At 44.7% G+C, this 71,866-nt stretch overlaps 3 protein-coding genes across 5 annotated transcripts; 2 read left to right on the top strand and 1 right to left on the bottom strand.

Annotated features, from left to right (window-relative positions):
• Positions 1-32,220: 32,220 nt before the first annotated feature.
• LOC127316736 (protein BONZAI 3) lies at positions 32,221-38,600 on the top strand. Of its 2 annotated transcripts, none has more exons than XM_051347214.2 (16): positions 32,221-32,486; positions 33,948-33,995; positions 34,724-34,869; positions 34,954-35,002; positions 35,611-35,667; positions 35,805-35,975; positions 36,053-36,187; positions 36,289-36,350; positions 36,434-36,521; positions 36,605-36,716; positions 36,810-36,886; positions 36,960-37,097; positions 37,363-37,527; positions 37,598-37,711; positions 37,976-38,072; positions 38,174-38,600. In XM_051347214.2, exons 1-16 carry the CDS (start codon positions 32,319-32,321, stop codon positions 38,317-38,319), a joined length of 1,773 nt encoding a protein of 590 aa, XP_051203174.1. In that variant the 5' UTR covers positions 32,221-32,318; the 3' UTR covers positions 38,320-38,600. The 2 variants fall into 2 exon arrangements, with proteins under 2 accessions (XP_051203174.1, XP_051203165.1); XM_051347205.2 differs by having other exon boundaries at positions 38,171-38,600.
• A 4,732-nt stretch (positions 38,601-43,332) lies between these two features.
• On the top strand, positions 43,333-48,756 carry LOC127316730 (RNA-binding protein BRN1). Its single transcript, XM_051347195.2, has 9 exons — positions 43,333-43,588; positions 44,965-45,047; positions 46,236-46,287; positions 46,399-46,524; positions 46,635-46,717; positions 47,168-47,350; positions 47,727-48,057; positions 48,141-48,284; positions 48,369-48,756. Exons 1-9 carry the CDS (start codon positions 43,363-43,365, stop codon positions 48,497-48,499), a joined length of 1,359 nt encoding a protein of 452 aa, XP_051203155.1. The 5' UTR covers positions 43,333-43,362; the 3' UTR covers positions 48,500-48,756.
• A 671-nt stretch (positions 48,757-49,427) lies between these two features.
• On the bottom strand, positions 49,428-55,726 carry LOC127316707 (uncharacterized). 2 transcript variants are annotated; one of them, XM_051347163.2, is made up of 5 exons: positions 55,286-55,726; positions 52,023-52,132; positions 51,551-51,922; positions 50,315-51,053; positions 49,428-49,893 (listed from the first exon to the last, which is right to left on the bottom strand). In XM_051347163.2, exons 1-5 carry the CDS (start codon positions 55,518-55,520, stop codon positions 49,820-49,822), a joined length of 1,530 nt encoding a protein of 509 aa, XP_051203123.1. In that variant the 5' UTR covers positions 55,521-55,726; the 3' UTR covers positions 49,428-49,819. The 2 variants fall into 2 exon arrangements, with proteins under 2 accessions (XP_051203123.1, XP_051203131.2); XM_051347171.2 differs by lacking the exon at positions 55,286-55,726 and adding an exon at positions 53,319-53,760.
• Positions 55,727-71,866: the final 16,140 nt, after the last annotated feature.

The following is a 71,866-nucleotide window of genomic DNA, read 5'->3' as shown; positions in this document are numbered from 1 at the left end:
AAATTGCAAACCCCACCCCCCCCCCCCCCCCCTCCCTTGTTCCCTCGATGTCGGTACACAACAGAGGTCGAGGTCCGCGGTCCGATGTCGGAGCCTCGAATCACCTAGCCCCTCCCTGTTCTTTCTATTCTAAACTGGAGGTCGTACAACTTGAACTAATTGAAAACGATGTTGCAGCTGTACTTCAAGGAGGTGATTTTTGCAAATTGGAAAGGAGGGGGCATTCAAGCACCATCATGTACCTACATTTTCTATCCAATGGAGTGCAGCAGGAATATTCAATCGACTGGAGTACACCATACGTTCACGGGAGAACATATCCCCTGCACCAACCAGGTTTACACCAGCTGCGCCAGCCATTTCTAGACCACTGGATCAAAAACCAACGGGCGACACGCAAACACAAGATGGGGCTGAAACATACTCCCACCGTTCCTTTCTATAATGTCTATAGATTTTTGGTATTTGTTTCAGAATATAAGGTTGTAGCTTAACTCTTTTTCAATTACCCCCTCTACCGGTCAGCTCACGCACGACATGCATGGAAAAATCCATACAAAAAGGAAACAATTAATTGAGATTCCTAATATATGACCCCAACGATTTCTTAGATTTAGGAAGCAATATTTTTATTTCCTAAATATAACCTGGCTGCACATATATGGAGAGTTAACCGGAGAGATTTGTGGGATTTGTTAAGTTAATTTAGGAAGTTACCGATTTCTCTCATTTTACTCTAATCTCAAATCGTTAATCTAGGGGGTCTTCTGTCAAGAACACTCTTGTGCTAATTTCCGTGCTAAAAAACTGTAGGCACTATAGAATGAAACAGAGGGAGTATTTGCAACACAACCTTCTGTTTTATATAAATCAACGCGCGCTCGGGTAGTCGGGTTCGGTGAGCTTTTGTGTGCTTCCACTTTTAAAATCAGCTCTTGTGTACTTTCTCATTATTGATCTGCAGTCCATTTTCTTTGAGTGACGGGTTGTTCTGTAATTTTTGTGTAGTTCTATTGCGTTTTGATTTTGATAAATTTCAGAAAAATCATCTAAGTTTTATCTCGGATGAAACCTGTTTTAAAAGGGAGAAATCATTTATTTTTCCATTGCCCCTTTGCTAAGTTGTATTGGCAATATCTCTATCCCTATTGGAGACCTCCTCATCAGAATGACATTTAGAGTATCATTGCTAGCCTAAAAATGAATTGAAAGTGCCTTTCTTCATGGAACTGATTATGATGACTGCATGGGACGACCAGGAATGATTTTATTTTCAAGAACAGCACCCCCAAACTCAATAGATGCACGAAAAGATTCAAGGAAGAGCTGGTTCTTCTTGTTCGTAAGGCTTCTAGGAAGTTTTATTCAGGGCTCAAGAATTGGATTCGGAGATTTAGATAATCTAGTAGCTCTATTTTCTTTTCTCTCTTTTTTAGGCCTATGGTTTTCTAAATTGTTTCTTGTTGCTTTCCTCTAGCAAGAGCCCTTTGTACCATAAAGGGGATGACTTCTATGTATATAACTCGGTAATTTTTTTGAGGGATAACTCGATGAAACTTAGTTTTGTATGCAAAGTAGTCAAATCCAAGCAAGCTGCAGCGCAACTGATTTTAATTAACAACAAGGTGCTTTTTATATGGAGTATTTGATAGCAGGCCATCCTTCTCTATCCAATGGCCAAAGAGGCAATTGGTGCAGCCCGATGCCGTCAGGGCCGAAAATACGTCAGGGCTCAAGAATTGGTGCATAGTGACCAGACCGTCCGTACCGACGTAAACATAGCCCAAAAATGTGTTAGGTTTGCGTCTCTGCGGACGCTGCGTGGACGCGGCGGTCGTCCACCCGGTTCTCGCACAGGCTCGCCTGGCAGGGGCATAGATGCTTCGTCTTCTGCGGCATTACTTACGGGCGACGCGCTGCAGCTTTCTAGGGCCGCGTTAATGGCGCGTTTCGGCTTCCGCGAGCGTGCGCTACTGGGCGGTGTCGCAGTGGCAGGATATTGAAGGCGAGATGGCGTCCGATCCTCTTAAAGGAACGGTGACGGCGCCCATTTCTCCGACCACACCCATTGCAAGAGTCCACCCTATCCACCCGACCGATGCCATGGGGAAGAAATGTTGGCGGTTCCACAAGACCAAGAACGACCACGAGGCTAGCGGCTCGCGGTCCGGCAAGAAGCCACGGGTCGGGCGGTACGTCCGCATCGAGCTCACACGCCGCCTTTCGGAGGAAAACCGGCCGGTGTCATGGCCGGACGCAAACCTGCCTGGAGGAGGCTGGTACCTCAACTCCAGGCGTGTGCAGGTCCCCCTGTGTAGCGCGAGGGCCGAGAGCATCGGGACGAGGTGCACCGCCGCCGAGTGATCTTGCCGCCGGATCTCCGAGAAGATCCGGCGTACGCGCTTAACTCCTACAACTGTATCTCGTTCGGGGCGTGGGAGTTTGACGCGCGCCGCCGCACTGGCTACCTCGGCGACGTCGAGTACTTCGACTGCGAGATCGCCGCGGAAGAAGAGGAGAACGACCAGGAGGACGAGGACGAGCACGAGCAGGCGGAGCGCGCAGACTACGACCACGACGACGGCGGGATGGCGTGGTTATCCGAAGACCCAACCACCGGACATTACCGAGGACGAGGCCATTGCCATGGCACTGGCCAATAGCAAGCTCGGCGAGCTCAACGAGCTCGATTTGTGGGATGAGCTCGCAATCCAGCACCGCGAGTCGGCGCTCGCGCAGGGGAGGCCGGCGACTCCTCCAGCCACGCCGACGCGTTCCAACGACGGCGCGCCAGCTGCTGCTCCGGCCTGGGATCCGTGGCTACCTTCACCACAGCCTCATGCGCAGGCGATGGTCTGGCCGCAGTTGCCGCAGCCTGCCCTTCCTCCTCCACCGCTGGCGTACCAGTTTCCATGGCCGACGCCGGAGTTCATCGAACACGTCAGCGACGACGACCTGTAGGTAGTACCTAGTTTTACCACGCCTTTATAGCATTTTTAGAGTTTTTATTGATGTAAATTATGACTTTTATGAATGGAAAAAAAGTACGCATCGTGCCGCTGGAGCCACCCCGACACAAACGGACGCGCGGTCGATTTTGACTATTTAAGACGACCCACACCTTCATTTGGGCGTCCGAAATGCGCCCCGCTGAAGATGCCCTTACAACATGTGTTTTTAGGCTGGTCTGGGAAAGGGACGCTTCTCACGGTCATAGGTGGTACAAACCGTTTGATCGCCCTAGTGAAAGAATCCTCTTCGACCGTCACTACGTGGCTGCGTGTGAGATGAACACGCAGAGTGGCACGGTGACAAACTTGTGATTTACTCCACTAGTGTTCCGGGTTCCTACTTCCTACTGCGTGGCTGCACAGCAAGCACACCCTGCTAGATTGAGACCCAGGATTGGGAGATAAATCGCACGGCGCCAGTCCGCTGCCGCCGGTAGTCCGGCTAACCGGGGAGCAAAACGCAGCGCAATTTTGCCTTTGACGGGAATCGTCGGCTTTTTAAACGGCGAGTCAAGTCAAGTCAAGAGTCGAGACCACAACGCGCACAGGGGGACGAAGCGACGAGGGGTCTCTGTCTCAAGGTCTGTCTACGTACGCTTTCTCTCGGCCCGCACCTAGATTGAGATCGACGGTACATGCGTGGCGCGTGGAAAGTGCTTTGCCAGAGTGAGGAATCAACTCAGCAGATAATTTGTCTCTCAGATATAACTAGGCTCTGGCCAAAGCAGCTGCGGGTAGGACATGTCAACTGAGATATCGGACACGGAGCTGAAATCAAAATGCCGCCCTCGGCGCTCATTGTTGTTCAGAAAATAGAGTAGTCATTGTGGAACTCCATGGATATTGCGGTATCAAGTGGAGTCACACGGCAGATTTGGTACAACATGTATTCCCACCCTTTCATCATACTAATAGTTTTAAAATTGCGATGGTGGTACGTCGGATCAAAAACCTACAAAACTCAAAATCTAGCTATCCACATTTTTTAAAAAAAAACAAGAAACCAAAATACATTTTTTTCCGTTTCTTCTTAGAATAAACCTCTAGAGCAGACAATGGTCAAAAATAGTTATCTTCTTATGACATCCAACTCATCATGATACATATTTTCAAATGTAGACGTGCACACACCATTACCACAACCACTCATAAGTCATAAGGCATACTAATGTGTCATGGAGCTTTAAGTTTCACACACCAGTACAAACACCACATTTTTGACAAAAAAACATCATCTCACACTGAAAGAATATGGAGCTAAGTTAGGATTGGCATCCAAGAATATATTCCATCTTAGTGAGCATCAAACTTTGTGGTTCGTCATCCATATCATGGTAGGCTTAGGATACAACCACTTCTCTACCATCCAACTACAATTTGGCTATCGCAAATCTATTTCCTTCTGCTTTCGAGCTAGTGAAAAATCTCACATGATACCGTAATAAGAAGAATCGAATCATTACACATGTATAAAGATACAAACCGGTGTCCTACATTTCTCATCACCTAGTCATCGATAAAGTGTCTCATTTCCTCTAATTGACTAACAAGAAGATTATTCTCTACCAACGACCAAGTTTATTCCATGCTATTTTGTCCGCTTTTTCTTAACTTCATTAAATCAAATTAAAGGTGAAGACTTAATAATGCTAACTAATTATATTCTCCCGATGCCTACAACAATAGTAGGATACGGATTGTAATCTATTATACTCCAAATGCTATTTGTCCTAAAGCAAATTATCACATAAACTAGCTACAATGGCACATTGCACTGCAGGGGCATAATTAACATTTGACGCACTTAACCGAAATGTCATTAGCAAATCATCAAAGTTAGACCGCGTCTGGTTATTAGTACAGTTTTGTGAGTTTAGGTGTGGCTACTCTAGCCATACTGGGATTTGTGAGTTTAGGGGTCTGTTTGTTTGGGCTGCAGCTTTTGAAAAGCAACTGTAGTTGTTGGGCTATGAAAAAGCAGCTGTGAGAAGCAGCTGTTGGAAGTAGAGATTTGATGTTTGGCATGACAACTTTTTGTAGCTGCTGCTGTTGATTTTAGGAGTGAAATGTCGAAAATGTCCCTAAGTGCTTAAAATGTTGTATAAATGTTGAATTATGATGTTTAGCTGAGTTCACATTTTTTTTGGCTAAAACAATTTTGTATCAGCATAATTTTGGTTAAATCTTAGTCCAATATTTTAAACAAAATTATGAAAGTAGGTTATAATCCAAAAATTTGCTATTTATAGCATTTTATTACATAATGACCATGTTTAATAACCAAATTGCTTCAATTTTATTACATAGTGATCAACTTTAGTTTAGGAATTTATCGGTCAATTGTTAATCACCGAGGTTTCTTTAAAATGGCAGGCTCCAAGCTCTAAAATATGCTATACTGAAAAAAGCGCATAAAAGGATTTTTATCAAAAGTATTGCCATAGATTGCTTGAAGTAAACGATGACAGAAGTACTGCCTTGATTCACGGCAGTTCATTACTCCATATCAAATCTTAGTTCCCTCACAACTAAAATAAAATATATACGAATAGGATTGTCAAATCCTATCATCTTCATCGTCATGCATTAGGAAAATTGGCAGCCCAGAACAACATACAGAACTGAAACTGGCAGCAACCATATACAGTACAGGAGAGGAAAATTAAATCGCATGACATCAACTGAAAGATTTGAGCACTAAACATGACATCAACTGAAATATTTGAGCACTAAACATGGCATCAGCTCACAGATTTGCCATAAACATGTACATCTCATGACAATAAAAAAAAGACAGGGGATCGGAGGGTGCTGCAGCAGGTGTCGGAGATCGGAGCAGCATGCGAGGGCGGGCGCCGGCGGCGGGGGCGGGCGCTGGCTGCGGGGGCGGGCGCCGACGGCGAGGGCGGGTGCCGGCGGCGAGGGCGGGCGCTGGCTGCGGGACGGGGACCAGCTTCCGGGACGAGGACGGGCGCGAGCTAGGCGTGGACCTCCTGGGATGGCGGCGATCTTGAGGAGGATGGGGACAGCCCGAGCTGGAGGAGGACAGGGACGGCGGCGCCTCGACGGACGGGGACGGGCTCGAGTTTCCCGGACGGCCGCGAGCTCGCAGAGGAACTCCTGGGACGGGACAGAGGATGGGAATGGAGCGGGGGAGGAGGACAGGGACGACGCCTGCGGATAATGGCGCCGGCTGATACGTCTCTGACGTATCGATAATTTCTTATGTTCCATGCCACATTATTGATGTTATCTACATGTTTTATGCACACTTTATGTCATATTCGTGCATTTTCTGGAACTAACCTATTAACAAGATGCCGAAGTGCCAGTTCCTGTTTTCTGCTGTTTTTGGTTTCAGAAATCCTAGTAACGAAATATTCTCGGAATCGGACGAAATCAATGCCCAAGTTCCTATTTTCACCGGAAGCATCCAGAACACACGAGAACCGCCAGAGAAGGGGGACAGGGCCACCAAACCACACCCCGGCGCGGCCAGGGGGGGCCGCGCCCCCCTATAGTGTGGGCCCCCCAGAAGCCCTCCTGCGCCGCCTCTTTGCCTATATAATGCCCCTGGATCGAAAACCTGATACGTTCGATGAAAACCACAGAAACCTTCCAGAGCCGCCGCCATCGCGAGGCCAAGATCCGGGGACAGAGTCTCGTTCCGCACGCTGCCGAACGGGGAAGTGCCCCCGGAAGGCTTCTCCATCGACACCGCTGCCATCTCCACCGCCATCTTCATCACCGCTGCTGCTCCCATGAGGAGGGAGTAGTTCTCCATCGAGGCTCGGGGCTGTACCGGTAGCTATGTGGTTCATCTCTCTCCTATGTGCTTCAATACAATAATCTCATGAGCTGCCTTACATGATTGAGATTCATATGATGATGCTTGTAATCGAGATGTCATTATGCTAGTCAAGTGAGTTTTACTTATGTGATCTCCGGAGACTCCTTGTCCCACGTGTGTAAAGGTGACAGTGTGTGCACCGTGTGGGTCTCTTAGGCTATATTTCACAGAATACTTATTCACTGATGAATGGCATAGTGAGGTGCTTATTTATATCTCTTTATGATTGCAATATGTTTGTATCACAATTTATCTATGTGCTACTCTAGCAATGTTATTAAAGTAGTTCTATTCCTCCTGCACGATGTAATGGTGACAGTGTGTGCATCCGTGTTAGTACTTGGCATAGGCTATGATTATGATCTCTTGTAGATTATGAAGTTAACTATTGCTATGATAGTATTGATGTGATCTATTCCTCCTACATATGCATGAAGGTGACAGTGTGCATGCTATGTTAGTACTTGGTTTAGTCTTTTGATCTATCTTACACTATAAGGTTACTTAAATATGAACATCGAATTGTGGAGCTTGTTAACTCCGGCATTGAGGGTTCGTGTAATCCTACGCAATGTGTTCATCATCCAACAAAAGTGTAGAGTATGCATTTATCTATTCTGTTATGTGATCAATGTTGAGAGTGTCCACTAGTGAAAGTCTAATCCCTAGGCCTTGTTCCTAAATACTGCTATCGCTACTTGTTTCTTGTTTCTTGCGTTACTGCTGCAATACTACCACCATCAACTACACGCCAGCAAGCTATTTTCTGGCACCGTTGCTACTGCTCATACTTATTCATACCACCTGTATTGCACTATCTCTTCGCCGAACTAGTGCACCTATTTGGTGTGTTGGGGACACAAGAGACTTCTTGCTTTGTGGTTGCAGGGTTGCATGAGAGGGATATCTTTGACCTCTTCCTCCCTGAGTTCGATAAACCTTGGGTGATCCACTTAAGGGAAAACTTGCTGCTGTTCTACAAACCACTGCTCTTGGAGGCCCAACATTGTCTACAGGAAAAGGAGGGGGAAGTAGACATCAAGCTATTTTCTGGCGCCGTTGCCGAGGAGGAAAGGTAAAAGGTACTCACACTCCGGACCTCGGCTACCAAGCTATTTTCCGCCGTTGTAAGTACTCAAAGCTATTTCCTTTAGATCCTGCAATTGCATCTTTTTGTTTCTTGTTTACACTAGTTTGGCATAATGGACAAGAATGATCTTCTTATTCTATTTCCTAATTTAAAACATGGATTGTTTGATGCGAAAATTGAAAAACCTATGGAATCTTATTTGCATGCTGGTAGTAATATTAGTATGAACGCTTTGAACACCATTGTTGATAATAATATAGAAAGTTCTAAGCTTGGGGAAGCTGGTTTTCATGATCTTTTTAGTCCCCCAAGCATTGAGGAGAAAATTTACTTTGATGATACTTTGCCTCCTATTTATGATGATTATAATGATAGTAGTCTTTTGTTGCCACCTACTATGGAGAGTAAATTTGATTATGTTTACAATATGCCTCCTATATATGATGATGAGAATAATAATGATAGCTACTTTATTGAATTTGCTCCCACTATTACTAATAAAATTGATTATGCCTATGTGGAGAGTAATAATTTTATGCATGAGACTCATGATAAGAATGCTTTATGTGATAGTTATATTGTTGAGTTTGCTCATGTTGCTACTGAAAGTTATTATGAGAGAGGAAAATATGGTTGTAGAAATTTTCATGTTACTAAAACACCTCTCTATGTGCTGAAATTTTTGAAGCTACACTTGTTTTATCTTCCTATGCTTGTTACTTTGCTCTTCATGAACTTGTTTATTTACAAGATTCCTTTTCATAGGAAGCATGTTAGACTTAAATGTGTTTTGAATTTGCCTCTTGATGCTCTCTTTTGCTTCAAATATTATCTCTTGCGAGTGCATCATTAAAACTGCTGAGCCCATCTTAATGGCTATAAAGAAAGAACTTCTTGGGAGATAACCCATGTGTTATTTTGCTACAGTACTTTGTTTTTATTTTGTGTCTTGGAAGTTGTTTACTACTGTAGCAACCTCTCCTTATCTTAGTTTTGTGTTTTGTTGTGCCAAGTGAAGCCTCTAATCGAAGGTTGATACTAGATTTGGATTTCTGCGCAGAAATAGATTTCTATCTGTCACGAATCTGGGCTGTTTTCTCTGTAGAAAAATCAGAAAAATATGCCAATTTACGTGCGTGTTCCTCAGATATGTACGCAACTTTCATTAGTTTTGAGTTTTCTGATCTGAGCAACGGAAGTATTTATTCAAAATTCGTCTTTACGGACTGTTCGGTTTTGACAGATTCTGCCTTTTATTTCGCATTGCCTCTTTTGCTATGTGGGATGGATTTCTTTGTTCCATTAAACTCCAGTAGCTTTGAGCAATGTCCAGAAATGTTAAGAATGATTGTGTCACCTCTGAACATGTGAGTTTTTGATTATGTACTAACCCCTCTAATGAAGTTTATGAGAAGTTTGGTGTGAAGGAAGTTTTCAAGGTCAAGAGAGGAGGATGATATACTATGATCAAGAAGAGTGAAAGCTCTAAGCTTGGGGATGCCCCGGTGGTTCACCCCTGCATATTCTAAGAAGACTCAAGCGTCTAAGCTTGGGGATGCCCAAGGCATCCCCTTCTTCATCGACAAATTATCAGGTTCCTTCTCTTGAAACTATATTTTTATTCGGTCACATCTTATGTGCTTTGCTTGGAGCGTCTGTATGTTTCTTATTTTTGTTGTGTTTGAATAAATTGGATTACATCATGCTTGTGTGGGAGAGAGACACGCTCCGCTGGTTCATATGAACACATGTGTTCTTAGCTTTTAATTTTCATGGCGAAGTTTCTTCTTCGTTAAATTGTTATATGGTTGGAATTGGAAAATGATACATGTTGTAATTGCTATAATGTCTTGGGTAATGTGATACTTGGCAATTGTTGTGCTCATGTTTAAGCTCTTGCATCATATGCTTTGCACCCATTAATGAAGAAATACATAGAGCATGCTAAAATTTGGTTTGCATATTTGGTTTCTCTAAGGTCTAGATAATTTCTAGTATTGAGTTTGAACAACAAGGAAGACGGTGTAGAGTCTTATAATGTTTTCAATATATCTTTTATGTGAGTTTTGCTGCACCGGTTCATCCTTGTGTTTGTTTCAAATAAGCCTTGCTAGCCTAAACCTTGTATCGAGAGGGAATACTTCTCATGCATCCAAAATACTTGAGCCAACCACTATGCCATTTGTGTCCACCATACCTACTTACTACATGGTATTTTCCGCCATTCCAAAGTAAATTGCTTGAGTGCTACCTTTAAAATTCCATCATTCACCTTTGCAATATATAGCTCATGGGACAAATAGCTTAAAAACTATTGTGGTATTGAATATGTAATTATGCACTTTATCTCTTATTAAGTTGCTTGTTGTGCGATAACCATGTTCACTGGGGACGCCATCAACTACTCTTTGTTGAATTTCATGTGAGTTGCTATGCATGTTCGTCTTGTCTGAAGTAAGAGAGATCTACCACCTTATGGTTAAGCATGCATCTTGTTAGAGAAGAACATTGGGCCGCTAACTAAAGCCATGATCCATGGTGGAAGTTTCAGTTTTGGACATATATCCTCAATCTCATATGAGAAAATTATTAATTGTTGTTACATGCTTATGCATAAAAGAGGAGTCCATTATCTGTTGTCTATGTTGTCCCGGTATGGATGTCTAAGTTGAGAATAATCAATAGCGAGAAATCCAATGCGAGCTTTCTCCTTAGACCTTTGTACAGGCGGCATAGAAGTACCCCTTTGTGACACTTGGTTAAAACATGTGCATTGTGATGATCCGGTAGTCCAAGCTAATTAGGACAAGGTGCGGGCACTATTAGTATACTATGCATGAGGCTTGCAACTTATAAGATATAATTTACATGATACATATGCTTTATTACTACCGTTGACAAAATTGTTTCATGTTTTCAAAATCAAAGCTCTAGCACAAATATAGCAATCGATGATTTTCCTCTATGGAGGACCATTCTTTTACTTTCAATGTTGAGTCAGTTCACCTATTTCTCTCCACCTCAAGAAGCAAACACTTGTGTGAACTGTGCATTGATTCCTACATATTTGCATATTGCATTTGTTATATTGCTTTACATTGACAATTATCCATGAGATATACATGTTATAAGTTGAAAGCAACCGCTGAAACTTCATCTTCCTTTATGTTGCTTCAATACCTCTACTTTGAATTATTGCTTTATGAGTTAACTCTTATGCAAAACTTATTGATGCTTGTCTTGAAGTGCTATTCATGAAAAGTCTTTGCTTTATGATTCACTTGTTTACTCATGTCATATACATTGTTTTGATCGCTGCATTCACTACATATACTTTACAAATAGTATGATCAAGGTTATGATGGCATGTCACTTCAGAAATTATCTGTGTTATCGTTTTACCTGCTCGGGACGAGCAGAACTAAGCTTGGGGATGCTGATACGTCTCCGACGTATCGATAATTTCTTATGTTCCATGCCACATTATTGATGTTATCTACATGTTTTATGCACACTTTATGTCATATTCGTGCATTTTCTGGAACTAACCTATTAACAAGATGCCGAAGTGCCCGTTCCTGTTTTCTGCTGTTTTTGGTTTCAGAAATCCTAGTAACGAAATATTCTCGGAATCGGACGAAATCAACGCCCAAGTTCCTATTTTCACCGGAAGCATCCAGAACACACGAGAACCGCCAGAGAAGGGGGACAGGGCCACCAAACCACACCCCGGCGCGGCCAGGGGGGGGCCGCGCCCCCCTATAGTGTGGGCCCCCAGAAGCCCTCCTGCGCCGCCTCTTCGCCTATATAATGCCCCTGGATCGAAAACCCTGATACGTTTGACGAAAACCACAGAAACCTTCCAGAGCCGCCGCCATCGCGAGGCCAAGATCTGGGGGACAGGAGTCTCTGTTCCGGCACGCTGCCGGAACGGGGAAGTGCCCCCGGAAGGCTTCTCCATCGACACCGCTGCCATCTCCACCGCCATCTTCATCACCGCTGCTGCTCCCATGAGGAGGGAGTAGTTCTCCATCGAGGCTCGGGGCTGTACCGGTAGCTATGTGATTCATCTCTCTCCTATGTGCTTCAATACAATAATCTCATGAGCTGCCTTACATGATTGAGATTCATATGATGATGCTTGTAATCTAGATGTCATTATGCTAGTCAAGTGAGTTTTACTTATGTGATCTCCGGAGACTCCTTGTCCCACGTGTGTAAAGGTGACAGTGTGTGCACCGTGTGGGTCTCTTAGGCTATATTTCACAGAATACTTATTCACTGATGAATGGCATAGTGAGGTGCTTATTTATATCTCTTTATGATTGCAATGTGTTTGTATCACAATTTATCTATGTGCTACTCTAGCAATGTTATTAAAGTAGTTCTATTCCTCCTGCACGATGTAATGGTGACAGTGTGTGCATCCGTGTTAGTACTTGGCATAGGCTATGATTATGATCTCTTGTAGATTATGAAGTTAACTATTGCTATGATAGTATTGATGTGATCTATTCCTCCTACATATGCATGAAGGTGACAGTGTGCATGCTATGTTAGTACTTGGTTTAGTCTTTTGATCTATCTTACACCATAAGGTTACTTAAATATGAACATCGAATTGTGGAGCTTGTTAACTCCGGCATTGAGGGTTCGTGTAATCCTACGCAATGTGTTCATCATCCAACAAAAGTGTAGAGTATGCATTTATCTATTCTGTTATGTGATCAATGTTGAGAGTGTCCACTAGTGAAAGTCTAATCCCTAGGCCTTGTTCCTAAATACTGCTATCGCTACTTGTTTCTTGTTTTATCATGCGTTACTACCGCTGCAATACTACCACCATCAACTACACGCCAAAGAAGCTATTTTCTGGCACCGTTGCTACTGCTCATACTTATTCATACCACCTGTATTTCACTATCTCTTCGCCGAACTAGTGCACCTATTTGGTGTGTTGGGGACACAAGAGACTTCTTGCTTTGTGGTTGCAGGGTTGCATGAGAGGGATATCTTTGACCTCTTCCTCCCTGAGTTCGATAAACCTTGGGTGATCCACTTAAGGGAAAACTTGCTGCTGTTCTACAAACCTCTGCTCTTGGAGGCCCAACACTGTCTACAGGAAAAGGAGGGGGAAGTAGACATCACCGGCGCTGGCCGGAAACGGCGGCGGCGGGCGGGGCGGGTGATACGTCTCCGACGTACCGATAATTTCTTATGTTCCATGCCACATTATTGATGTTATCTACATGTTTTATGCACACTTTATGTCATATTCGTGCATTTTCTGGAACTAACCTATTAACAAGATGCCGAAGTGCCGCTGTCTTTTTCTGCTGTTTTTGGTTTCAGAAATCCTAGTAACGAAATATTCTCGGAATTGGACGAAATCAACGCCCAGGGTCCTATTTTGCCACGAAGCTTCCAGAAGTCCGAAGGAGAGACGAAGAGGGGCCACGAGGGGGCCACACCCTAGGGCGGCACGGCCCCCCCCCCTTGGCCGCGCGGCCCTGTGGTGTGGGGCCCCCGTGCCGCCTCTTGACCTGCCCTTCCGCCTACAAATAGCCTCCGTCGCGAAACCCCCAGTACCGAGAGCCACGATACGGAAAACCTTCCAGAGACGCCGCCGCCGCCGATCCCATCTCGGGGGATCCAGGAGATCGCCTCCGGCACCTTGCCGGAGAGGGGAATCATCTCTCGGAGGACTCTACGCCGCCATGGTCGCCTCCGGTGTGATGTGTGAGTAGTCTACCCCTGGACTATGGTTCCATAGCAGTAGCTAGATGGTTGTCTTCTCCCCATTGTGCTATCATTGTCGGATCTTGTGAGCTGCCTAACATGATCAAGATCATCTATCTGTAATTCTATATGTTGCGTTTGTTGGGATCCGATGAATAGAGAATACTTGTTATGTTGATTATCAAAGTTATATCTATGTGTTGTTTATGATCTTGCATGCTCTCCGTTACTAGTAGATGCTCTGGCCAAGTAGATGCTTGTAACTCCAAGAGGGAGTATTTATGCTCGATAGTGGGTTCATGCCTGCATTGACACCGGGACAAGTGTGAGAAAGTTCTAAGGTTGTGTTGTGCTGTTGCCACTAGGGATAAAACATTGATGCTATGTCTAAGGATGTAGTTGTTGATTACATTACGCACCATACTTAATGCAATTGTCTGTTGCTTTGCAACTTAATACTGGAGGGGGTTCGGATGATAACCTGAAGGTGGACTTTTTAGGCATAGATGCAGTTGGATGGCGGTCTATGTACTTTGTCGTAATGCCCAATTAAATCTCACTATACTCATCATGATATGTATGTGCATGGTCATGCCCTCTTTATTTGTCAATTGCCCAACTGTAATTTGTTCACCCAACATGCTGTTTATCTTATGGGAGAGACACCTCTAGTGAACTGTGGACCCCGGTCCAATTCTCTTTACTGAAATACAATCTACTGCAATACTTGTTCTACTGTTTTCTGCAAACAATCATCTTCCACACAATACGGTTAATCCTTTGTTACAGCAAGCCGGTGAGATTGACAACCTCACTGTTTCGTTGGGGCAAAGTACTTTGGTTGTGTTGTGCAGGTTCCACGTTGGCGCCGGAATCCCTGGTGTTGCGCCGCACTACATCTCGCCGCCATCAACCTTCAACGTGCTTCTTGGCTCCTACTGGTTCGATAACCTTGGTTTCATACTGAGGGAAACTTGCCGCTGTACGCATCACACCTTCCTCTTGGGGTTCCCAACGGACGCGTGTTGAACGCGTATCAAGCAGCTTTTTCCTCGCGCCGTTGCCGGGGAGATCAAGACACGCTGCAAGGGGAGTCTCCACTTCTCAATCTCTTTACTTTGTTTTTGTCTTGCTTAGTTTTATTTACTACTTTTTTTGCTGCACTAAATCAAAATACAAAAAAATTAGTTGCTAGTTTTACTTTACTTGCTATCTTGTTTGCTATATCAAAAACACAAAAAAATTAGTTACTTGCATTTACTTTATCTAGTTTGCTTTATCTACTATTGCTAAAATGAGTAATCCTGAAGTTGAAGTTCGTTCGTTTAAGCAACAAGGGGGAGAATGTTTAAGAGATGCTTGGTATAGAATTAGTAATGCCCATAATAGGTGCACTAAGAAACACTCCACCACTATTTTACTCAGGAATTTTTATGTTGGTACCTCTAGCTGGAATAGGTATGTTCTTGATTGTCTCGCAGGAGGTAACTTCTTAAATACTCCTGCATTAGAAGCTAGCTGCATTATTGAAAGTCTATTTGGAATACCCCCTGTTGATGAAGTTAAAACTGAAATCTCTCTTGAAGATGTTATAAAAAAATTGGAAACCATAGAGAAATTTTTTCCAAGTGTTGAAACTAAATTGGAAATGTTACTTGATAAAACTGATGAACTTGATAAATACTTAGGAGGAATTGATGAAAGAATTAGTGTCCTAGGAACTTGTGTTGTCCATGATGATCAAATTAATAGGATTGACGAACTTGAAAAAGCTATGGGAACCTTGGGTTCAACATTTTCTTCTCTTAAATATAAGGAGAAAGCTTATGTGGGTAAGGAGTAAAAGTTTATGTATGTCTCTAAAGTGCCTAAACCAAAGAAATATTACTATAGGCCTAAAATTGATAAAGCCCTTAGTACCACCACGGATGGGGGAGCTTGTGATAACGATACACCATCCCCTGATAATACTTGATACACACTTTCTGCGCCTAGCTGAAAGGCGTTAAAGAAAAGCGCTTATGGGAGACAACCCATGTTTTTACCTACAGTACTTTGTTTTTATTTTGTGTCTTGGAAGTTGTTTACTACTGTAGCAATCTCTCCTTATCTTAGTTTAGTGTTTTATTGTGCCAAGTTAAGCCGTTGATAGAAAAGTAAGTACTAGATTTGGATTACTGCACAGTTCCAGATTTCTTTGCTGTCACGAATCTGGGTCTACCTCCCTGTAGGTAGCTCAGAAAATTAAGCCAATTTACGTGCATGATCCTCAGATATGTACGCAACTTTCATTCAATTTGGGCATTTTCATTTGAGCAAGTCTGGTGCCATTTTAAAATTCGTCAATACGAACTGTTCTGTTTTGACAGATTCTGCCTTTTATTTCGCATTGCCTCTTTCGCTATGTTGGATGAATTTCTTTGATCCATTAATGTCCAGTAGCTTTATGCAATGTCCAGAAGTGTTAAGAATGATTGTGTCACCTCTGAATATGTTAATTTTTATTGTGCACTAACCCTCTAATGAGTTGTTTCGAGTTTGGTGTGGAGGAAGTTTTCAAGGATCAAGAGAGGAGTATGATGCAACATGATCAAGGAGAGTGAAAGCTCTAAGCTTGGGGATGCCCCGGTGGTTCACCCCTGCATATTCTAAGAAGACTCAAGCGTCTAAGCTTGGGGATGCCCAAGGCATCCCCTTCTTCATCGACAACATTATCAGGTTCCTCCCCTGAAACTATATTTTTATTCCATCACATCTTATGTGCTTGTCTTGGAGCGTCGGTTTGTTTTTGTTTTTGTTTTGTTTGAATAAAATGGATCCTAGCATTCACTTTATGGGAGAGAGACACGCTCCGCTGTAGCATATGGACAAGTATGTCCTTAGTTTCTACTCATAGTATTCATGGCGAAGTTTCTTCTTCGTTAAATTGTTATATGGTTGGAATTGGAAAATGATACATGTAGTAATTGCTATAAATGTCTTGGGTAATGTGATACTTGGCAATTGTTGTGCTCATGATTAAGCTCTTGCATCATATGCTTTGTGATGGCGTGTAACTCACACGTTCGTTGGAAACCCCAAGAGGAAGGTATGATGCGCACAGCAGCAAGTTTTCCCTCAGAAAGATACCAAGGTTTATCGAACCAGGAGGAGCCAAGAAGCACGTTGAAGGTTGATGGCGGCGGGATGTAGTGCGGCGCAACACCAGGGATTCCGGCGCCAACGTGGAACATGCACAACACAACCAAAGTACTTTGCCCCAATGAAACAGTGAGGTCGTCAATCTCATCGGCTTGCTGTAACAAAGGATTAACCGTATTGTGTGGAAGATGATTGTTTGCAGAAAACAGTAGAACAAGTATTGCAGTAGATTGTATTTCAGTAAAGAGAATTGGACCGGGGTCCACAGTTCACTAGAGGTGTCTCTCCCATAAGATAAACAGCATGTTGGGTGAACAAATTACAGTTGGGCAATTGACAAATAAAGAGGGCATGACCATGCACATACATATCATGATGAGTATAGTGAGATTTAATTGGGCATTACGACAAAGTACATAGACCGCCATCCAACTGCATCTATGCCTAAAAAGTCCACCTTCAGGTTATCATCCGAACCCCCTCCAGTATTAAGTTGCAAAGCAACAGACAATTGCATTAAGTATGGTGCGTAATGTAATCAACAACTACATCCTTAGACATAGCATCAATGTTTTATCCCTAGTGGCAACAGCACAACACAACCTTAGAACTTTCTCGTCACCGTCCTGTGTCAATGCAGGCATGAACCCACTATCGAGCATAAATACTCCCTCTTGGAGTTACAAGCATCTACTTGGCCAGAGCATCTACTAGTAACGGAGAGCATGCAAGATCATAAACAACACATAGATATAACTTTGATAATCAACATAACAAGTATTCTCTATTCATCGGATCCCAACAAACGCAACATATAGAATTACAGATAGATGATCTTGATCATGTTAGGCAGCTCACAAGATCCGACAATGATAGCACAATGGGGAGAAGACAACCATCTAGCTACCGCTATGGACCCATAGTCCAGGGGTAGACTACTCACACATCACTCCAGGCGACCATGGCGGCGTAGAGTCCTCCGGAGATGATTCCCCTCTCCGGCAGGGTGCCGGAGGCGATCTCCGGATCCCCGAGATGGGATCGGCGGCGGCGGCGTCTCCGGGAAGGTTTTCCGTATCGTGGCTCTCAGCATCTGGGTTTCGTCACGGAGGCTTTAAGTAGGCGGAAGGGCAAGTCAGAGGGGGCACGAGGGCCCCGCATGATGTGGCCGCGCGGCCAGGGCAGGGGCCGCGCCGCCCTATGCTCTGGCTGCCTCGTGGCCCCACTTCGTCTCCTCTTCGGACTTCTGGAAGCTTCGTGGCAAAATAGGACCCTGGGCGTTGATTTCGTCCAATTCCGAGAATATTTCGTTACTAGGATTTCTGAAACCAAAAACAGCAGAAAATAGCAACTGGCACTTCGGCATCTTGTTAATAGGTTAGTTCCAGAAAATGCACGAATATGACATAAAGTGTGCATAAAACATGTAGATAACATCAATAATGTGGCATGGAACATAAGAAATTATCGATACGTCGGAGACGTATCAGCATCCCCAAGCTTAGTTCTGCTCGTCCCGAGCAGGTAAAACGATAACACAGATAATTTCTGGAGTGACATGCCATCATAATCTTGATCATACTATTTGTAAAGCATATGTAGTGAATGCAGCGATCAAAACAATGTATATGACATGAGTAAACAAGTGAATCATAAAGCAAAGACTTTTCATGAATAGCACTTCAAGACAAGCATCAATAAGTCTTGCATAAGAGTTAACTCATAAAGCAATAATTCAAAGTAAAAGCATTGAAGCAACACAAAGGAAGATTAAGTTTCAGCGGTTGCTTTCAACTCGTAACATGTATATCTCATGGATAATTGTCAACATAGAGTAATATAATAAGTGCAATAAGCAAGTATGTAGGAATCAATGCACAGTTCACACAAGTGTTTGCTTCTTGAGGTGGAGAGAAATAGGTGAACTGACTTAACATTGAAAGTAAAAGAATGGTCCTCCATAGAGGAAAAGCATCGATTGCTATATTTGTGCTAGAGCTTTGATTTTGAAAACATGAAACAATTTTGTCAACTGTAGTAATAAAGCATATGTATCATGTAAATTATATCTTATAAGTTGCAAGCCTCATGCATAGTATACTAATAGTGCCCGCACCTTGTCCTAATTAGCTTGGACTACCGGATCATCACAATGCACATGTTTTTACCAAGTGTCACAAAGGGGTACCTCTATGCCGCCTGTACAAAGGTCTAAGGAGAAAGCTCGCATTGGATTTCTCGCTATTGATTATTCTTCAACTTAGACATCCATACCTGGACAACATAGACAACAGATAATGGACTCCTCTTTTATGCATAAGCATGTAACAACAATTAATAATTTTCTCATTTGAGATTGAGGATATATGTCCAAAACTGAAACTTCCACCATGGATCATGGCTTTAGTTAGCGGCCCAATGTTCTTCTCTAACAATATGCATGCTTAACCATAAGGTGGTAGATCTCTCTTACTTCAGACAAGACGGACATGCATAGCAACTCACATGAAATTCAACAAAGAGTAGTTGATGGCGTCCCCAGTGAACATGGTTATCGCACAACAAGCAACTTAATAAGAGATAAAGTGCATAATTACATATTCAATAGCACAATAGTTTTTAAGCTATTTGTCCCATGAGCTATATATTGCAAAGGTGAATGATGGAATTTTAAAGGTAGCACTCAAGCAATTTACTTTGGAATGGCGGGAAATACCATGTAGTAGGTAGGTATGGTGGACACAAATGGCATAGTGGTTGGCTCAAGTATTTTGGATGCATGAGAAGTATTCCCTCTCGATACAAGGTTTAGGCTAGCAAGGCTTATTTGAAACAAACACAAGGATGAACCGGTGCAGCAAAACTCACATAAAAGATATATTGAAAACATTATAAGACTCTACACCGTCTTCCTTGTTGTTCAAACTCAATACTAGAAATTATCTAGACCTTAGAGAAACCAAATATGCAAACCAAATTATAGCATGCTCTATGTATTTCTTCATTAATAGGTGCAAAGCATATGATGCAAGAGCTTAATCATGAGCACAACAATTGCCAAGTATCACATTACCCAAGACATTAATAGCAATTACTACATGTATCATTTTCCAATTCCAACCATATAACAATTTAACGAAGGAGAAACTTCGCCATGAATACTATGAGTAGAAACCAAGGACATACTTGTCCATATGCTACAGCGGAGCGTGTCTCTCTCCCATAAAGTGAATGCTAGGATCCATTTTATTCAAACAAAACAAAAAACAAAAACAAACCGACGCTCCAAGCAAAGCACATAAGATGTGATGGAATAAAAATATAGTTTCAGGGGAGGAACCTGATAATGTTGTCGATGAAGAAGGGGATGCCTTGGGCATCCCCAAGCTTAGACGCTTGAGTCTTCTTAGAATATGCAGGGGTGAACCACCGGGGCATCCCCAAGCTTAGATCTTTCACTCTCCTTGATCATGTTGCATCATACTCCTCTCTTGATCCTTGAAAACTTCCTCCACACCAAACTCGAAACAACTCATTAGAGGGTTAGTGCACAATAAAAATTAACATATTCAGAGGTGACACAATCATTCTTAACACTTCTGGACATTGCATAATGCTACTGGACATTAATGGATCAAAGAAATTCATCCAACATAGCAAAAGAGGCAATGCGAAATAAAAGGCAGAATCTATCAAAACAGAACAGTTCGTATTGACGAATTTTAAAATGGCACCAGACTTGCTCAAATGAAAATACCCAAATTGAATGAAAGTTGCGTACATATCTGAGGATCATGCACGTAAATTGGCTTAATTTTCTGAGCTACCTACAGGGAGGTAGACCCAGATTCGTGACAGCAAAGAAATCTAGAACTGTGCAGTAATCCAAATCTAGTACTTACTTTTCTATCAACGGCTTAACTTGGCACAATAAAACACTAAACTAAGATAAGGAGAGGTTGCTACAGTAGTAAACAACTTCCAAGACACAAAATAAAAACAAAGTACTGTAGGTAAAAACATGGGTTGTCTCCCATAAGCGCTTTTCTTTAACGCCTTTCAGCTAGGCGCAGAAAGTGTATATCAAGTATTATCAAAGGGTGGTGCATTCTCAGCGGGGTGCGGAGTTTTCTCAACCAGGCATAATATATTAGATACATAAGTTTTAGCATCTCCTTTTTCATTAGTCTTAGGCGTGCTACCCTCATCAAACAAATTTTCAGGAACAAGCCAATCATAGTTATTTTCTAGTGCATCATTCATAGCTAAGAGTTTACATGGTATTGGTGCTTTGATCTCCCCACCATCATCAATATTATTAGTGTATCTTATTCTATCCATGTCCATCTTTTCAAGGAGACTAACAAAATTAGTATGCGAACCAAGCATATTAAATTTAGCAAAGACCTTTCTAGCTTCTCTTGCTAGACCACCAAATCCTCTAAGAAGGGTTTCTAAAACAAAATCTTTCTTTTCCCCTTCTTCCATATCACCAAGTGTGAGAAACATGTGTTGGATTATAGGATTGAGATTAACAAATTTAGTTTCCAACATGCGAACTAAAGCAGCAGCAGCAATTTCATAGGTGGGGGCAAGGTCTACCAAGTGTCTATCCTCAAAATCACAATCAGCATCGACATGGTTGAAAAATTCCTCTATATTATTTCTCCCAATTATAGACCCACGTCCTACCGGTATATCTTTCGTGGTAAAATTAAAAGGAAATATGATGAATCAAGTAAGGTAAATGCAAGTAACTAATTTTTGTGTGTTTTTGATATAGCAAACAAGATAGCAAATAAAGTAAAACTAGCAACTAATTTTTTTGTATTTTGATTTAGTGCAGCAAACACAGTAGTAAATAAAACTAAGCAAGACAAAAAACAAAGTAAAGAGATTGAGAAGTGGAGACTCCCCTTGCAGCGTGTCTTGATCTCCCCGGCAACGGCGCCAGAAAAAGAGCTTGATGGCGTGTAACTCACACGTTCGTTGGGAACCCCAAGAGGAAGGTATGATGCGCACGGCAGCAAGTTTTCCCTCAGAAAGAAACCAAGGTTTATCGAACCAGAGGAGCCAAGAAGCACGTTGAAGGTTGATGGCGGCGGGATGTAGTGCGGCGCAACACCGGGGATTCGGCGCCAACGTGGAACCTGCACAACACAACCAAAGTACTTTGCCCCAACGAAGCAGTGAGGTTGTCAATCTCACCGGCTTGCTGTAACAAAGGATTAACCGTATTGTGTGGAAGATGATTGTTTGCGTAAAACTTGATAGAACAAGTATTGCAGTAGATTGTATTTCAGTAAAGAGAATTGGACCGGGGTCCACAGTTCACTAGAGGTGTCTCTCCCATAAGATAAACAGCATGTTGGGTGAACAAATTACAGTTGGGCAATTGACAAATAAAGAGGGCATGACCATGCACATACATATCATGATGAGTATAGTGAGATTTAATTGGGCATTACGACAAAGTACATAGACCGCCATCCAACTGCATCTATGCCTAAAAAGTCCACCTTCAGGTTATCATCCGAACCCCCTCCAGTATTAAGTTGCAAAGCAACAGACAATTGCATTAAGTATGGTGCGTAATGTAATCAACAACTACATCCTTAGACATAGCATCAATGTTTTATCCCTAGTGGCAACGACAACACAACCTTAGAACTTTCATCACATCGTCCCTGTGTCAATGCGAGGCATGAACCCACTATCGAGCATAAATACTCCCTCTTGGAGTTACAAGCATCTACTTGGCCATAGCATCTACTAGTAACGGAGAGCATGCAAGATCATAAACAACACATAGATATAACTTTGATAATCAACATAACAAGTATTCTCTATTCATCGGATCCCAACAAACGCAACATATAGAATTACAGATAGATGATCTTGATCATGTTAGGCAGCTCACAAGATCCGACAATGAAGCACAATGGGGAGAAGACAACCATCTAGCTACTGCTATGGACCCATAGTCCAGGGGTAGACTACTCACACATCACTCCGGAGGCGACCATGGCGGCGTAGAGTCCTCCGGGAGATGATTCCCCTCTCCGGCAGGGTGCCGGAGGCGATCTCCTGGATCCCCCGAGATGGGATCGGCGGCGGCGGCGTCTCTGGAAGGTTTTCCGTATCGTGGCTCTCGGTACTGGGGGTTTCGTCACGGAGGCTTTAAGTAGGCGGAAGGGCAAGTCAGGAGGGGGCACGAGGGCCCCAGATGACAGGGCCGCGCGGCCAGGGCAGGGGCCGCGCCGCCCTATGCTCTGGCTGCCTCGTGGCCCCACTTCGTCTCCTCTTCGGACTTCTGGAAGCTTCGTGGCAAAATAGGACCCTGGGCGTTGATTTCGTCCAATTCCGAAAATATTTCGTTACTAGGATTTCTGAAACCAAAAACAGCAGAAAACAAAGAATCGGCACTTCGGCATCTTGTTAATAGGTTAGTTCCAGAAAATGCACGAATATGACATAAAGTGTGCATAAAACATGTAGATAACATCAATAATGTGGCATGGAACATAAGAAATTATCGATACGTCGGAGACGTATCACTTTGCACCCATTAATGAAGAAATACATAGGGCATGCTAAAATTTGGTTTGCATATTTGGTCTCTCTAAGGTCTAGATAATTTCTAGTATTGAGTTTGAACAACAAGGAAGACGGTGTAGAGTCTTATAATGTTTTCAATATGTCTTTTATGTGAGTTTTGCTGCACCGGTTCATCCTTGTGTTTGTTTCAAATAAGCCTTGCTAGCCTAAACCTTGTATCGAGAGGGAATACTTCTCATGCATCCAAAATACTTGAGCCAACCACTATGCCATTTGTGTCCACCATACCTACCTACTACATGGTATTTTCCGCCATTCCAAAGTAAATTGCTTGAGTGCTACCTTTAAAATTCCATCATTCACCTTTGCAATATATAGCTCATGGGACAAATAGCTTAAAAACTATTGTGGTATTGAATATGTAATTATGCACTTTATCTCTTATTAAGTTGCTTGTTGTGCGATAACCATGTTCACTGGGGACGCCATCAACTACTCTTTGTTGAATTTCATGTGAGTTGCTATGCATGTCCGTCTTGTCTGAAGTAAGAGAGATCTACCACCTTATGGTTAAGCATGCATATTGTTAGAGAAGAACATTGGGCCGCTAACTAAAGCCATGATCCATGGTGGAAGTTTCAGTTTTGGACATATATCCTCAATCTCAAATGAGAAAATTATTAATTGTTGTTACATGCTTATGCATAAAAGAGGAGTCCATTATCTGTTGTCTATGTTGTCCCGGTATGGATGTCTAAGTTGAGAATAATCAATAGCGAGAAATCCAATGCGAGCTTTCTCCTTAGACCTTTGTACAGGCGGCATAGAGGTACCCCTTTGTGACACTTGGTAAAAACATGTGCATTGTGATGATCCGGTAGTCCAAGCTAATTAGGACAAGGTGCGGGCACTATTAGTACACTATGCATGAGGCTTGCAACTTATAAGATATAATTTACATGATACATATGATTTATTACTACCGTTGACAAAATTGTTTCATGTTTTCAAAATCAAAGCTCTAGCACAAATATAGCAATCGATGCTTTTCCTCTATGGAGGACCATTCTTTTACTTTCAATGTTGAGTCAGTTCACCTATTTCTCTCCACCTCAAGAAGCAAACACTTGTGTGAACTGTGCATTGATTCCTACATACTTGCTTATTGCACTTATTATATTACTCTATGTTGACAATATTCATGAGATATACATGTTATGAGTTGAAAGCAACCGCTGAAACTTAATCTTCCTTTGTGTTGCTTCAATGCCTTTACTTTGAATTATTGCTTTATGAGTTAACTCTTATGCAAGACTTATTGATGCTTGTCTTGATGTGCTATTCATGAAAAGTCTTTGCTATATGATTCACTTGTTTACTCATGTCATATACATTGTTTTGATCGCTGCATTCACTACATATGCTTTACAAATAGTATGATCAAGATTATGATGGCATGTCACTCCGTAAATTATCTCGTGTTATCGTTTTACCTCGCTCGGACGAGCAGAACTAAGCTTGGGGATGCTGATACGTCTCCGACGTACCGATAATTTCTTATGTTCCATGCCACATTATTGATGTTATCTACATGTTTTATGCACACTTTATGTCATATTCGTGCATTTTCTGGAACTAACCTATTAACAAGATGCCGAAGTGCCGATTCTTTGTTTTCTGTTTTTGGTTTCAGAAATCCTAGTAACGAAATATTCTCGGAATTGGACGAAATCAACGCCCAGGGTCCTATTTTGCCACGAAGCTTCCAGTCCGAAGGAGAGACGAAGAGGGGCCACGAGGGGCCACACCCTAGGCGGCGCGGCCCCCCCCTTGGCCGCGCGGCCCTGTGGTGTGGGGCCCCCGTGCCGCCTCTTGACCTGCCCTTCCGCCTACAAATAGCCTCCGTCGCGAAACCCCCGCACCGAGAGCCACGATACGGAAAACCTTCCAGAGACGCCGCCGCCGATCCCATCTCGGGGGATCCAGAGATCGCCTCCGGCACCCTGCCGGAGAGGGGAATCATCTCCCGGAGGACTCTACGCCGCCATGGTCGCCTCCGGTGTGATGTGTGAGTAGTCTACCCCCTGGACTATGGGTCCATAGCAGTAGCTAGATGGTTGTCTTCTCCCCATTGTGCTATCATTGTCGGATCTTGTGAGCTGCCTAACATGATCAAGATCATCTATCTCGTAATTCTATATGTTGCGTTTGTTGGGATCCGATGAATAGAGAATACTTGTTATGTTGATTATCAAAGTTATATCTATGTGTTGTTTATGATCTTGCATGCTCTCCGTTACTAGTAGATGCTCTGGCCAAGTAGATGCTTGTAACTCCAAGAGGGAGTATTTATGCTCGATAGTGGGTTCATGCCTGCATTGACACCGGGGACAAGTGATGAAAGTTCTAAGGTTGTGTTGTGCTGTTGCCACTAGGGATAAAACATTGATGCTATGTCTAAGGATGTAGTTGTTGATTACATTACGCACCATACTTAATGCAATTGTCTGTTGCTTTGCAACTTAATACCGGAGGGTTCGGATGATAACCCGAAGGTGGACTTTTTAGGCATAGATGCAGTTGGATGGCGGTCTATGTACTTTGTCGTAATGCCCAATTAAATCTCACTATACTCATCATGATATGTATGTGCATGGTCATGCCCTCTTTATTTGTCAATTGCCCAACTGTAATTTGTTCACCCAACATGCTGTTTATCTTATGGGAGAGACACCTCTAGTGAACTGTGGACCCCGGTCCAATTCTCTTTACTGAAATACAATCTACTGCAATACTTGTTCTACTGTTTTCTGCAAACAATCATCTTCCACACAATACGGTTAATCCTTTGTTACAGCAAGCCGGTGAGATTGACAACCTCACTGTTTCGTTGGGGCAAAGTACTTTGGTTGTGTTGTGCAGGTTCCACGTTGGCGCCGGAATCCCTGGTGTTGCGCCGCACTACATCTCGCCGCCATCAACCTTCAACGTGCTTCTTGGCTCCTACTGGTTCGATAACCTTGGTTTCATACTGAGGGAAACTTGCCGCTGTACGCATCACACCTTCCTCTTGGGGTTCCCAACGGACGCGTGTTGAACGCGTATCAGCGGGGAAACCCTAACCCTAGGCGCGAGCTGAGAAGGAGACATGAGAGGGGGAAAATGGGGAGAGGGGTGTTGGGCTGGGTCTGATTTGGGAGGGTATGGAGCACATATATACGGTGGCAGTTTTGGGGTAAATAATATGAAGGGTAGGGGACAACTCGGTCATTTGCCACTCGGGAAGCGGGGCGCAGCTCGGGAAGCAGGTCTCGACCTGCTTCGCGGCTCGCATTGTATTTCTTCGCAGCGCTTCTCACAAGTGCTTTCCAAATTTTTGTTGTTTGTTTGGGCTCCTGCTTTTTGGACCCCAAAAACAGCAAAAGTAGAAGCAGAAGCCCAAACAAACAGGGTCTAGGTGTGGCTACTCTAGCTTGTACGTCGAGTCACAAGGCTGATTCGGTAGAGCTTTACCCATCCAAGCGAGAGGCCCATTCCCACCCTTTTCTTACAATTCTGAAATTGTGATGGCACGTAAGATGATGTAAACTTTAAAAACCGTTTCGACATTTAAAAACCCGAGCAACCAAAATATGGTTGTAACATGTTATCTTAGAATAATACTTAACAACTAAAGCACACCATCGTTCTAATAGTTGTCTTGCGTCCACAGGTCGCATATGCGTACCAAACACTTGTAGCATGGGGTTTTAAGATTAATGGAGTCAGTACATACACCACACCTTGCTATTGACGAACAACATCATCTTCTACTGATAGAATATATTCCGTTCTGGTGGAATACATAGTGTCACACTGCATGTCTGATATCTGATAGACCGAGTGTATAGCCACATCACATAACCATCCAACTACAAGTGGGTTCGAAAGTTTTATTCTTCCAGCTTTTAGCGGTGAGTGTACAACCACCATTATAACCATCCAACTACAAGTTGGTTCCTGAAAGATTCTTTCTTTATACTTTCATGCTGAACAATTTCACATGACACTGCATTAGAGAATTGCCGAGTCATTGCACATGTAGAAAGCTAGGAACAAATAGTCTACATTGTTCCTCACCTATAGCCATCGATAGTCTCCTAGCAAAACGATTATTCTCTATGTACGGTTCAGTATGTTCCGTGCTGGACTTCCTGTTAATAAAGCTTCGTTAAATCAAATAAAAGCCATGTTTTTCTCAAAATGCCCCAAACACTGAGTAAATATATATACACTCCATTTCACGGTACGAAGTGGCACAGTGGGAATAACACATAAGTAGTTAAGTTATGTTGACGGATAGAATTGCATCATGTGCGCACTTCAGAGTTCAGAGGCAGAATTAACTTTTAAGCACTTCCTGAATGACATGATCGCCAAATCGTCAAAGCTAGAAACCGCGTCTCCGATCGTGATCCTCAAGAGGTGGAGCCGCGAGAACATATCTAGTGATACCACACCTTATTTGATATCATGATACCACTCTTTAAAATTTAAATTGTAATTGTCAAAAAATTCGGAACTAAAATTTTGGGTGTTCACAAGATGTGTGTTTACATACCTTGTAACTTTCATAACCAAATTCGAAATATCCTTAGAGAAACAAAAAAGAGAAATCTAGCATGAATAGTGTCACATAAAGACAAAAACTCAGAATGCCACTATTCACATAACATTTGTCTTTTTTGTTTCTCTGTGTGTATTTTAAATTTGGATCTGAAAATTTTAGACAATGTAAACACACATCTTGTGAACAGCCACAAATTTATTGTAAATTTTTTTGTCACTTACAAATTTAAATTTTATGAAGTGGTATCATGGTATCATGTGAGGTGTGGTATCACTAGATATTTTCCCGTGGAGCCGCGTGATAAGAATAATACAGTAAGTAGCTGAAGAATAGGACGTTTTGCTTTTCGTGTATCAGTAAAGTTACACCAGCTCTGTTGCACAGAAATAGAAGACCCAGACGCGTGGAGCACTTCTGACATCGTGGCCTCCGCTCTCTCATCAACTCCACAACTTTGTGGTCCATCAATGTTAGGCTTAGCAAGTCTGGATATAATCACCTTTCTAGCCATCTAATCATAAGTTAGTTATCACAAATCTATTTCTCCCTCCTTTCGTGGTAGTGAACAATCTCATGTGATACGAATATTGGAATCATTTACACATTTATAGTCTACAAAGATACAAACTAGTTGCCTACATTGCCCATCGCCTATTTATCATGGATAAAAGTGCCTGGTTTCCTCTAATTGACTAAGGCTGTGTTTGTTTGGGCTTCTGCTTCTCCTTTTGAGGTCCAAAAACAGAAGCCCAAACAAACAGCTAGAGATTGAAAAGCGCTGGTTAAAAGCGCTGCGGGGAAATGAACTACGAACCGCTGCGAGGCCGGAAGCAGCCTCGGACCTGCTTCCCGAGCTTTTGCTGCTTCCCGAGTCGGCGTGGACTAAGCTGTCCTCAACACTTCAGCATATTTACAAAATTTGTGCCACTCCCTTATAAACCGATTTGCCCAGAGAATTTGGTCGAACCGAGCTATCCTGACCCCATTCCCCCCCGCGCTCCAGCCGTCCCGGGCCATTGGTAGGCTAGGGTTTCTGCCGCCGTCGCCATACCCGCCGCCACCACGTTCTCCGCGGCCAGCGCCCGAGCTCGGACCCCCTCTCCGTTCCCGACCTCATCCGATTCCCGTCGTCGGTGGAGCTCACTGGCGGCGGCTGGTCGCTAGATCTCGTCCCCAAATCGACGGTCTCGTTCACTGCCTGTATCGCGCCGCAGTTGCCGTGAGTGGAGACCCGTCGATCAGCGCATCTCCTCCTCCCCGTGGTGCCGCTCTTCCCCTCCAAAGGAATCGGGTTGGGACGAAGGGAATCACACCATCTTCATCCGCTCAGGCTGACTGTGGGCGTTGACCTTGAGCGCGTCGTCGATGGATCTCGTCCCCGTCGGCCGCCGGACACAGGCGCCGCCGCCTCGCTGTCCCTCGTCCGCCCCTGTTCCCGTGTGCTTCTCCGGCTGGAAGAGGAGCTCGTTCTCATCCTCACCACCGGTAGGTGTAGCTCCCGTCCAGCTGCGTCCGTCGTGCTTATAGATGGATGTATTGTTCTTGGATGTACACATGTATTCAGATTTGATGTTTCGGTGGATCTGTTGGTGCTCTGCTCGCATGTCTGGATGTATGTACTAGTATATTACTAGTGGTAAAAAATCAACAATAGTTGACAATAGAAACAATTCAGATATACTTTGTGGATGGATGTAAAGAAGCGATCTACATCAAATCTAAACATCATGTATATGAAACTTAAATCATTAGTAAACCAAATGGCAAATGACAAACGCTAAAATAAATTCTAACCAAACATTTTAAATAATTCCAATACAAAGCATGTTTAAAATTATTTTAGCAAAAAAGGAAAATGCAGATAAATTGGTTATTAAACGTGCTAATTGTGTAATTAAATAGGTGAAAATAGCTAATTTGTTTCAAATCAGCGTCTATACGACATCTTTTGTATTCAGGGATATTTCAGACATTTCACTCATAAGCCAACAAACAGCAGCTGTAAAAAGCATTCCTACCAAACATCAAATCTCTATTTTTAACAGCTGCTTCTCACAGCTGCTTTTTCACAGCCCACCAGCTACAGCTGCTTCTCAAAAGCTGCAGCCCAAACAAACAGACCCTAAGAAAAAGGACTATTCTCCGCGTACAACCAAGTTTATTCCGTGCTATTTCGTCCCTTTTTTCTTGACTCTGTTAAATCAAATTAAATGTGCCATTTCATGATTAAGTGCCTGGTTTCGTGTAATTAACTAAGAAAAGGACTATTCTCCGCGTACAACCAAGCTTATTCCATGCTATTTCGTCCGCTTTTTCTTGGCTTGGCTAAATCAAATTAAAGGTGACATTTCATAAAAAAAATACTTCAAGAACACTAATTGAACAATATTTTTTCCTAGTGCGTAGAACAATAGTATTTTTCACGAAACCCAGTACAAAAGCAGATGCTCACACATACGTACATACACTCACCCCTATGAACGTACATATACACCCTACCTCTATGAGCACCTCTCAGAAACTGAGTCCAAGAAGCTGATTCGACGGATCTTGAGATCGACGAAGTCAACATAGGCGCATCGCTGTCAACGGGAACATCGTCTCCAACTGAAGGATATTTCGACTTTTAATAAGACACCAAAGTGTCAAATATATCATTTGAACTCTAGTGTGGGGGTGTCACTGCCCTCCTAACCATCCAACCACAGGTTGGTTCTCAGAACAAAGAGGGGCGGCGCGTCCTCCATCCCTACAATCTCCTCCCAGCCTAGGCGTTGATCCCCTCTCCCCACTTGTCGCTCCAGCGGCGGGAGGGAGGGGGATCTCGTTCCTCTGTTCTGTAGGTAGGGTTAGGGCTTGTCTGCTATGGTGCGCCGTTGGGGTGGTGGGAGTGGCGCCCGAGCAAATAAATCTGCATCAACTCTACTCCCGTATCAGTGGCGACCTTCACGGTGACGTCTCAGAGTTGATGGCAATGTGTGCTTGTCGATCCTTCAGATCGGCAGTGTGGTCTTCTCGCCGCTTCTTCAGATCTGGCGAAATCTGTTTCTCAACGTGTCGCTGGCGTTCGTCGTTATCCGCGGCGGCACCGGGGGCGAGATGGATGCTCTGGAGCATGGAAGTTGGTCCGAAGGTGGTGGTTCTATCGTTGTTCCCCGACTTCGTTGTCGGGATGCGGTGGATCTCGGTCCAAGATAGCACGGGGACATTCCCAGTCGACATGCCACATCGACATGTGTCTTGTTGCTTGCAAACAGGCATGTTCATCGACTCACAAAACCTCGTTGGCGATGGTGCTCTTTTGAATCGGGCAATGGTGGAAGCTCCACGTCTCTTCCAGAGCACGTCTAGGTAGCGTTGGAGTTTGGCGGCGGCCGCTGGCTTCAGCGAGTGCAGGAAACTACAAGGATAGTTTTATATTTTTCCGTTCTTTAGTTTTTTTCTGCTAAAGTATTCAGGGCAACTATTTTCTCCTGGCCCGTCTGGTAGTTTTCACGTTTGTTTACTCATGTAACTTGATTTTTCTATTAATAAAATACGTGGTTTATGTATAAAAAAAAATACAATAGTATAATACCAAGTTCTAAATCCATTTTACTGCAAATGCCATGTGGGCTGACGCGAATTATCACATAAGCTATGTAGTCACGATGACACACATTGCACTGCAGGGTCATAATTAAACATTTGACTCGCACTTAACCGAAATTTCATGTCATTAGCAAATCAGCAAAACAAATCCTCGAAACCGCGTCTCCGATGCCGTTTCCTTCCAGGAAACACCGCGGCGATCTCATCGTAAATTCGTAATAATCATCATCCCGTGTACCTCGGAGCCGCGTGAGTAAAAATAGGAATGAGCAGAAGAACAGTAGGAAGGTTTTGCCTTTCCAAAAATCACGAAGCTCACGCCAGCCTTGTCTTCCCAAAAATGGAGCACGAGCAGAGTCGCTGACGCGTGGGGCCCACTTCACAGCCGCGTGGGCCACTTCCGTCATCGTGTTTGGTAGAAATAGCAGGAGCAGAAGAACAGTAGGAAGGTTTCGCCTTTCCAAAAATCACGAAACTCACGCGAGCATTGTCTTCCCAAAAATGGAGCACGAACAGAGTCGCTGACGCGTGGGACCCACTTCAGAGCCGCGTGGGCCACTTCCGTCATCGTGTCTACGCACTTCTCGTCAGCTCCTGTAACGCCTACATATATCCTCTTCGGCCGGAGAAAATCTCAAAGGCACAAACGATTTTTCCGGACGCGCTCTAAACGAAACTTTCGTCTAGTCCAGCAACTACGCTCTCGTAGAATTCAAACTCGAGATCAGGATGGGCGGCTGCTTCTCCGGCGACGTGCGCGGCGGGAAGGAGGCCGTCGGCGGGGGCGGCAGCGGGATGGGCCGCGGGCCGGCGGCGGCGGGCCACGGCGGGGCGAACGAGGCGGTGGACCACTTCTTCCAGGGCCACGGGCTACGCGGCCTCTACACCCCTCTCGAGGTAACCAAGCTCACTCCATTCCACTCCAGTCCAGTCCACGGGGGAAAACCCTAGTCGCTCGCAATTCGTGGTCGCTTTTCGCTCGCGGGTCGCCATTGGAGCGGGTTTTTGGAGGGGGGAACTGCTCGGGGTCGTCGCCGTCGCTTCCGTCGGACGTGGATTTAGGAGGGCTTTCGCTGTCCGCTTAGGTGTATTTTGTCTAGTTTATTTTTGGTACAACTAGTACATGCGCTTTGCTGTCACAGATGCTTCGGGTTTTTTCTGCCACCGCACTTATCGGCATTGCAAATGTCCCGAATGCGAGTTACGGCTTACGCTTAGGTTTAGATCGAATCTCGCCTATTTTTTTCTGCAATTGTGACTCGCATTGCGCTAATTTCCCGGGGTTTTACTCTAGAACTGTGTCTGAAGTAGATTTTGTGAAAAAAAGGGTGTTGCTCGTCTCTGAATTTGGGGTTTTATTTGAAGCCTGAAAACTGCGGTTCAGTCGTCGGGTTGCGGGGACTGAACGAGCGGACGCGCATAATTAATTCCTGCGGTTGAGATCCACCCGCACGACATCTGGTTATACTGTTGACGTAATGTCGTCCTGGAAAAACTGTTGTAATTTCCTTTTTACTTCAAACTGCTACTACTCGGGAACTCAATGCCTCGAATGACAAATTCCCCAATCAATCTGAGGCTTAATGTTTAGTTTGTTTTCGGAATACCAGTACTGTTGCACATTTACTTCGAACTGCTACTATACGTCCATGAAGACTGCTCGGGTTCATGTGACTGTCCTTTACTGAATTTCCATCAAATTACTTGGGAAATGCTTCTTAACTCAGCTGCGTGGCAAGTAGTAGTATTTTGCTGGACAGGCCTCTGGAAAATATAGTTTAATTAGAACTTCGATGCTGGAGCATTAATTGTCTGGAAGCGTATCAGGATTAGTCAAATATGTTTCAGATTAGAGTGGGTGGTGGACATCAACCTTTTGCTTTAAAAATAGAACAACGTTGGCCAGAGGGTGATCAGCACCAATGTGCGTACACTTTAGAGGATATACTTTATGTCCTTTCCTTTACCAAACAGCTAACTAGTTTTGTCAATACGTTTCAATTAAAGAATTGTTGAAACAGCACAATACATTAATACTGTGTGATTTATGTGCCACCCTGTATCATGGTTTCTGACTGTGTGTAGAAGAGCTGTACAGTTTCTTGTTTCATATTTTAGAGGTTATCTGTAAAAATGTTTATAGTGGCCATGGTTTCTATGCTTGTACAAAGATATTCTATGCTTGGAGTTGGAGTTTTTTTTTTTTACTTTATTTGGAGATCCATCTGTTACAGCTGGTGATACTGTAGAACCAGTTTGATGCGTGTGGCCATTGCATGCTAACATGTTCCCAACTAGCTGACTGTGGATGCCAATATGATTTTCTTCACTAACATTTGCCATCTTCCTGCATTGCAGTTATCTTTTTCAGCTGCCAAGTTGAGGAATATGGATGCTCTTTCTAAGGTACTAATTACCATTCAGTTGCTCCAGTATTTTGATCTCTATATTCCTATTCCCTTTTCACTAGTACACCTTACTGTAACATAATTTAGGAAATCAGATTAAATTCTGTTGGAACTGAACGAGGTGTTGCTTAATGTTGGATATAATTTTGGCATTTTTTCTGAAATGGATACGTCTGGAACAAACAAAATTATATGTTCTTCTGTATCCACATGTCATTTCTATAACCCATTATTGTACAGTCTACACTTTTTCTAGAACCAAAATAATGTGTGCAAGCAATATTTGATGTTTCCAGTTGACATAGTTGTGTTACAGAAGGCAAGCGAACAAGCCCTAAAGTTTTACGTATAGAAGAACAACAGACCCTACCAGTTGCATGCAAATATTAAGTTTTAGTTAAGAAAAATATGGCTCACATTTCGAATAGTTGAACCTACCAAAACCAGAAAGCGATGTGTGTCATTTTCACGATATCTGTTTTTTGTGCACCAAAGATCATATCATGCCAATATACTGTGTTTAAATATGTTGGTTTTGCATCAGCTACACTAGTATAATGCAAAGTAATCCTGCTGTGAAGTTTTCATTGTACTAGTAGTGTACAAAATCTTTTACACCATGTATGTGTGATAGAAAAGTATGGTGCTTAATTCTTCTTGGTTACTTTTCTTTCGCATGTGTATATATTCTCCCAGCTATAACTATCATCTGCTTATTTGGTGCAGAGTGATCCTATGTTGGTGATTTACGCAAAAAGGGATGGAAGGCTAGAAGAGATTGGCCGCACCGAAGTGATACTGAATTCACTGGAACCTTTGTGGATTACAAAAGCTATGATAAATTACCAATTTGAGATGGTGCAGCCGCTCGTGTAAGTTCGTAAGGATAGTAACATACAGTATATCACTTCCAGAAAAGTCATGCTTACTGCTACTTTGTTTTGTGCTCATGATAGGTTCAAGGTATATGACATTGACACAAAGTACCATAATACACCAGTGAAGGTACTATTATGTTCCCTTAATTCATGTGTTTTGTCACCTGTATTCAGTTCATATACTTAAATGTTTGTGGAGCCATGCTTTAAATCAGTACATAGTTTTTTTCCACTCTTCTTCATTATTTCATGGCCACATTTAGTGGTTTAAATCCTTTAATCCTTTCCTCAAAATAATTATTAAAAGTAGGTTCCATGCTAAGTACAAGACGAAGTAGTCATGCAGGAGAAAAGGGCCAATATATGTTATTAAACAGAGTGTACATGCCTAGTAAGTGGTAAAGAAATACACTAGATTGTTTTTCTACCAAAAGTGCACACTGTGCCTACCAAATTTACATGAATATTGTGCACATTTAGTCAATGGGTGCTGAAAACAAGCGGTAGAATTTTCAGAGTTAATATTTGCTCAAAACAATCTGTGTGATGAGCTGAAGTTAGTATTGTCTCAATTGTTTCGTGTTGCGGAAAAATATAGTAGAAGTAGCATTTCTTTTGTAGGCTGTCTTTTACCTCAGTGACTCAGTCCAGACAGCAACAGTATATCCTGCTTGGAATTTCTAGTCTGTTACTTCAAATGCAACTTATGAAGCCTGAATTGTTTATCTTATGCAGATGCTGAACTTGGCTCAGCAAGATTTCTTAGGAGAAGCATGCTGCAATTTATCCGAGGTTGTGGAACATCAGTCTCATGATCCAGCATAATCTGGTTGCAGTATATATTTTTTCTAAATAAATGCAAATAAAGAAGGGAGAGACATGGGTGCATTCTCTTGATATTTGCTTGCACCGATTTGCTCTTTTTACAGATCGTCACGAAATTCAACCATAGCCTGACGTTAAACCTCCGAAGTGGTTCTGGACATGCCCTTCTGAGCACAATGACAGTACATGCTGAAGAAACTTCTTCGTCAAGGATGGCAGTTGAGATGACATTCCACTGCCAGAACCTGGAGAACAAGGATACATTCTCCTTAAGCGTATGGATAACCCTCTTTGTCGTTATAAGGTGGAACGACACTAGCTACAGTTGTAAATAAATGATTCTTTTGTGTAGGATCCCTTCTTGAGAGTATCAAGACTGTCAGAAAATTCTGCTGCTATTCCTATATGTAAAACAGAGGTGGTGATGAACAACTTAAACCCTGTTTGGAGGCCCATAACACTGACGTCTCAACAGTACAGTAGCAAGGCAAGTACATTTTTCTGGTATATGAATTTGTGTTGGATTGCTTAGGACATGCGTAATTTAAGGTTTATCTGATTCTTTTCTAATATGTTACTTTATTTCAGGATAACCCGCTGCTAGTTGAGTGCTTTGATTTCGATGACAGTGGCAACCATGAACTTATTGGGTAGGTTGGCTGAGGAAGTATTTTGGCATCTTTTCTCCATTGATCCTGAGTTTAATTATTTTTGTTGCCTGTCTGACAAATAGGTCCCTTCAGACAACTATCAGTCAGCTTGAAAATCTATATAATTCAAAGACTGGAGCAAACTTTTACAGCAATAAGGGACAAAAGAAGGTTAGTTTTTTTCCTTTTATATGATGCAATCTACTGAGAAAATCACTCCAGCTGCCCCTCTGATGTATCCAATCTGTCTTCAGATGAAAGGACAGCTGTTCTTGAATAAGTTCCACGAAAAAGTCCAACATACTTTCTTGGACTATATTTCCAGCGGTTTTGAGCTCAATTTTATGGTGGCTGTAGATTTCACTGGTTAGTGTTATTTGTGAGCTTAAATGACTTCTATGTAGCTGTGCTATTCATTTGTGTTTTATGCCCACTTGTTATTTCCTTGTGCGTTTCCAGCTTCAAATGGTGACCCTCGTACACCACAGTCATTGCACTACATTGACCCCTCTGGCAGACCAAACTCGTACCAGCAGGTTAGGAGTTGTCTGACATGCTAATATATTCCTGAGACTGAAAGCCTTCTTACTGAACCATTTGATGTACCAGGCAATACTAGGGGTTAGCGAAGTTCTGCAGTTTTATGACAGTGATAGGCGGTTCCCTGCATGGGGTTTTGGTGCAAAGATACCACAAGGATTTATATCTCACTGCTTCAACTTGAATGCAACTACCAATGACTGTGAGGTGAGTGAGATTCATGGCTGATGAGATACTGCCTATATTTATTTAATTAATTTCTGACAGTATATGCCACCAATATGGATCATTCCCTATAAACCAACTTCTGGATATATACACTAAGATTGAAGTCAAAGTAGTATTAACAGATCAACTAATGCTTCACATGCTAGAATGTAATGCTCCAAGCCTAATTGTGGCTTTGCTTACAAATGTTAGTGCACAACATGACCGCCCTTGATGTTTACTGATATTTCTGTTGCTATCACAGGTAGTTGGAGTTGACGGCATCATGTCTGCCTACTCCTCTACTCTTTACAGTGTTGCTCTTGCTGGGCCAACCTTGTTTGGGCCCGTGGTCACCAAAGCTGCAGAAATTGCCAACCATGCTGTGCAGTATTCAAACAACAAATATTTTGTGTTGCTCATTATCACGGTACGTAATCCGACATCCTCTTATAGCCTCTGTTAGCTCATAAAGTTGACCTGAGCATTGTTGTTTGCAGGACGGTGTTATCACCGACGTGCAAGAAACAAAAGATGCTATTGTGAGGGCGTCAGACTTGCCGTTGTCCATTCTCATCGTGGGAGTTGGAAATGCTGATTTCACACAAATGAGGGTAAAGTATATTACTTCATATGTGGTCAATGTTTTATTTTTCGAGTATTTCTTTTGTCATCTCAGTCTTGAATACGCTGGACACAGGGCATTTTGTACAATGTAGATGATAGCCGGACAAGAAAGAAACACCTCACCTTGTTTCCTTTCTGAGGCTATGCTGTTACGTGTTGTGCCTAGGCTGCGCTGTTCTGCAATCATTATTTTTCGCTCCAACACAAAGTGCCACCAATGTTTATCTGACGGTTCTCCTTGGCTTTGGCAGATCCTAGATGCAGACTTTGGTAAGCGGCTGGAGAGCTCGACCGGCAGGATTGCCACACGCGACATCGTCCAGTTTGTCCCCGTGCAAGAAGTCCAAGGTCAGCATTTGCACCTGTTACTGCCACACAAAATAACACAGTACTCTTGACCTGAAACATCCCCGAGTTACTTTCATAGCTGACAGCAGTTTTATCAGCAGGTGGGACGGTCACCGTCGTCCAATCTCTGCTGGAGGAGCTGCCCGGGCAGTTCCTGGAGTACATGCGCACCCGGGACATCAAGCCGCTCCCTCCCCAGCAAGCCTCGGCGCCCGCTTATGCTGCTCCTCCTCCTCCCCAGCTGTGAAGCAGCTCGGCCGCTCCAAGCTGGTCTGCGCGTGCGTGCCACCAGCTAGCAATTGTACATTCTGCCATCTATCTTTTTTTCTGTTGCTTCTAGATCCGACTTTATTATTAGGGGTAAAGCCCATCGGTAGTTTTTCGTCCAGGTTTAGTTTGCCGCCGCAAGCACTACCTATCCTTCTTTTTTTTCTTTTGAGACGGAAGTGCAAGATACACTAATTATGTGAGAAGATATATATCCTTGTGCGGTTATGCCACGTACTGAAGCTCTTTTATACCCCTGTCCGTATCAGTGTTCCTCATTTTGTCACCGAGGTGGGTCACCCACATGTCCTTGTGTCATAAGGCTTTGTTTGCCGTTGCTATGTGCGTTTTCTTTGGGTTGGCTTTCGCCTGTGGCCGAAGTGCCGAACATGGTGGAGGTTCAGGCACGGGAGAAGGTTGCTACGCGGCGGCGGTGGCGAGAGGAGAATATGGCTTGAGCCTCGGCTGGGGTCAGGCAGAGTCGCAGAGATTACGCGGAGAAGATTCAGAGTAGTTTGGGACTAAACAAGTGCCGTCTGTATGAAAACGTCGGTTGAGATCCAACGGTCTCGATTTTCTTCTAAGAAGAAAACATACAACTGTCATCATCATAATAAAAGGTGGTTGCTCTTGTTTTATCGTTGGATTCCAGGGGGCGCCGCCTTCCTTCTTGAGGGGCGTCGGGGGTCCCCCTACCCACAACCCTCCCGCATATCGGGGGAAACCCTAGGTTCTGTCCGGGCAGCAGCGTCGTCATCGTCGCATCCCTTCTTGAAGGTGCTGCTTTGGTATGCGGCGCTTCGGAGGGCCAAGATCGTGGTGGGAATTCTCCGGAGGGCGTTGCGGATCATCACTGTTTTCGTCGATCCGGCTTTGTCGACGTTGTTTTTCTCTTTTCTTCTTCTTATGTTTCTTTTTGGGCTTTGATGTGTTGTTTGCCCCAGCGGTGGTCTCTATCTTGTATCGGTGTTGCTATATTAATATAGCAGGGCGAAAGCCTATTTCGAGGATTCCAGGGGGAATAATAGATTAATTATCGGGCGACGCAAAAGGGAATGTAGTAATGTGGTGTGGTGGTTGTTATGAGTTGACCATGCTCCGCTAGCTAGCTAGCTCACGGATTGATGGGCGGCCAGCCGGCATGGCATGGTGGCATGCGGGCATGTGGCCGCACTGGACGCCAGCCTAGCGAGAGCCATGTTCTCGTCCGGAACAATTACCGGTGAGGCAGCCGATCGAGTGGCATAGCATGGCATGCCCTCCCGCCGCTCTGTCTCTGTCCCCAGTGTATCTTCCTCTCGCCGCTCGCTTTGGCCCTTTCTGAACAACAACTGGAATGCGCTGGAGCGGTTCCTCTCCCTCCTGCCAGCGATTTCCTACGCACGGGGGCCGGCCGCTCCTCGGTCGCGTGATTACTGCCTTGTCTCTCGCTTCTCCACTCAGCTCCCTAAACCATCTTTTCAAATCAATTTAGAGCACCCGGACATTTAACCGTCCTCGGCCTCGCGTTTCTAACGCCGTTTTCGGTCCGATACGGCTCAGTACGGTGTCTCGCGTCTCAAACATGCCCTAGCTACATAAGAGTCGTTGCGGGGGAGCCGGATGCAACGCTCAGGCGACGTGGTGAGTGGCGGGCCAGTTATGTCATCAACACAGAACTATAGTGCCGCACCTTTTTCTTAACGGCGGCAACATTTTTCGAGGCGGAGGAAGGCGAGACGTTCCATCGGCGCTGCCCCTCCCCACGCGTCGCCGTTGCCCGCCTTCCCGCCCTTTCACTATCTCTTCCTACGCCGCCTCCGCCTATAAAAACTCGTTGTTTCCCTCTAGGTCCACCACAGTCGCAGTCGTAGTTGTTCCCTACCCGCCTCCACAAAAATGCCACACCGCTACGCAACAACCTGCATCATGCTCGGCCTCAATGGTCGCGGCAGTCCGGCACCTCCACCTCCGCCCCCGCCCCCGCCGCAACCTACCTCGGTTGGAGAACCTACGCCGCACTAGTCCGAGTTCGACGAGTAAGAAGCCGATGAGGCGATGACGATAACGACCCAGAGTACGTGGAGATGGACGCGCGGTTCTTAGTTGAGGCGACGGCGGAAGCGGCTGTGGACACGAAAGTGGCGAAGGGGTAGTGGCGGCAGAGGAGGAGGAAGAGATGGACGACGACATGGACAGCTTGAGCGACAGGCCGGACCCGAAAGAGAAGGTGACGGAGCAGAGGGCCATCCTCGGGTCTTTTGAGACTCTGAAGAAGGGGCAGGACGATGCCTTTCCCGAGGAGCAGTGCGGCGCATCGTCGACATCTCCATCATATGAGCGACCATTGAGGATGGGGCTCATCGCCTCATGGCGGACGATCGCCAGCGGCTCCACGACGAGGAGCGCGAACGACATGCCCTTGTGTCGAAGATGCGGAGGGAGCGGTGAAAGAGGGCGTTCGGCGACCCCGAAGCGGGGTTGTCGGGTGCCTCGAAGCATGACGAGTAGGATATGGGCTACTCGTAGCCGTTTTCATTCAACTTGTAATAGATAATCAAAATTTAAATGAAAAACTATTTTTTACAACGTTTGGGATCTTGTTGGGGGAGCTCGAGAAATGGACGCGCCACAAACATGACACCACCAAGCGGCGTTTCCTATTTAACCGATTTAATGTTTTTGCTTGGGAGACGCGGCTATCTAGGGGGAGACAGCCTATATGCCCAGGATCAATTCAGACAAGCTTTGTACTACTACCCAATTAGGCATCGCTGTCTTTCCCTTTTCCTAATCAACACATGACAAAGCGACCGAATGATCATTCCGATTGCTTATTACACCGTGCAGCTCTTCTTTTCCTTTTATTTTGTTTGAAAGCGAATGGTTTCCTCTTTTCTTTTTTCCTTTTAATTATACATACATGTGTGGTTACCATTTTTATCGACATAGAATTTCTGGCACCTCGCGATGTCTCTCTGAATACTAGCCCGGGCAGCAGTACCATTCATGCGGGCATTGCCATTTTGATCTGACGGATTAAGTGAGAGAACGACGTGCCAGCTCCCACGTGCGAGGACTGAGAGGGATAGTTCCCATCGGCGTGCCACTGTGGCATGTCTGTCCTTGTCCATGGTTGCCGGGTTACTTTCACTGCCACCTCCAGGCTAGCAGCTAGCAAACTCGAGGAAAGGAAGGGACAATCTTGTACACCAGGTCGGGCAGGGAAAGGTTGCCACAATTTGCTATAGTCATTTTACTTCTATAGTATGTGAGGAAATGTTGCTACAGGTGTGTCAATCCACGATCTGGTCCATCATTGAGATCCCATCATGTTGTTTGAACTTTGAACTGGTCTACGAGTTGTCGGAATTTTCTCGGCTCTGTGACTTGATTAAACTTACACGAATTGACCTACCTCCTCCGTTTTTACCGTACTTCCTCTATTTTTATTTACCCTAAGTTATCGGTTTAGTCAAAATCAAAATACCAAGTATGTGGCAAAAAAATGAATCAAAATCCATAATATTAAAATTATTTAATATGAAAGTGCATTTGATAATGATTCTAATAATACTAGTCGTTTATTACGTATGATGGTATTTTTTTTCTACATAGTTGGTCAAACTTTGCAGAGTTTGCTTTCGACTAAACTCAAAACGCAAGGTAATTGTGAACCGACGAAGTACATGGCCACTATTTCATATCCCAAATATACAATTCAACTTATAAATACGTGACTAATCGCTTAAAAGTTCAATCATGTTCCCTACTAATTAAAAATATTGCATGTATATCACTGGTTGTAGTACAAAGGAGAACCAAATTAAAAAAAAAAAATTGGGGAGAAGAGATGGTGGCCTTATACTTTTTAAAAAAAAAAGATATTTTTGAGAGTAGAAACAACTTATTTCGTGAGCCATAGTATCTTATTATATGACTAAATTGGACAGGGAAGATACATATCAAATTTAAGAGGAAAATAGGATGCAAGCAAGGAGACAGAGGAGAGGCGTGCAAACAGAGCTTGGCTCTGGTGGTTAGAGCATCTCCACTCGTCTCCCTGAGAAGCCCACACGAGCCGTTTTCTACATCCGGACGGTGAAAAATGGCCCAGTCGCGCCCCCAGGTTCTCATTTTCGTCCGGAAAACGGCCTAATTTCGTCCGGACTCCCCGGGCCATCCTCGGTTTCCCGGGGATCTCTCGGGGACTCCGGATGGAGCAAAACCAACCGCCCACACCCACGTATCTCCTCTTTCGTCCGGACTCCCCGGGCCATCCTCTTTTTTTCCGAGAAACGCCGCTTGGGGAGCACACGACTGGAAATATACTGCCCCTCATGCCAAAAATTGATCCAATCCGGACGAAAAATTCGCCGGATTTGGGCGTGGGGAGCGCCAACGAGTGGGGATGCTCTTAGGTCCCTTGTGGTGGAACCAGCCCACCCAGGTTCAAGTCGTAGACTTGACATGGGTGTTTGCATTTACCTGGATTTATTCCAGGATTTAACCGACGCTATGCTTTCAGTGGTAGGTGACGTGCCCGTCAACAGCGAGGCGCCAGTGGTGACTTTGTCAACCTTAAGATATACCGACTCAGTCCCTCGGAGGTGCTCATAGAGGTAGAGTGTGCGTGCGTGCGTTTATAGGGATGTTTGTACGTGCGTATTTGTGAGCGTTTGCGTTGTATTGTGTTCTAAAAAAAAAGATAGAGGAGAGGCGTGTGCAAGAAAACCGTTGGCTTAGTAAAAAATCAAATCAGATCAAATCACATGAAGGTAGGAAGCACACCACCTTGTCTTCCCTGTCATCGCCAGTAGTACCATACCATATCCGTTGTCCCTCCCTCCCTCCTATTCACTCCTGCCATCTCATTATTTACTCCTATTAATTGCCCCGACTCCGTCTCCGTCCCCGTCCCCGTCCCCGCCTCCTCCACCGCGCCGCCCACGCGCGACCAGGCCGCCCCCAAATTCCCACGCAAACCCTAAGCCGGCCGGCGAGCTCCCCAGCCAGCCGACCCACCCACGCGGCGCGGGGCCCAATGGCGGAGGACGCCGGCGACCGGGAGCAGCAGCAGCAGCCCGCGGGAGGTGGTGGCGCTGGGCCCATGGAGGACGGCGGCGGCAGGGAGGAGAGCGCCGTCAAGCTCTTCGTCGGCCAGGTGCCCAAGCTCATGACCGAGGCCGAGCTGGCCGCCATGTTCCGCGACGTCGCCCTCGTCGACGAGGTCACCGTCATCCGCGACAAGGCCACCAAGGTCTCAAGAGGTTCGTCCGGATCCGTTTCCGTCCCTCCCCTCCCCACCTCGCAATGCCACTGCTCCGTTCCCGTCCCCGCCTGCCTGCCCGTCTCTCTGTTTTTTTTTTCTCTTCTCGCGGGTCGGGATCTGGGCGCGGCTCCGCGTGGGAAGGGACGGTTTATGGTTTTCCGTTGCTTTGCTGCGTTTCTCGTGTTTCACAGCCGGGGCGGCTCTGCTGGGGGCAATGCTGCCCGGGATTTTGAAGCATAGCTGATTTCTGTGTCTGTTCGGGCAAAAAATGCTTCGTGCTCTGCTGCTGGGAATTGGGAATCCTTCCTGGCGGTTTACGCGCAATGCGCTGGGGGAATTTCGCGCGAGGGTTGCGTTGAATTGTTGTAAACTTCTGCTACCGTCTGAGCTACGCCGCTGTGGAGAAAAGTCAAAACATCCGTCCAAGTCTGCTTCATTCACCCCCGCGTTTCATTTTGAGGTGCTCGTCTCAGTGCTATGGGTCGCTTGAGATTCTCTGATTTTCGGCCACTCGAGCTCGGATTCTGTGTGGGGTTTTACCAGGGCAGTAAAACATGGTGGAATTTCGTGCTGCTCATAGGCGACTGGAGTTAGTACTTCTGAGATCGGATTGGTATTTCTTTTCTGTTTGGAGAAGTTTAGCTTTCGTTGACACTTGAAATTCCTGCTTCGATCCTGGGATGCGAAATTAAATGTTTGGTCATCGGTTAAACTTGTAGATGGACCTGAGCCCGGATTTAAGCTGGCTGATTGGACACCCCGATATAAGCTGCCCCTTGTTAGTACAGATTCATTTCAAACCAATGGCTGGACCAAGATGTGCCTCCTCTGTACTACGTGCGATAGGCTGGAATTTAGGACCAGTGGAGCTGTGTCTCCGTTGCTGTTTCTGCGGATTCCAGAATTTCATTGGTCCCAATCAATGATTTCACTAATAGCGTGATGTTTCGAGCTTCTGCTCTCGACTCGGTGGCTATTCAATGCCCCTTCATGGTGCTCAGCCACTTGCCCAAAGGATCGTGATTCGGAGGCTGTAGGAGATACTACTTTCCTGTATACCATCAGTGTTACTTTGTTTCAATCGGATTATATCTTTTCTTGCTGGTAAAAATCTGGTTGTTTTGCTTTCGTTCTTCCTGGAGGAGTCAGATGTGGAAGTCATGAAATAAGATGTTTTCCTGCATCTGTGAATTAGAATCCTGTTAGCTACACAAGCTATGATTTTGCTCCTCTGTTTTCGTATGAGAATCTTCGTTAGTTTTGATGTTCCAGTGGTTTTTTTTGTATTTTCTGCTCTCTTTTTGCTCGACCTCGACTATAGTCTCAAAATGGCTACCCTCATGGTATTGATGTACATTAAACTGGACATTGCAGGCTGCTGCTTCCTGATCTGCCCATCAAGGGAGGAGGCTGACAAGGCAGTGAATGCATACCACAACAAACGCACGCTTCCTGGGGTATGTGGACACAACCATATGCTTGTTGCACATGTATCTGCTTGGGTAACTCGGGAATAATTTAACCAACTGATGCCCTGGAAGGATTCCTTCTCTCTGGACCTGTAGTTGTTGGGAGCTCTTGAATGTTGGGTATTATTCATGGTGGATGAATCAGTAGTAAGTACATGTCTACGCAGTCCAGTTAGGGTTAAGTGAATACCTAGTGGGAGATTTTAGGCAATTAGATCATTACTGGTGATCCGTTAAGTTTTTGTGTGACTGTGTTAGAACCTTCATTGCTATCTCTGCATGAAAGATGGCCACTTTGAGGTTGCCTGTTTAGCCAAAATGATCATGCAGTACAGACTATGATGTACAAGAATGATTTGTCTGATTTACGTTCAAAATATTGGATAACTGGTGAATCGATTAGCAAGATCGTCCATGCCCAAGCTAGATCAACTGATGGATTGTTACATATCCTGGACAATTATTGTCTCATGTAGTTAGTATAACATATCACCTTTTGGCACTTTTTGCTAGACGTAGAAACAGTGCAGTGGTGCAGACAAAATTGTGTTCAAATATTCTATGAATGACTTCAGTTATTACTACAAAGTGTTAACTCCAAATTGCGATGTTGGCACCTCTAGTACTAGCTGTGGCGCAGTTGAACCCCACTGCTTTAAACTGTAATTCCTACCATTCAGAATGCGTACCCAGGCCCTTCATCCAATTATCCATCCCTTCTGGCTGAAGTCATTGATAGGTTAGAAAGGTTACAGATCTGATCTCAACCCTACTACTCCCATTGCATCCGTAGAATATCTAGGAATATTGGCTTGGCTAGTACCAACGGATAGTTTGTCTCTCGGACCTCTCTTGTAGGATTGATGTAGCTGATTATATCTAAACTTGAACCCAGGAATCATTGATACGAGCGATTTTTGGATAAATTCAGAGAGCAGATGCCTTAGCTTAGATAAGAGTGATAATCCATCGGGCCAAATTATGACTTGTTTGATTAAGTTAGCTGGTAATATGGAATGGTAGTCCAATGGCTTCAACATCTTTTGGTGATAACGGATTTTTTTTTTCAATATCTTCTTTTTTATAGTCCCAAACACCAATACGAATTTGCAGGGATGATGCTACCTCTCTCTGGCTGCCCCTAACGTTTTCCACATTTTCTCTATTTAAAACCAGGCCCCAAGTCCATTGCAAGTAAAATATGCAGATGGAGAGTTGGAAAGGCTGGGTACGAGGCTCTCTAAAATTATTTTATCCACAAGGAAACTTGTGTATGTATTATTGGTCAAAATTTATTTTGTTCCCCATTCTACTGACATATCTACACTGTTACTTCCAGAGCACAAACTTTTCGTTGGAATGCTGCCCAAAAATGTAACAGATGCTGAGATGACTGATTTATTTTCACAATACGGAAATATCAAGGATTTGCAGATTTTGAGAGGTTCACAGCAGACGAGCAAAGGTAAAAATTTCGTGTGGAAACCGTTGCTTTTCTGTGATTCGAAACGGGTATCACTTTTTCTTCTAGGCTTGTCTATGCATTTAGCTGCTTACCAACTGTGGATGTTGCAGCCGGCTGTGCCTTCCTGAAGTATGAAACAAAAGAGCAGGCTGTGGCAGCTATCGAAGCTCTAAACGGGAAGCACAAAATAGAGGTTTGTGAAAAAATAAGGATTCTGATCAATTCCAGCTCTCTTTAGTCACTCAAACCCAATTGCAGTGCTGCAAACCATCACAGAGAACATCCATACCAATTCGACCATATATGAGTGCAGAAATTGCTCTACCCACATGTGTGTTGGATTGTGCTTTTCTGTTCGAGCTGAACATTTGTGATCTCTTGCAGTTACAAGCAATGGGAACCAGGGTTACAAAATACTCCATATGTGCCGTAATATAAGATGTTATTACACAATAACATCTTATATTATGGGACTGAGGGAGTAGGATCTATCCAGTTTATTTGCTGCACTTTAAGTAAAAAATAAATAAATAACAAATGTAATGGTTCGAGGTTGATGCACATTTGTATTAGTAGTTATTTTCCCTTCTTCTGCAACTGCATGATTTGTATAACCTCTGATGTTCCTTGTTCGTTTTGTTAGGGTTCAAGTGTACCTTTGGTTGTAAAATGGGCTGACACAGAAAAAGAAAGGCAGGCTCGGAAAGCGCAAAAGGCTCAGTTTCAGCCGTCTAATCTGTCAAATGCAAATGCCATGCAACAAAGTTCATTATTTGGCGCTTTACAGATGGGATATGTGCCTCCTTATAATGGATTTGGCTACCAGGTGAATCTTAATGTTAAAATCTTGAGCTTACTGTGCCCATACAACAAAAAGCTATTCCTACAATAGCATCACTCTTGCCATTCTTTCAAATAAATAGCAGTAGTCCTAACTTACCGCCTATATCTATTTTAGCTGTTTAACATTTACTATTGCAAACAACCAACCAGAAAAGGCCACAGAGGATAGCATTCTTTATGAACTGCTGCAGTTTCCTGCCATTCCTTATTGTGCTAGTAGTGAAGCAAAAAAGAATCAATGGCATGTTAATGGACTGGTGATATTTCTTTAATTTGAAAAGATGCCATATAACCTGTGATTAGTACCCCTGAATATTCATTCTTGTTGTATATAATACTTAGTCTGTTCATCTGTGCAGCCACAAGGAACCTATGGGCTTATGCAATACCCTTTATCTCCTATGCAAAATCAAGCAGCCTTCCAGAATATGGCTCAGCCTGGCAATCAAGGAAATCCAATGCGCGGCGTTAATTCTGAACTTTCCCCTAATTCAGTTCCTAGGCCATACAATTCAATGCAGTTGGGCAGCCCTTATCCAGCTGCACCTGGTATGCAGTATCCTGGATCATATCCTGGTGGTGCCCGTCCTTACATGAATTCTCATAATAATTCAATTAAAGTTCCAAATGCAAATGCTACATCTCCCACATCTTCAAGTACCAGCAGCAACCCTGGTCCTCAGATAGAGGGTTTGTCTCCTTCAGTACTTGGTTATTTCATTCGTCATTTCTTCTTAAGTACGTTTTACAGATGATATGTATCATGTGTGCAGGTCCTCCTGGAGCCAACTTATTTATTTATCACATCCCACAAGAATTTGGCGACCAAGATCTAGCAAATGCATTTCAGACTTTTGGTAGAGTATTGAGTGCCAAAGTTTTTGTAGACAAAGCAACTGGTGCCAGTAAATGCTTCGGTAACTAACTCTTTCTGGCTGAAATTTCTTAGCATTGCCATCATACCAGCATGATTTTACTAATTTGTTCCTGGCTGGATGCAGGTTTTGTAAGCTATGATTCTCCTGCTTCTGCGCAGACGGCCATAAGTATGATGAACGGATTCCAATTAGGTGGTAAAAAGCTGAAAGTACAACTCAAAAGAGACAACAGCAAGCACAATAAACTTTATTGACAGCGCAATTGATACGCTCAGTATGCCTACACGATCAGGAAAACCGGTACATATGTGTCAGCACAATTGATCGTTCCAGTGTTTCTTCTGGCCTCCACCATGTGTCGTCGGTGGGGGCTTGTGTATCTTCGTTCAATTGACATTCTTGAAATTGTTAAATTGTGTATTTCGTCGCAGCATAGTTGTAGCATCTGTACCATCAGACCCATTGTACATCAGACATTTGATTCATTCAATTGCTCCATTTTTTCTACTCATGGATCGCTCCTTGCGAGAACATCATTCATTTTTCTTTACTTTTTACTTGCCCCAGCATCTAATGTATTTTCCTAATAGTTTTCAATATGCATGCCATTTAGTGTGCGATTGACCAGCACCCATTTACTCAAGTCTTTTGTCTTGTATGCTCGAAGGATTTCCTGAACTTTCATGAGATTACCCTGGATCTGAGGAACAATGTGTAGAGCAAACCCAACGACTCTTAATGAAATTACCCTGGATCTGAGGAACAATGTGTACCACCTCGATGTCATCTTAATGATTTCTTCACAGATCCTATCATGTTTGTGGTTCTTTTGATGAATCATGTTGTTTTTTCAAGGATGGATATGTGGTTCCAATTTATATGTTTCATAGCTTACAGATGAGTTTCTCATTTCTCAGTTTGTCTATAATCATTTTGTAAAACAATCATATTCATACTAAACCAGCACATGTTACTACTAGGCTAAATTAGCTTGAGAGCAAGTCATGTTACTCATAACTTTAGCCCTAACAGACAGTTTACTGAATGACTCAGCCCAAGCAGCTCCATCGACAGTTTTACACAGTTCTGCATAGTTGGTGTTTTCTGATGAATCACATCGAAATGGATTGCATTAAAAAACCTGGTAATTCATGGCACGTTGTACATCAAAACACACCATCATGACTTTAGATGCTTTATTTGCCATTAGCGAAATTGCCATAATTGTCGACCATTATCCATTGATACAAAATTTGAACCACGAGAACTGAAGCTTGAGGCAACTGCTATATATAAAAACATCTATACTGGAATCCACCAGGTTTTTCAGCACCACTGCACAGCAAAACTGGGCAAAACATGCGCAACAACACGAAGGGCCTGCCGCTTCTGGCTTTGGCCACTATACACAAAGGTGCCCATTTGCCTTGTACCCCCACACCCAATATTTACATGACAACACCCGCTCACAAGGTGAGCTATTTTTCGCGCCTAATGCGGCTCTTAAAGACAGACCGGTTCCCAACAAGCCACTTATTTTTTGACTACCTTCGGTACAGATCAGCCGCACTCTGTCATGGTATACCCATCAGCAAACACAACAGGAATGCAAGGGCCCATTGACAAGAATGCCTTCTGCTGGCAAATGCTGTAATAACAAAACAGTGGACGATAAGTAGCAAGAGAGCATATGCTGATTTACATGATAAATAGGTAACAGGATGGATAATTATATAATTTACATAACAAACAATAACAATTTCCTAGCATAGAAAATTTTAAAATACAAAAAAGATACTATTAATCAAGTATTTATGTAAGAATTTCTTAAGATGAGCATTAAGTAATTTACTAGTTTGATTAGTATTACTGACATAGCATCACTGTTCACCACATCAACTAAATCGCTCAAATTGCAGGCATGTAAATTGATTATTGAAGTCTGCCTAACATAGAACTAGAACTGCTATTCTTTCAAATAATTTACCAACTCCAAGCCTAGATAAACGTTTCTTCAATTTAACAATAATTGGCAGCTGTGGAAATGTTAAAAGAGAGACAAGACTCACATCTGCTAGGGGCAGGGGCCACATCTTGCACTTGAACAGGATGATGTGCGTGAGCGAGAGATATTGCACGCACTGGAGGGTTCACAGATGCTGGAGATGGAGCAGGGGAGCTATGGTGCCTATTGGGATTATTTGTAGAGTGACGGCCAGAAGGTGATGGACTAATAGATGATGGTGACAATGCACGAGAGATGGTAGGAGGTGAAGCATAATGATGATTAGCTACTGGCTCTGGCACTGGGGCTACAGGAGCTTTATTTTTTGGCTTATTGGTGTATCTATATGAATAACCAGATGGCGGTGGAGATCTATACTTGGACCGTTCCACAGGAGAATGTACAGGTGCAGGAGATGAAGATGGAGCCAAAGGCTTCTCTATTTCATGACTACGGTGATGGCTATGGTGGTGGTGGTGATGGTGGTGGTGGTGGTGGTGATGGTGGTGGTGGTGGTGACGGCGGTGATCTTGATGAGTCATGGGTGCTGGACTAGGTGCATCACTCCTGCTATGCAAAGAATGTGTAAGATACGAAGAAAGGCTTATCTGCTTTACTCTACCAAATACAGTATGATTAAGTCCCAAGTTTCCTGAAGATGAATTGGCAATATTTTGTGCCAATTGCTTCATTCTTGGAATGGAGGGCTGGTGATTCCCAACTTCAAGAATAATGGAGGTCCGAACAATTGTTGGAGGAGCAACTGTAGAACCTTGTAAGTTTGTTAATTGGACATAGAGGTTCTGCAAAGCACGGGAACAAAAATCAACTGAAAAACAAAAACAAGATATAACAATTCACTTCACATATGATGACCCTGGCAAATTAAAACTTCTCATCCAAAATTCTGTAATTTTCAACAAAAATAAGAGTCTTAGGCCAAGTATGGAGCTCTCAATTACAAAAAACTAAGATTTCTACTAATACCGCCATACACTACTAATTACTGGTGTGCCAATCTATTAATATTGCACAGAAATATGTGATTTTCATTCTTAATGTTTAACTCTGCAAAAATACAATGAATTTATGTGTACGTTTACATGGTTGTTCTGTGTGGGAATACACATTCAAGCTCAGGTATCCAATCCAAACAAGTATATGAAGCAGGCATCCAACATTTCACATTTGGCCCAGCAACAGTTTGGCGACAACTAGTGTGTACAACCAAACTAACATGACATGATATCCCTTATCAGAATGAAAGCTATTTAAATGATAGTGAATAGAGGGCACCAACCTCATAGGGATTGAGAAGTAGTCCTGCCTTCATTTGGTCTTTCAACTCATTTATTTTATCTTGTACCTTGTAGATTGGGAAGTTCAGAGTGAAGCTGAAAGATGCATAAGGTTTCTGTACAAGAAAAGCAGCTTGTGTAGGGATAATGGTTATTCCTCCAGGGAACTTAAGCAACTCGAAGAAGGATGAGTTCCCAAACAGTGACTCTGTCAAATGGAGTGTTGACTGTTCTACAACCAAGGACATGAAATACGATCTAAGAATGCTCAACCATGTTGATGATATAGTCGAGTATTTTGGAAAAGGCACAACGCTGAAGATGACATTTGTACAGTTTAATGCACCTAACGGTTGTAGAAAATTTACAGCAACCTGTACAGTCATTACAAGTTCGGTATCAGGAGGATAGAATTTAGGGCACACAGTACACGAAAAGAAGCACAAAAAATAAGGTCCAGAATTTGTGCCTTACCGTAGAGTTGGGGATGCCAATCTCCTCATAGATGTCAAATTCAAGCTTATGTGTACTTTTATTTAACTCAGAAACTGTCTTTTGTAGCATAAAGCTTGCCACTATATCAGCTGCAAAAAGAGCAGTACTTCAATAGTCAATATTCTCAATAATCTCGTAGTGGAATTTTTATTTCAAGTTCCAACAGATAAAACTATAAAATGTGATTTCTCGAAACGAGAAAAACCTTGAACATCTGACTACTGGTCCAAGAGCTGATATAATCACTTCCATCATTCAACACACCTATCACCATTTCAATTTGAAGAAAAAAAATATTTCTCTTCATCAACTTCTAATGTAACCGTTTTACCTATTCTACCGCAGCATGTTTTCTTTGTTAGGGGATGCGATGAGTGATGTTTTTCCATGGAAGCATTTTTGGCTGGAACCTTGTAACATCACCACTACATAGAGCATCGACTCTTGTAACGCGGCAACTTTTGTTGGGACCTGATGAGTGATGACATAACTATTAAATAAACTAATGTCTTTTCTAACGCGATATAATTGTTGGGACCTTATCACATCACCGTTCAAATAGGCATTGCCTTAGCTATCACGGTACTTTTTGTCGGGACCTTCTTACAAAGCTATTCAATAAAGCATTGACGTTTTCACCGCAATTTTTGTCATGATCGTGGAAGTCTAATGTTATCTATCTATAAGGTGTTGCTTTTTCTTTCACGGCAAGTTTTATCGGGATATCATCTCACCAACCCATGGAGCATTGTTGTTTCTTCCACTGCAAACTGCATCAGGATGTCATAGCATAAATACATGATAATTATTTTATAAAAATTTGCCTTTTCTATGGTGACTGAATTCGATGTGGCAAATCAACAGCCATCCAGGGAACAAACATTTTCTGAAATCGGCACAAATAAAGGTTTTGCAGGATCGGGCGACATTTCCTATCTTGAACAACAACGTGAATGGACCCTAAATATACACCGTGTGTGTCCGAATATGGGCAGGCAGAAGCTAATAAAAACATGTCTCGACGAGAAAAGACATAGCAGAGCTTAATAAGTGAAAGAAGGGCGCATATTGCTCTAAAATGAAATAGTAGAACAGAAGAAATTGAGCTTAATTTGGCTCCACATTTACTCCCACAGGCACGAACTTTGCTTGAATCGCTTGCAAATCGCCAACTCTAGTCGCCGCTACTCATGTCGTCCACACCACGAAACCGATTTGAAAAGTGAACAATTTAGAAAACAGAAACTTGCAGAGATCTCGGCAATGCGAGCTGACCTGCGAGCACGTCTTCCGGGGGATCCGTTGGCCCCGCGCTGCGGCCGCGCCCGGCGAAGGGCGGCAGCCAGAACATGGCGGATAGCATCACGGCGGCGCCGAGCAGGAGCGCGGCCACGCATTGCAGCCGCACGGACCCGCGGCATCTGCTGCACCTTCTTATTCTTACTCCATCTCCATCTCCTCCTCCCTCCACCGCCGCCAGACCCTCCTTCCCCATCGCGCACGCCCTCACGCATCACCGCCCGCTACCATTCAAATAGGCATTGCCTTAGCTATCGCGGTACTTTTTGTCGGGACCTCCTTACTAAGCTATTCAATAAAGCATTGCCGTTTTCACGGCAAATTTTGTCATGATCTTGGAAGTCTAATGTTATCTATCTATAAGGTGTTGCTTTTTCTTTCACGGCAAGTTTTGTCGGGATATCATACCAACCCATGGAGCATTGTTTTTTCTTCCACTGAAAACTGCATCAGGATGTCATAGAACAAATACATGATAATTATTCTATCAAATTTTGCCTTTTCTATGCTGACTGAACTCGATGTGGCAAATCAACAGCCATCCAGGGACACAAACATTTGCTGAAATTGGCACAAACAAAGGTTTTGCAGGATCGGGCGACGTTTCCTATCTTGCACAACAACGTGAATGGACCCTAAATATACACTGTGTGTCCGAATTTGGGCAGGCAGAAGCTAATAAAAACATGTCTTGACGAGAAAAGACATAGCACAGCTTAATAAGTGAAAGAAGGGCGCATATTTGCTCTAAAAGGAAATACTAGAACAGAAGAAATTGAGCTTAATTTTGGTTCCACATTTACTCCCACAGGCGCGAACTTTGCTTGAATCGCTCGCAAATCGCCAACTCTAGTCGCCGCTATGCGTGTGTCGTCCATAGCACGAAACCGATTTGAAAACTGAACAATTTAGAAAACAGAAGCTTGCAGAGATCTTGGCAATGCAAGCTGACCTGCGAGCACGTCTTCCGGGGGATCCGTTGGCCCCGTGCTGCGGCCACGCCCGGCGAAGGGCGGCAACCAGAACATGGCGGAGAGCATCACGGCGGCGCCGAGCAGGAGCGCGGCCACGCATTGCAGCCGCACGGACCAGCGGCATCTGCTGCACCTTCTTCTTCTTACTCCATCTCCTCCTCCTCCCTCAACCGCCGCCAGACCCTCCTTCCCCATGGCGTGCGCCCTCACGCATCACCGCCCTCTACCATTCAAATAGGCATTGCCTTAGCTATCGCGGTACTTTTTGTCGGGACCTCCTTACTAAGCTATTCAATAAAGCATTGCCGTTTTCACGGCAAATTTTGTCATGATCTTGGAAGTCTAATGTTATCTATCTATAAGGTGTTGCTTTTTCGTTCACGGCAAGTTTTGTCGGGATATCTTCTCACAAACCCATGGAGCATTGTTGGTTCTTTCACTGAGAACTGCATCAGGATGTCATAGCATAAACACATGATAATTATTTTATGAAATGTTGCCTTTTCTATGCTGACTGAACTCGGTGTGGCAAATCAACAGCCATCCAGGGACACAAACATTTGCTGAAATCGGCACAAACAAAGGTTTTGCAGGATCGGGCGACATTTCCTATCTTGTACAACAACGTGAATGGACCCTAATATACACTGTGTGTGTCCGAATTTAGGCAGGCAGAAGCTAATAAAAACATTTCTTACGAGAAAAGACATAGCAGAGCTTAATAAGTGAAAGAAGGGCGCATATTGCTCTAAAAGGAAATAGTAGAACATAAGAAATTGAGCTTAATTTGGTTCCACATTTACTCCCACAGGCGCGAGCTTTGCTTGAATCGCTCGCAAATCGTCAAAACTCTAGTCGCCGCTTAAGTCACGCTACTCGTGTCGTCCGCACCACGAAACCGATTTGAAAACTAAACAATTTAGATTTAGAAAACGGGAGCTGGGCGAGATCTCGGCAATGCGAGCTGACCTGCGAGCACGTCTTCCGGGGGATCCGCTGGCCCCGCGCTGCGGCCGCGCCCGGCGAAGGGCGGCAGCCAGAACATGGCGGAGAGCAGCACGGCGGCGCCGAGCAGGAGCGCGGCCACGCATTGCAGCCGCACGGACCCGCGGCATCTGCTGCACCTTCTTCTTCTTGCTCCATCTCCTCCTCCTCCCTCCGCCGCCGCCAGGCCCGGCGGCTGCCCCCCGGCCACCTTCCCCATGGCGCGCGAAAATCTCACGCATCACCGCCCGCCACCATCGCCGCGAGAGATGGCAGAGCTGGAGACGGGACGCGCGCGAGCTAGCTAGGGTTTGGGGTCGCGGCGTCAGCTCGTATGCTACACAGCGAAGCAGTGCGGCGCGCACGGGTGAGGACTGAGGTGGGGGTGGTGGAGTGGAAATGGTGGGAGACTCTTGCTGCGCACAGCGTGCGTGCGAGGACAACGGGTGATGGCCGCTGCATTTATTATAGTCTGCTGAGCACATAAATATTTTTAGTGCTATAAAAAAATTAGAATACCTGCAGATATAGATTATCACTACTATTGTAAAAATCAGATTTTTTTTCGAAAAGAAGGTTGATCGTGGGTTCTACTCCCTCCGTCTCATGAAACTTGTTGGGACGGAGGAGTACATCAAATTGAGGTACGCGGCATTTTCAAAAACTAGAAAATATGGATCCGACGGTTGGATAGCAATTTCCGTCTTTTCAGAAAAGAAATATCAAGCCCACCACGTCTATTACCCTGACAACTTTGTGGGTTGTTGCGTGCATGCTCACGCGTGTATCCCATTTGGGTCCTTCTTTAAATTAAAGTTGATGCAAAGCAATGAGGAAGTTGTCTATGTATGTACTTTGTTTGTTGATGGCGTCATCAGCAAACAAAGTACAAAAATATAGACAACTATGGTAAAGCCATTACACGATGTAAAAATAACACCTGCAACTAAGTGGGTGTCTTCCGCAACATCGTCTTCAAGAAGGAAAACACATCCCGAGAGATGTTGTTGGTCGTTGTTATGTATGTCTGACTAGCCAAATAAAAGGATTTTCATCATGGTTACACAGACTAAGCAACGAAGGCTAATACATTGGCAATGAGACAACGCCTTCAACAAGGTAACAACAGATAATGTTCCTCTCTAATGAGCTCGACCAATAAAGGCCGGAGCATGGGTTTTCACCCCGGATATGAAGTGGTTGGCCAATCAACACCTTGATGTCGGATCTTCCAAAAGTTGCAGAGTACATTACCCCACACTAGGCTGGATAGGCTTTAACTCGTGCGACATCATCCCCCCTCCATGGCCGTTGGGGGAGGGTGGATATCGTGGTGTGGAAGTGGCCAATGGCACTCCATACCTACGTAGGTTGACCTGCAACATCCACCACCGGAGTCGTTGCCCTGATGCCAGATGTTGTGGATGGGTGGCCGCCGGTCTAACCATGTTCCATCAGAAGGTTGAACTCCAAGTAGCTCCATAGAACTCCCTAGTGTTCGAACTAGGGGTTTCTGCGATCAACAATAGGGTTGTTGCAGTAGTTGTAGTAGCAAATATAAGTTCGTCCCTGAGAAGCTTTGCAAATAGCAATAAACACAATATCGCAATTGCGATGTCAGGTGCAGCCACGTTCGCACCCAAACCGTTGTTTGGAAATAGCCTATACTATAAGTTGCTAAGATGGCAATAGTTTGAGAGTTTGAAGTAATTAAAAGTAAAGTAGAGCAAGAGAGTGTGTTTGTGATATGGTTGAGGGGTTCTCAAGGGAGTGTAGGTTACATCACTAGTATTGGTATTACTTATGATTAGGATGAATCCATATCTTTCATTTATGTTATGTGTGGAAAGAGCTCCGTAATAAGATGCGCCCAGAAAGCCATGTGTCATCGCATCTCTAAATAACCATTGCGGTTAGCCTTCCGCAAACCACATATTGATCATCGCAATTAAGAGTTTTACCACGTGGTTATTGATATGAGCTTAGTGAATCTCCCTTTATCCCCCTCTTACATACAATGAAGTGTCTTACGGTAATGTCACTTCTCGTCGTACACTTTACCATACTTTCAAGGGTAGTTCCCTCTCTCGTTCCTAAGGCAAATGCTATGTGGTGCACTTCATATAACATACAAGAGAGAGAACTAACACATAGTCAATAAATCAAAGTTATAATTCATCTTTATTTCACATCATAATATTACTAGTGGTTCTCCTATCTCCCCAAGAATAAATGGACTACTCATACATGAAGGGGATCAACATCATAGCAATAATATGGATTTAATATGAAGATACAATTGTATACAAGTCCAAATCCTAATAGAGTTCGGATCACAACCAAGTAGACAAAGGGGATCACGGTGAAGACGTTGATGATGATGTTGATGAAGATCGATGGGTTGCCCTTCAAGATCCTAGCTTCCTCCTCCTCTTCCGTGTTGGTGGGGATGGTGATGGAGGCGCCGGCTGTGGAGACGATGGCAGTGGCGGAGGAGCGGCAGGGCTCCGCCCCTAGGGCGCGGATGAATTGTGCCTCCATTGACTCCTCCCCTCTTTATGCCCATCGGGCCTTCACAAATGATGTTTGTTTGACAAAACGGAGCTGATAGAGGCCCGCACGGCCATACGGTACGGGCGTGCTCTGCCCATACCGATGGTCGCTATTCTCCCTGGACTTTCGTATATTGGACGCCATTTTTTCATACGAACTCCGATTTAGGTGTTCTTCAGCTCGTTGAGCTCGTATGGACGAGGGCTATAATACCATGGCCTTAGATATTAAATATAAGATGTTGGGGAAATATCACTTTTCCCACACCACATATGGTTAAGTCTGGTGCTTGTAATTCTCCCATATTGTGCCCTCTTGGTCCTTTTGCCTCCCTTTGTCCATGATTGTCCATAACACCTAAATACATGTAAAGTACAAGGGAAACATAATGAAATCCTACTAAAACAACTAAATTTTCAAAGCTCATATGAAAGTGAACAAGAACTCGAAAGTATGCAAAATAGGAAAAGTTGTAGCTAGAATGAGCATGAAATGAATGACAATATGAGTAAGAGTATACTTAAAAACTTCAGTAAAATAGTACAAAATTTTGAGCACCTGGTATGAAATACCAAAACATGGGATTTTGTAAGAATGCAAATAATAATATAAACTATTGATGGTGCTCCAGGGACGGCGCCAGACAATCTTGGTGGCGGTTGTTGTGGAAGCGGTTGGAAAACCCCAAGAGGAAGGTGTAATGAGCACAGCAGCAAGTTTTGCCTTAGGAGAAAGGCGTGATTTCTGAAGGTGTTGCTAGCTAACTAGTGGCAGGACGCACTACCGGCGTCAGCAACAATATGGAACCTGCACACAACACAACCAAAATACTTTGCCCCAACTTACAGTGAGGTTGTCAATCTCACCGGTTTGCTGAACACAAAGGATTAGACGTATCGAGTGGAAAGTGATGTTTGCAGTAATAATTAAAGAAAACAAAGCTTTGCAGTAAGTAACATAGAAGGATTGTGGTGGGTGAATTTATTAGTGTAAAGGAAAGGACCGGAGTCCATAGTTCACTAGAGGTGTCTCTCCATAAAGATAAATAACATGTTGGGTGAACAAATTATAGCTGGGCAATTGACAGAATATCGACCATACATGACAAGATGATTACTATGAGATTCGTTTTGACATTACAACATAATACATAGACCGTAATCCAACTGCATCTATGACTAATAATCCACCTTCCGGTTATCGTCCAAACCCCTTCCAGTATTAAGTTGCAAACAATAGATTATCGCATTAAGCAATGTGTGTAAAGTAAATAATAGAATTACCCCTGGATAAAACATTGTTGTTTTCTTCCTAGTAGCAACAACACATCTACAATCTTAGAAGTTATTGTCATGCTCCCAGATTACTAGAGACATGAATCCACTATCGAGCATAAATACTCCCTTTTGGAGTCACAAGCATCTACTTGGCTAGAGTATCTACTAGCAACGGAGAGCATGCAATATCACAAATAACATATGACAAGAATATATAATCGATCTCAATATAGGATACAATATTCATCGGATCTCAGCAAACACAACATGTAGCATTACATAAGGATGATCTTGATCATGTAGGGCAGCTCACAAAATCTAAACACGAGGTACAAATTGGAGAAGACAACCATCTAGCTATTGATATGGACCCATAGTCTAGGGATGAACTACTCATGCATCACTTCTGAGGCGGACATGGCGATGTAGATGCCCCCGGCGATGATTTCCCCCTCTGGGAGGGTGCCGGGAAGAGCTTCAGAACCCTACCGAGTTGGGTTATGCAATGGCGGCCACGACAAAACTTTTCGTGGATGGAGGCTCGGTGTCGTTGCCTATTCGACGGTACCTCGGAGGAGGGATCCTCACGAGGGGGAGAAGAAGTAGGGGCCATCGGGCGGAGAGTCCTCGGGACGGTGGTACGAGATTTACCCATCTTCGGAACACATGCACGATGACAGGGCCTACTGTTGCTTGTCTGTAATTATCTGGGCGCTTTCGCGTTGTTACAATGAGTTGTGGTTGTGCCTCTAGGGCTCCCGGGATCCGGCTTATAAAGACGCCAGGATCTAGGGTTTACACGGAGAGTCCTAGCCGAAATACAAGTTGCCTAACTACGGAATATTACATTGTTGTGCATATCAAGGATCCGCCTTTCCTTATATGCCGTACTGGATCCGGCTACCCCTGATGGGCCAGGCCAGATCCGACTTCTAGAGTAGGTCGGTGGATCCGGCTTCTTGTTCCTGGGATGGACTTCATCCATCTTGATCTACATCAACTGGCCCGTTCGATGGGCCATGCGCCACCATCACCATCTATGGGCCACCCGGGCTTGCCGGATCTAGCCACCGACGATGGTACACCCATGAAGTATACCCACAACAGTAGCCCCCAGAGTTCTCCGAGGTTCACCTCTTATTTCCGTCTTGCTCGAACCATCTTCATGTCTGACAATCTTCCTAGAAACGTGGGGAAACTTGAAGAACTCCGACTTCATGAAACTTCCTTTTCCAGCTTGCATGCCGGAAAGATCCTTCATCTGCGGGACTTCATCTATCGGCCTCATCATTACAACGAGTCTCTGGGTTACTACCTTGCAGAGATAATAGCTTATCCTTTGAAATTCTTACCCGGAACCTCGAAGGGTTCAAACGGTTCCACCAATCTTGGCGCCATTTTCGGGTAATTTGAACGGTAACTTGATCCTTAGCCATTTTTACCGCTAGGGTTTTTGACACGTGTCCATCATCCAATGGCGCAACGCTTGCATTCCGACCATAGGATGCGGAACACAAATCTCCTCCCGCGCCTATAAATATCCCCACCGCACACTTCATAATCACCATTCTCCCCCAATTCACCTCTCCTCCGAGCGCCGCCACCGAGCTCCTGCTTCCGCCGTGCTGGAGTCTGCCGGAGTTTCGCCGGAGCTTGCGCCGCCACGAAGTGTTCTTCGTGTTCTTAACTTCGGCGAGCCACCGCAGCAAAAACCTCGCTGTCGGAAACTCCGACCACCGCATCATCCATCTCCAGTAAGTATTTCGGCCTCGAGCTTTTCATCGGTGTTGGTAGGGATGACTAGTGTGTAGCGGTGGTTCCGACTAAGTTAGTTTTCTTTCAATGTAGATGTCTTCTTCTACTCCACAACCATCGTAGTTGGAGCCGATCGCGGCTACGCCAATCTCTTCTGCCCCTCTGCCATTCATCCCTGTCCAGTTGGATCCTGCCAAAGGATCCGACAAGTCCATTGAATGAGCCAGTTCCAACCCGGCGGACCTAGCCGGAAAAGAAAAAATGCATAAGAAGATGGAGGAGGTCGCCGCCGCCAAGAAATCCAAATCCCGAACTCGTGAAGGCGAAGTCAAAGGGCTATGGTGGCCCTGCACCACCACCGAAGATGAACTCCACGGCTTCGAGGCGAAGGGATTCTCTAGATCCTGGAGAGTGGTTTTGGGTGCCCTAAGCCCGGCGCCCGAAGCCGGAGAGTGGGTGCTGACAAGGGCGTTGGTGGAGCACGGATTCTCCTTGCCTCCGAGCGATTTCTTCTCGGAAATCCTCGAGGCTTACAAGCTTGAACCCCACAACATCTCTCCCAACATCGTCCTCGCCATCGCCAACCACGTCGCCCTCTGCAAGGGTCATCTCCGGGTAAAACCTGATTTGGCCCTCTTTCAGTTCTTTTTCTCCGTCAAGGAGGAGACGGTCCCGCAGACTTCTTCGCTCGCCACCTACGGAAGCATTACCTTCAAGATCCGCACCCGCCGCGTCTACCCTCACTCGGATCGTCACGAGTCCGTGAGGTACTGGTATGGGGGATTCTTCTATGTGAAGTACGTCTCAGATCCGACAAGCCCGAAGACTCTGCCGGCGTTCAAGGACGGGCCCGCCAGCGAGACCCCCCGCCTGGACTAACTGCCCGCATATCTCCGAGTCACCAATGTTGACAAGGATGGTTAGGCGGATATGCAAGCTGACGGAATATGGCTTGTCGGGGAAGGACCTGACGCTCTCCTGGTTCACCAAGCAGATCCAACCCCTCCAACACTGTGATCGTTTGATGTATGAGTACAGTGGCCGCGATAACACCATGCACGCCACCAAGGATAACCTTTCTTCCGACGCCCTAAACAAGCGGCTTCGGGTTATGATCAAGATCCCGCGTGACGTTCCCTCTCACGCGTGTCAATTTGACATACACACGGATGGTGCCGGCACAATGGCAAGTTTTCCGACTGATCATCATTTCCCTTTTTATGCCTTCAAATTTGTCTAAGGACTTTGTCTTGTGTATACAACTCGACTCCCTCGAGGAGAAAGATCTTGGGACCTTGACCCGGATCCCACACGCTGGCACAACAAACCCGGAAGCCACGTCCGACGCGGAAATTCCTGAGGGCCCTCCTCCCGCAAAACGGAAGAGAGGTGCAGCCTCCGGGTCGGCGCCCAAACGCGCGCGTGAAGCCCCTAGCGCCGCAGCCACCAAGAAGCTTGAGAAATAAAAACAACAACTCAAGGAGATTGACACCGGCAAAAGCTCGCAGGCCAGCATCGAGAGGTTCTTCAAAAAGCCTGGGTAATAACTCAATTTCAGACTGACTCTTTTTGCAACTTATCTCAAAATATGCTAAGTGTCATGCTCTTTTCATCATGCAACAAAGTTGCCGGAAGTAAGCCCAGAAGAAGAAACTCAAGCCCTCGCCTGCCTCTATGCCAATTACCCCGGAAGTGGAGGTTCCGCCAAAGCCTTCCTCCTCTGCAGCTCAAGATCCCAAGAATGTCATCAACCTTGATGATATTCCGACACCTACCACAGACTCCAGCAAAGACGCTTCCTCCTCCAAACCTCCGGCTGAAGAACCCGAATCAACCTTGGCTGAAGCTCCGGCTAATGATGCCGCAAAGAAATTATTGATAGGTGGTGCCACTGGTACACCCCAAACGCACCGACACTTGTTTCTGGTTCTTCGAAAAGCTCCCCTACACCAGCGCCATACGGAAATGACAAACTTGATGAATGAAGTGTGGGGGTCGGGGGAGACAGGACAACATGACCTGGCAACCTTGGAGGACAATCTTCGTGTTTTCTTTGTGAAACACAAAGACGTGCGCCAGGTAACACTAGCCCCCAAGCATTGGTTTATATATTTCCGAGTGAAATTTGTAAGCCGATGCTTCAACTGTATTATCTTGATTGAATCTTGGCGGAAACTTGAAATTTCCCAGCACGAGAAAATTTTAACTTCGCATCCAACCCCCCAGATTTTAATTTTCCGGCTAATCAATCCTACTTGCTTCACAGAACACCCGCTAGCTGCACGAAGATCTACGCACGCTAGTGCTGAGCAGAAAAGCAGAGATTTAGCGGCTGAACAAGAAGGAGGCAGAGGATGATACGTCCAATTTGCATCACTATTTTATATCATAATTTGCTGTTATTCATTGATATATTTCATATTTGGAGATAATACTTATGTTATTTAATCTATTTTGCATGTTTCATGATTATTGGAGGATCGCGCACTGGAGTCAGGATTCTGCTGGAAAAAGCGCCGTCAGAATGCAATATTTCGGAAGATCAACAGTTGACGGAAATTATATGAAAAATCCTATTTTTCCAGAAGACGAAGGGAGCCAGAAGGGGGAGCTGAGGGGACCCGAGGTGGGCCCACCTCATAGGCCGGCACGGCCCAAGGCCTGGTCGCGCCGCCCTGTGAGGAGGGGGCCCACAGCCCCCTCTCGCCTCCTTTTCTTCGCGAACGCCTTCGTCCCGAAAACCTAAGCTCCAGGGGATACATCGCGAAGAGTCACAGCCGCCTCTGCGGGGCGGAGAACACCAGAGAGAAAAGAGCTCTCCAGCAGGCTGAGATCCGCCGGGGAAATTCCCTCCCGGAGGGGGAAATCGACACCATCGTCACCGCCATCGAGCTGGACATCATCTCCACCACCACCATCATCATCATCTTCATCATCATCACCGCCGTCTCCACCGCTGCACGCCATCACCGCTGTAACAATTCGGGTTTGATCTTGATTGTTTGATAGGGGAAACTCTCCCGGTGTTGATTTCTACTTGTTATTGATGCTATTGAGTGAAACCGTTGAACCAAGGTTTATGTTCAGATTGTTATTCATTATCATATCACCTCTGATCATGTTCCATATGATGTCTCGTGAGTAGTTCGTTTAGTTCTTGAGGACATGGGTGAAGTCTAAATGTTAGTAGTGAAGTATGGTTGAGTAATATTCAATGTTATGATATTTAAGTTGTGGTGTTATTCTTCTAGTGGTGTCGTGTGAACGTCGACTACACGACACTTCACCTTTATGGGCCTAGGGGAATGCATCTTGTACTCGTTTGCCAATTGCGGGGTTGCCGGAGTGACAGAAACCTGAGCCCCCGTTGGTATATCGATGCAGGAGGGATAGCAGGATCTTAGAGTTTAAGGCTGTGGTTAGATTTATCTTAATTACTTTCTTGTAGTTGCAGATGCTTGCAAGGGGTATAATCACAAGTATGTATTAGTCCTAGGAAGGGCGGTACATTAGCATAGGTTCACCCACACAACACTTATCAAAACAATGAAGATTAATTAGCCGTATGTAGCGAAAGCACTAGACTAAAATCCCGTGTGTCCTCGAGAACGTTTGGTCATTATAAGTAAACAAACCGGCTTGTCCTTTGTGCTAAAAAGGATTGGGCCACTCGCTGCAATTGTTACTCTCGCACTTTACTTACTCGTACTTTATTCATCTGTTACATCAAAACCCCTTGAATACTTGTCTGTGAGCATTTACAGTGAATCCTTCATCGAAACTGCTTGTCAACACCTTCTGCTCCTCGTTGGGATCGACATTCTTACTTATCGAAGATACTATGATACACCCCCTATACCTGTGGGTCATCAAGACTATTTTCTGGCGCCGTTGCCTGGGAGTGAAGCGCTATTGGTAAGTGGAATTGGTAAGGGAAATTTCTGCTGTTTGTGCTGATTCTATTTCTGCCTGCTGCTATAATTCATTATGGAGAGATCTTCTCTTGAGTTTTTATTTGGGAAATCTACTACTACTGCAAAGGTAGTGGATGAGGCGCCAGGTGAGGAAGAAATACCATACAAAATACCTATGAAAATTATTGAACATGTAGTGGGTAACCGTTATACAGGGGATGGAACTGTCCACCCTGGAAATCATTTACTGTTCTTACATGAATTATGCGGTTTATTCAAGTGTGCAGGTATTGCTATGGATGAAGTGAGGAAGAAACTATTCTCTATATCGCTGTCTGGTAAGGCGGTGCATTGGTATAAATTACTGGATAATGGGGATTCTCTTGAATGGAATGATATTGTGCCCCGGTTTTATTCTAAGTTCTATCCTCCAAGTGAAATTCACAAAGATCGGAACCGCATATATAATTTTTTGCCTCATGATGGAGAGAGTATTGCCCAAGTGTGGGGGAGATTGAAGTCTTTAATGCTCAAATGCCCCATTCATGAGCTTCCTGGTAATGTTATTATTGATAATTTCTATGCAAGACTTTCTTTTGAAGACAAGACCTTGCTGGATACTTCTTGTTCTGGATCATTTACACGCAACAAAGAAGAGTTTAAAAGGGACCTTCTTAATCGGATCCAGGAAAATACTGAAGGATGGGAGAACGACAAAGATAGAGAATCAGGTATAAATTATGATTACAAATGCATTGAAGCTTTTATGGATACTGATAAATTTCGTAATATGAGTGCTACTTATGGTCTTGATTCTCAAGTTGCTGCAAATCTTTATAAAGTTTTTGCCTCTCATTATGAATTTCCTAAGAAGAATTTTGATAAGTATCATGAACCGTATAAAGATAAAATTGATTCATCTATAAATAAATGTGTTGTAGTTGAAATTGTTGATCATGTTATTCCTGAAGCTTATATTGAAAAAACTCCTTTCCCTGCTAAAATGAAGGAGTACTCTGTTATAAATAGTGCGGTTCATAAAAGTGAAAAGAAACCTATAGAACCTGAAGAACAAATAAAAGTTGAACCTGCTGTTGCAATAGTTAAAGATCTTGTGACTGAAAATGTGGAGGATGGTCATATTATTTTTTGTGAAGATGCCTCTAATATTGTTTCACATCCTAATAAGTCCAAGCAAGCTAGTGTTCCTATGCTATCTGTTAGAATTGGTGATCATTGTTATTATGGTTTATGTGATATTGGTGCAAGTATTAGTGCTATTCCTTATGAGCTTTACACGGAGATTATGCATGAAATTGGTTCTTGTGAACTTGAAGATATTGATGTGGTTATTCGGCTGGCTAATAGAGAAACTATCTCTCTAATTGGTATTGTTCGAGACATGGAAGTTCTATGTGGTAAGATTAAATATCCTGCTGACTTTTTGGTACTTGGTTCTGCTGCTAGTAAATATTGTCCTATCATTTTTGGTAGTGTTATCACCAGAATTTAACCGGATCAGAGGTGGGCCGTAATTGAGATGGGCTTGGAGGATATACATAGAAAATATACATGAATCGGCCTTGTACAAGGAGTTTGGGCTAGATTTCCCGTGTATCTGTAAATATAGTAGGATACGTGTCGGTTAGGATTAAAGGAGTTTAGCTCGTGCACGGTTGGGATTATTCCCACGTTAGAAAGTCTACGGACTATAAATATGCATCTAGGGTTATTGAGAAAGAGGACAATCATGTTCACAACAAATCAATCTAGGCGCATCGCCACCCCTTGTTTCGAGGGTTTCTTCCGGGTAAGCCTCATGCTGCCTAGATCGCATCTTGCGATCTAGGCAGTATACGTTTATTCGTTGTTCATGCGTTGCTCGTGCTGAAGCCTTGTTGATGGCGAGCAACGTAGTTATCATAGATGTGTTAGGGTTAGCATTGTTCTACCGTGATATATGCTTTATCTATGCTACCCTTAGACATCTAGCTGCCTTTACACCTATCTTAGGTGTAAGGGCAGCACCTTGCTTGATCCGTGTTTAGCAGATCCGATCCGTTATGGTTGCTCCTTGTTCTTCAAGGATTAGTTTAATATCTGCATAGTTAGGCCTTGCAAACGGGTTGAAGGATCCAGTAGCACGTAGGGTGTAGTTTGCTAGCCCTAGATAAGATGTTCCGGGAATCAACTTCATTGGTGGTTTTTAGGCCTTATCTAGGGCTGGTTTATTATCATCTTGCGTGGCTGCCAGGCTCAATCACGTGTAGGATGTTCCGATTATGTGGTGAAAACCCTAAATCTTCGTAGGTCGTTTTAACTGAATATTGATCAAGCAGGACCACCATGTTATCGTAGATCTCATACGAATCATGGGTGGATCGGCTCCTTGAGCCGATTCACAGGACAACCTGAGAGCCGATCGAGGCTCGTATTTAATGTTTACGTGTATGCCATGCGGGAAACTAAGCGAAGCAATCCATCACCTTCCTGACCAGGTATAGGTCAGGTGGCACGCCCTTGCACCAGCATCGGACGTGCGTGCCGGAGCTTTGCGGGCCGTCGCTCGAGGGACCAGGGCCAACCGCAGTTCTGGGAGCCTCCCGGCTCTACGTGTTGCCCGTCGCTACTCGCCGGTGGGTTTCGGACGCCAACACATTCTCGCACGCCCGTGGGACAGTCTTCGACATCAATCGCATCGTCATCCGCATCGAGAGATGGCGGAAGATCCGATCCACGTACGAGGATCTGACGGAGGAGCTCATGAAGAAGTATGACGATGTCAAAGCTCTCTTAGAAGCCGACCTCATCGTCTCTTTCCGAAGAACCCGCTCACACGGCATCGGGTGGAAAGGGTTCTCACCGAAGGCGCGCTCGATGGAGTGGACCTGTCTACTCCTTCAAGAACGCACCGTGTCTCGCGTCAGAGGTGAATCAAATGGTAGCTCATTCGCTACACCGCCATTCCGAGAGCCTGGTGAACGCTTTGGAGCGTGTCGCGCTGCGCGTGGTCCAGGAAATCATGAAGCATCGGCATTTCCATCGGGACCTGCTCTAGGGACTCACCAAGGAGAGATACCACTCTGCACCAGACCACCACTGCCATTCGCGCTGGCAGCACCAGAAGTGCCGAATTCACCGGCATACGTCGTCTACAAGATCGGTGGCGATCCTAGTGATTACCAGTTCTTGTACGAGGCGCCTAAGGAGATCCCGCACGGATACATGTGCGCATATGTGCCAGACTGCAGTAGCTGGGCACGCACGAGCCAGACTGCAACAGCAGGGATTTCTGGAACAACAGGAGGGGCTTCTGGATCAGATCTTGAAAAGCAGGCGTGGCTAGCTAAGTATGCCACTCCAACGAACCTTCAAAGCTCGACTCCTGCAGCTAGCTCAGATCTTGAGAAGCAGGCGTGGCTAGCTAAGTATGCCACTCCAGCAAATCTTCAAAGCTCGACTCCTGCAGCTAGCACCGTGGATCAGATCGGTGCAATCTTGAGAGACCAGTTCGGCATGGTGCCGAAAAGGAGGGCAATCGGCTATTTCAAGACGTACCCCGACGAATACGATTTGATCCCACTACCACCCAAATATCGGCTCCCTGAATTCTCCAAGTTTAGCGGGTCAGAAGGCTCCAGTTCAATCGAGCATGTGAGCCGATATTTGGCGTAGTTGGGCACGATCTCAGCATCGGACCCATTACGTGTGAGGTTCTTCGCACAGTCCCTCACAGGATCGGCTTTCGGGTGGTACACCTCGCTGCCACCAGATTCAATCCGGACTTGGAAGCAGATGGAAGAGCAGTTCCACATGCAGTATCACTCAGAGGCTTCCGAGGCTGGCATTGCCGATCTAGCACAAGTACGGCAGAAGCGCGGAGAAACAGTGTCAGAATACATTCGGCGCTTCAGGACCATCAGGAATCGATGCTATTCGGCTCGTTTGACTGAAAAAGAAGCAGTCGAGCTGGCGGTGGTGGGTCTCGCATCGCCGATCAAGGATATGGCTTCCCAAGCAGCGTACGCTTCACTGGCGCATATGGTTCAGAAACTGTCATTATATGAACAGCGCCACCCAGAGTTGTACCAGGACAAGTTCAAGCGTGCGGTAGTCCTGGTTGAAACAGAGGAAGATGAAGGCTCTGCAGGAGATCAGGAGGTAGCAGTAGCTGAATGGACTCGGGGGGCAAACCCCGTGTCTTGCAAGTGGGTTAAGCCACAAGGTCCTCCAAGAGGGTTTTACTTCGACGTAAGCAAAGCTGAGCAGATTTTTGACCTCTTACTCAAGGAGAAGCAGCTGAAGTTACCCGAAGGCCATAAAATCCCTACGGCGCAAGAGCTGAACAGAAAGCCATATTGCAAGTGGCATAACACGTTCACCCATACCACCAACGACTGCAGGGTGTGGCGTCAGCGGATCCAAATGGCGATAGAACAAGGGCGTCTAATTTTCAGCCAGTATGCCATGAAAGTTGACACACACCCCTTCCCCGCCGTTAACATGGTGGAGTACGCTTACCCCGGGAGGTTCCAGCCAGGTTTCTCGTTCAGCATTAACATGGTCGGACCTGTGCACCACCCTGGTAAGGACAGAGACGAGGGCAACCGCTCTCGTGACAAGGACAAAGAGGAGGCCGTTCTGCGCGACCGGCCCCGACACGATGGCAAGCACTACATCACAGAGGGAGAAGTGAAGAATGTGCGATATCAGCGACCTCTCTCTGATCATCTCCTCAACAAATATGAGCGTCAGTATGACCAACGCCGGCGATACAACGACGACGACGAAAGAGATCGTCGGGCTAGCAGGGACGCCAGGAAATATCGTCAGCATGATCGGGACGATGAAAGATATGAGCGCCATGCCAAGGAAAAGTCAAGAGAGCAGGATGACGTGGACAGGCACTGGGATTGTCCCTTTTTCAAACACTGCTGGGATTCAGGAATGAGCCGATTGCCCACAATCGGCAACTGTCCAGAATGCAGATAGAAGAAGAAGGGCGCAGGAGACGTGTCAGTATTCAAGCGTCTAGGACCTCTCCCATCTCGGAACAAGCAAGCTGAGTCCTCTCGGGTGGAAGATCTCGAGGAGTTAGAAGACGAAGAAGAAGAAGAAGATAAATACCACCGTCCAAGGTGGTGCCCTGATGGACTCAGCCACTCCCAAAAACGCAGGGTTCAGCGACTACGTTGCTTGGAAGAAGCTGAAAGGTTATACCTGCATACGTTGAGGAAAGCGCGGCCTGATCTAGCCGCGAAAATTCAGCGAACTCTGGATGAGGAGGGTCTACCACAGAAGAAAGAGTGGCGCCCCAAACAAAAGAAAGCCGATGATGAGACATCGGCTGGCACGAACATGGTGTTCATCCTTCCAGCGGAGTTTTGTGCTCATGGAACAGACGAGGCACCTGTGGCACAACTTGACTGCGGCCCACGGCCAGTTATCTTTGAGAAGCCACGAGAAAGAAGGTACAGACACCTGAAGGCCCTGTACTTACGAGGTTATATCAATGGGCAGCCGGTCAACAAGATGCTGGTTGACACCGGAGCGGCAGTCAACATCATGTCGTACTCCATGCTACGTCGTCTGGGACGCTCTAGCTCGGATCTGATCAAGACCAACGTCATATTGAGCGACTTCAACGGCCAAGCATCAGAGGCACAAGGTGTTCTGAACGTGGATCTGACCGTAGGAAGGAAGACCATCCCTACGACATTCTTCATTGTCGATAGCAAGAGCACCTACGCTGTCCTGCTAGGGAGAGATTGGATTCACGCCAACTGCTGCATTCCATCCACAATGCATCAATGCTTAATACAGTGGGATGGAGATGAAGTAGAGATCGTCCACGCAGACGACTCGGCCGAGATCTCAACGGCTGGCATGAACGTTTGGGAGACGGCAGGCCAAGAGCCACTCTCCGGAATCACTTTGGACGACTGTGAGCGCATTGACGTGACAAAAAACGGGGTGAGGCTGGTCTTATCCACCGGCCTGACCGTGTAACAAGATCAAAGACTATGGACGCACGTGACAAGGCCGATCCCAGCGATCGGCCCCAAGAAATAAAAAGTGATGATCTTGTCTCAAGCATATCACGTAGTCATAGTAAAGCACGAACAAGATGTAAACCTTCATTGAGCAATGCGATCAAAGTGGGGGCCGATTCCAGCAATCGACCCATATTATCCTCGCCATACGTTTTGCCTGTGTTGAGCATCGATCTAACAGGAGACGGAAAGCTAGGGTATGGGTTTACATCGGCTGAGGAGCTAGAAGAAGTCCACATTGGTCATGATAGAGCCGATGTTCACGTATAGTTCTTTGGATGACTGTAGAGCCGATATCTGCAGTAACCTGACAGATTTGGCTCGGGGGGCACCTAATCAGATGAACATGTGCGATACATGGACAGTGAAATATGGGGGGCCGATAGAAAAATCGGCCAGTAAAAATGGGGGGCCGATAGAAAAATCGGCCAGTAAAAAAAATGTACATACAGGTCACAGCCGACTGGAGAGATATGCGAGACAACAGTATACAAGTACAGCCGATGCACAGACATTGACTTCAGAATAAAAGCCGATGCATAGCCATCGACTCTAGAGTATTCGTCAGTTTCAAAGAAGGGCTCTACTGAAGAAACGCGTTGAGGGCATGAAGGGCGTCAGCACGGATACGATCCACCTCGGCGATCTCAGCCTCGTCGTCCTCGTCTTTGCCCGTCACCAGCTGACTGCTCAGGGCACGAATTTCAGCCAGATCGGTCTTCAGATCAGCTGTGAGGCCTTTTGCTTCCTCTTGAGAGCGGGCAATAAGAGCCTCTTTGTCTTGGATAAGCTGCTTGGTCACCCTGACCCTCTCTTCAAGGTTCTCCAGTTCCTTACGCAGGGTTTCGAGTTCGGCACTGTTGGCAGAGGTGTCAGTTTTGGCGTCCAAGGCAGCCTTTTTCTCATTGAGCCGTCGACACTTGTCCGCAATATCGGCTCTCAACGGTAGCTGGGCGTGGCGAAGGTTAATTATTTGACGAGCCGACTGCACCCTTGACCTGAAGACCGACAGAG

Source organism: Lolium perenne, chromosome 1 (genome assembly GCF_019359855.2).
Source record: "Lolium perenne isolate Kyuss_39 chromosome 1, Kyuss_2.0, whole genome shotgun sequence".
In the NCBI taxonomy this organism is placed as follows: Eukaryota; Viridiplantae; Streptophyta; class Magnoliopsida; order Poales; family Poaceae; genus Lolium; species Lolium perenne.
This window is presented reverse-complemented; position numbering and strand designations above follow the sequence as displayed.

Coding starts and splice junctions, on each gene's coding strand:
- LOC127316736 (XM_051347205.2), top strand. CDS start 32,319: ATGGGCGGCTGCTTCTCCGGCGACGTGCGCGGCGGGAAGGAGGCCGTC. Junction 35,003..35,610: donor ACCATAATACACCAGTGAAG/GTACTATTATGT, acceptor TATCTTATGCAG/ATGCTGAACTTGGCTCAGCA. Junction 36,522..36,604: donor GCAATAAGGGACAAAAGAAG/GTTAGTTTTTTT, acceptor ATCTGTCTTCAG/ATGAAAGGACAGCTGTTCTT.
- LOC127316730 (XM_051347195.2), top strand. CDS start 43,363: ATGGCGGAGGACGCCGGCGACCGGGAGCAGCAGCAGCAGCCCGCGGGA. Junction 43,589..44,964: donor GGCCACCAAGGTCTCAAGAG/GTTCGTCCGGAT, acceptor TGGACATTGCAG/GCTGCTGCTTCCTGATCTGC. Junction 48,058..48,140: donor CCCTGGTCCTCAGATAGAGG/GTTTGTCTCCTT, acceptor TCATGTGTGCAG/GTCCTCCTGGAGCCAACTTA.
- LOC127316707 (XM_051347163.2), bottom strand. CDS start 55,520: ATGGGGAAGGTGGCCGGGGGGCAGCCGCCGGGCCTGGCGGCGGCGGAG. Junction 52,133..55,285: donor CCCGGAAGACGTGCTCGCAG/GTCAGCTCGCAT, acceptor CTCTTTTTGCAG/CTGATATAGTGGCAAGCTTT. Junction 51,923..52,022: donor TTGGCATCCCCAACTCTACG/GTAAGGCACAAA, acceptor ATGACTGTACAG/GTTGCTGTAAATTTTCTACA.